The sequence below is a fragment of the Lampetra planeri genome, chromosome 48, assembly GCF_965212315.1.
Source record: "Lampetra planeri chromosome 48, kcLamPlan1.2.h2, whole genome shotgun sequence".
Taxonomy (NCBI): domain Eukaryota; kingdom Metazoa; phylum Chordata; class Hyperoartia; order Petromyzontiformes; family Petromyzontidae; genus Lampetra; species Lampetra planeri.
In genome coordinates, this window is record NC_136154.1 from 3,767,880 (window position 1) to 3,839,968 (window position 72,089).

The 72,089-nt window shown below is 48.5% G+C and overlaps 1 protein-coding gene across 1 annotated transcript; it reads left to right on the top strand.

Moving 5' to 3' along the window:
• Positions 1–12,873: 12,873 nt before the first annotated feature.
• LOC144733866 (acidic mammalian chitinase-like) lies at positions 12,874–59,561 on the top strand. The gene is made up of 12 exons (XM_078615874.1): positions 12,874–12,982; positions 27,640–27,688; positions 28,595–28,630; positions 31,058–31,268; positions 32,036–32,092; positions 37,589–37,754; positions 39,029–39,153; positions 40,885–40,996; positions 46,715–46,897; positions 48,324–48,455; positions 50,503–50,641; positions 58,029–59,561. Exons 2-12 carry the CDS (start codon positions 27,658–27,660, stop codon positions 58,439–58,441), a joined length of 1,605 nt encoding a protein of 534 aa, XP_078472000.1. The 5' UTR covers positions 12,874–12,982; positions 27,640–27,657; the 3' UTR covers positions 58,442–59,561.
• The last annotated feature ends 12,528 nt before the right edge of the window (positions 59,562–72,089 follow it).

The window sequence follows — 72,089 nt, forward strand, 5'->3', positions numbered from 1 at the left end:
GCGACAATAGAACAATATATACAAACCGGCGAGTGACAATAGCAATGTGTATGCAGAAAGGAAAATAAATGGACAAAATTTTTTTTTTTTCTTTCGACTCGTGCGGTGTCCCCTCCTTTCCGAGCGTCCCTACAACGGGACAATACCCCGGCAGAGGGGAACACCGGGCGAGCTCGGTGTAGAGAAAAAAACGTCTTCATGAAAATTGTTGAGCCCTAGCCCGAGTCCGCCTTGCCGGTCCGTCGTACGGCACCAGACGCGGTTGAACGTCCGGTGGTGCCGGCGGTTCAGGAAGACATCGGCCAGGCATCGAGGACCCGTGCGTGCCCCGGGGTTCAGGTTCCCGACGGTCAGCAGCCGTCAAGCCCGAGGCACCTGGGGGTGGGTCAGGTGGAGACACGTGAGGATCAGCCTGCGACACCTCCCTCCCCGAGTCGACGGTCACATCACACGCCCGGTCGTCACGGCACAGAACGGGGTCACACGGTGCCGCATAGGGCTTCAGTCGGGAGGGATGCACGTACCAACGGCGTTTCCCCCATTTAATCTGTATACTCTGGGGTCGTGCAACCCGCACAATTTCCACCGGTCCCCTCCAAGGTCTCAACAACTTGGGGGACGTAGCCAACGGTGCATGTGGACAATGCAGCCAGGCCTTATCGCCTGGTTTCCAATCATGCGTATGCACCCTCCGCTCATGCAATTTCTCGTTCGCAATTTGCCGCGACCGCGAATTCAACCTCGCCGCCTCCCGCGCTTCAGTCAATTTGGCGATATTAAATTTGATGTGGTCTGCCAATTTAGATTTTGCACGTGGCTGGGAAATCCCCAGTTGGACGTCCATGGCCGGATCGGCCTCCCGCCCATACATAAGAAAAAATGGGGAAAACCCCGTCGCCGCATGAGGGGCCATTCGATAGGCCGCGAGTACCCCCGGCACCTGTAAGTCCCAATCAACCTGATCGTCGCAGACCTGTTGGCACAACATAGACGTAATCGTCCTGTTCAGACGCTCAACCATCCCGTCAGTCTGCGGGTGGTAGGGGGAAGTACGCACTTTCTTTGTACCCAACAGGTCGCACACCTCGCGCAACAAAACGCTCGAAAAATTCTTTCCTTGATCCGTCAGCAAGCGTTCGGGGGCGCCCTTGTCCAAAACATAACCCTGGACAAAGGCGTCCGCCACCGCCGCAGCCGACTGGTTGGCGAGCGGCCATGCCATAGGCCATCGGGTGAAGTATTCCACGCCAACCAGCAGGAACCTATTTCCCCTTGGTGTAGCCGGAAAGGGCCCCAAGATGTCCAACGCTACCAATTCGTTTATACGCGAAACCTGAATGGATTGCAGCGGTGGATTAGCTGCCAATGGTGGCGGTTTCCTTTTGGCGCACCCTACGCATCCCTTAAGAATATTCGCCACGTCGTTACCCATCCCCGGCCAATAATAGTCTCGCTGGATTAGGGCGAGCGTTTTGTGAAAACCCAGATGCATGAGCCGTTCATGAGCTGCCAGAACAACCCTACCCCGCATAGCAACAGGCACAACGAGCACGTGACGCCGGGACATGTTGTCCCACTTCATCAAAAGGCCCTGTCTGCACACCCAGGAACCGACCCGCGCCTCCCCTACCTCGGGAGTGCCAACTTTCCGACGTAGCGTAAGTAGGGAGCTGTCGGACATCTGGAGACGGCCCCACTCAATGAGGGGCAACGACAACAGCGAATCCCTCCCCGTGGGGGCGTCCTCTCCCGGGGTGTCAGTGGTGGCGAGCGCAACTCCCGGGGTGCCGGCGACCGGGGGTTTGCACCGCGCCGATCCCAACAAACATGTGCAGTCCGTGCACGGAGGCAACCGCGACAAGGCGTCCGCATTTGAGTGTCGCAACCCCTTGCGGTAAATCGTCGTGAATTGGTAGTCTTGAAGGACCTCCAACCATCGGGACAATTGGCCCGACGGCTGTGCCACGCGCATAGCGTATTGTAGAGCCGCATGGTCCGTACGGACCGTAAAATGACGGCCGTAAAGATACGGCCTGAATTGCTGTGTAAAAAACACAATGGCTAACAATTCACGACGAGTTACGCAATAGCGTTGTTCGGCGGGGGAAAGAACTCTACTACCGTAGGCGACCACCCGTTCAACCCCCCCGACCACCTGTGAGAGCACCCCCCCGATACCCGTATTGCTGGCGTCCGTGTCAAGCAAAAACGGTTGTGTGAAATCGGGGTAACACAAGGGGGGAGCCTGCACCAAGGCGTCACGGAGGGAGCAGAACGCAGCCTCCTCTTCCGCCCCCCAGTGAAACCTCACACCCTTAGCCGTCAAAGCGTGCAGGGGCCTGGCTATGGTGGCAAATTGCTTGACAAAACGACGGTAATAGGAGGCGAAACCAATGAAACTACGAACCTCCGTGACCGAGGTTGGCGTTGGCCATGAGCTGACGCAATGCGTCTTAGCAGGGTCCGTCGAGATCCCTGAACGACTCACGATATGGCCCAAATACCTGACCGATTCCCGAAGCAGAAAACATTTAGCCGGTTTAAATTTAAGCTTAGCGGAACGCATCCTGAGGAACACCGCTCTCAGTCGCTGGAGGTGCTCCTCGAAAGTCCGACTAAAGACGATGATATCGTCGAGATAAATCAAACAGGTATCCCATTGGAGGCCCGACAAAACCAATTCCATGAGTCTCTGGAACGTGGCGGGAGCGGAATGTAAGCCCATGGGCAAACGGTTGAATTCAAATAGGCCCCCAGGTGTCCGGAAAGCAGTTTTAGGTTTAGACTCGTTATCGAGTGGCAATTGCCAAAATCCAGAAAGCAGATCGAGTGTGGAAAAAAACTGCGCTCCCGCCAAGGCATCCAGCGACTCATCCATCCTGGGGAGCGGATACGCATCCGCCATCGAGATTTTGTTTAAGCGGCGGAAATCGACACAAAACCGCAAGGACCCGTCCTGTTTCTTTACTAGGACAATAGGAGCACCCCACGGACTAGAAGAGGGCGAAATGATATCGGCCGCCAACATATCACTAACCGCCGATTGCACATGTTCCTTCTCGGCTGGGCTGAGCCGGAAGGGATTCTGACGAATAGGGGCCGCGTCCCCTGTAGCTATGTGGTGGCGCAACAGGTCAGTGCAGCCGATATCGTACTTATGTTTGCTGAACACGTCAGCAAACTCGATTAGCAAACCCCTCAATGCTCCCAATTGCACCTCGGACAAGTTAGCAGAACCCGCACACAACGAGTCCAACCACTCAGTCCCCTCATCACTTGGAGGATGCGACTCGACAGTGAAATCTGCTTGAGCCACGAGCCGTTCCTCAACGGGTAGCGGCACGGCGTGAGCCAGCACCGTTCCCTGCGCAATTACGGCCGGCCGCGACCCCGTATTCAGGACCATTACGAACGGCTCACTGTCCCCTCTCACCATGGTTTGAGCAACCGCTAAGTCGAGGCCCCTACTGGCCCTGTTAGACGGCCCCAACAGCACCCCCTGTGCCTCCGCACCCACCTCGAGTGGCTTCCTGAACCGAAGGGGTACTAACATTTGCGATCCCGGGGGCACCCGTACAGTGTGAGTTGCCAGCGCCTGCACCGTCGCACAAACCGTGCGCATTTTGGTCGGACTCGACAAGAACGCAACCCGCCGACCTGACGGAAGCTCTATGCAGGCCTGATCTATAAGAATTTTGATGGGCATTTTGGACAAAAAGTCCGTACCTAGCAAACAGGGAACGGCCAGCGATGATGATACAAAAATAGGGCCCGCCAATTTGATGTCACCAATGCAAATAGTCGCCCGAATCTGGCCGATGATCCCCAGGGATCCCCCATTCGCCGCATAAAATGGCACGTCTACTGGCAGAAGGGGTCTACTTTGGACGGGAAGAATGTTATAAATAAGGTCCGAGATGATGGTGGCCGACGCACCCGTGTCAACAAGCACCCGGACCTCAACCCCGTCAATAAACCCCGTTACCACGGACGACCCGGCCGACGCAGCCACGATCCTGTGGGCCAATTCGGACCACTCGACTGCTTGCGGGCCGCGTACGGACCCCCCTCGCCGAAATGAACCCCCGGCACCCAGCCGCGAACCCCCCACCGCGAAGCGGCGACCCGACTGTGCCGTTTTTGTGGACCGAACGTGTGAGGTGCCGCGACTTGCCGGGTTTTGTTGGGATGACTTGTGGCCCTGGTCGTCGTCCCGACGTGGTCCTGTGGCGCGCTGACGCGGGGCCCGGCACCCGGCTGCGACGTGACCCCGAAGGCCGCAGTTGTAGCAGACGACGGACGTCGTAGGTTTCGGTTGCTCCAGCTTGCGGGGTGAACGTGTGGGCGAACGACCTCCCGTTCTCCACTCCCCCGGACGCGATGCAGCGAAGGCCTGCTCCTGCTCCGCAGCTGGCTGAGGTTCGGCGATCGTGGCGGCCAGTGCCGCGTTCCCCGGCCATTTGCAGACGACCCCCGGCTTGCGTTTGAGGACCTCGTACGCGTGAATGCTCGTGGCGATCGCCAGGGAGCAGATATCCATCTCGTCCGCCACGTTGATGGGGACCCCCAACTCGTGGGCCAACACCAGCAGCTGCTCCGTCACCATGGCGTCCTTCCCCTCCTTATCCATGCGGGGAAAAGCTGCGTCCGCCAAGGCGAGTAGTGCCGTGCGATAGGCGAGCGTCGTTTCTCCAGCCACCTTCCGCCGATCGTAGAACTGGTGGCGACACGTGGAGGGCGGCCCGAACACCTTCGCCATCAGGTGTAGTGCGGCCTGGAGCGTAGAGCGGGACGACCTTGCAGCAGATGTGAAGGCTGCAAGCGCGTCGTCGTCAAGCATCGCTGGCAACGCACGCAGGGCAGTGGTGTCGGACCACCCCGACATCTCCTGATGAGCGAGGAACCTTCGTTGGAAGGCTCCCCAGTCGCCCCCATCCGCCTTGAACGCCGACAGCGCGGGCAATCTTTGCTGGAGGACCCGATCGTCGTCGACGTCGGAGAGATTTTCCCGCGCTCCGCTGTAGTTGTGTAAAATGTCGGCTCGGTTGTCAGGCGCAAAATGGAGAGCTCCGGCGCGCGCTGATGACGTGGGCTGCGCTGCGCGGAGGTGTCCGGCCACGTGGCGTCCGTCTTTCCCGCCAATCGGTGGCGGCCCCCCAAAAACGGCGGCAACTTCCAGACTTTTGGCGCGAAGCGCCTTTTGGCGGGAATCCTCCAACGTCGCTTCCTCCACCAACCCCGCAGCCGTTTTTCCGCTCGCCGGAACGGAGATGTCGGCCAAGACAGCGGCGGCGGCGAGTAGCAACTCCGCCAACCGGGAGTGCGCGTCCTGGAGGCTGGTGTCGGAGGCAAGCGGAGCGTCGGCCATCACCGCGAAGTGCTGCATCGGCGGCAACTCCTCGTCCTCTACTCCCGAGGTTGGTGTCCCCGGTACGCCGTCGTCGTCCCGACCTCGCTCGTGGGTACGGGTAGTCTTCCTTGTGTCCATACTTCTTGAAGACAGGTTTACTTCTGACGCCAGTTGTAATGTAGTAACTCGGCGGGAGACGACTTCACGGGTAACACACTCTTTATTTTATCAAACTCGTTCACAGGTGACTAACACCTACTTTGTATCTCGGGTGACAAACACCCACTTAGTATCTCGGGTGACAAACACCCACTTAGTATCTCGGGTGACAACCACCCACTTAGCTACTTGGCGACTAACGCCCACTGAGCTACTCGGATGACCAACATCCACTTAGTATCTCGGGTGACAAACACCCACTTAGCTACTCGGCGACTAACGCCACTGAGCTACTCGGATGACCAACATCCACTTAGCTACTCGGCGACTAACGCCACTGAGCTACTCGGGACACTCCCTGCCCGGGGTATCCGTCTCGACTGTGGGTCCCCAGCCCGACCCACGGGGGCGTCGGACCCCGGGTCCCACAGCCTCGCCTCCGAGCCACACAGGGCCCCGGTCCCCACAAGGACGGCGGGACTAGGGGTCTCGGGGCACTAGGTCTTCAGCTCCGTCTTCGGGTCTTCAACTGGGTAACTCTCCCCGAGTGCTCTCGCGCGTCCCCCTTTATACCCCACCTGCGGACGTCGCTGCGAGCACCCACTTATTCGACCAATCGCTGGGCGCTGGCTACGATCCTCTTTTCCCACATCTCATCGTGCCTCACCACCCACGCCGCGCCGCCCCGTCATCTGTCACTCCCGGCGCGCGCGTCCACACCACGCCCACAACGCGTGCCCAACCCCGCACCCCGCGCCGCCCCGTGATCCATCACTGTCACAGTCGGCGCACGTCAATACCACCACTACAGTATCCTAATCCTTGACCAGGTCAATGTAGCAGATTTGTAGGGCCAGTTGAAACTCTCTACACCTCTTCTGGCCTCATACCACAATGGGGCTCCGAAAGCCTCTCAGTGTGCCTTGCAAGGCGATGTTGAATAATCCTTGCCAGGAGCTTTTCGGCACGCTGAGGAGGAAGATGTTCCTGTTGTTGTTACAGTTTGTGCAGTCTCCCTTATTACAGAGGGGGGCCGCCAGGGTATCCTATCAATCCTGCGGAACTCGTCCAGACTGTTATTATGATGTCATATAGGGCAGTCTGCACACAAACGCCACCCTTCCTCAGCATGTCACTTGAAAGGTCATATCTTCCCGGCACTTCACCTGGTTCCTAGCTCCGGATCGCCCTTCGCACTTCCTGAACAGATGGCACTTGAGCAAACCACGCACTAATAGCGGCTACTTTCTTCAATATTTGAGGCTCAGCAGCCTGTGATACTGGTTGAGCTGAGGGGGTTTCCTTCCCCAAAGACGTCCAAGAAATGCTCAGCATTAATATTAGCCACTAACTTCTTTGAGCTATCATTTGCGACATCCAGAGGTCACTTCTGAAAAAGAGCTAAACAGCTCAGTGGCGCCTTTTACATGGTACACATTTTTTTTGGATAGTTTAGTTCAGCACTTGCCTTCCACGCAGCCATGTTGAATACCATCTGGGACATCTTTGTCTTTGGCTTTGATGTTCATTCGAGAGACTGTGAATGATTAGCTCCTGGCAATGATTAAGCGCCTATTATCTTGTCTGTGGGATCCATGCTCATACCAAAGACAAAGATCCCCACCTCGTATAGCCTTCGCAGGCTGTTGGGGACAAGTGATGTTAGTGACGAGCAGCGCCTATAGACCAGCACCACGCCCGGCTGCCTTTGTCTCCCCCAGTTGCTGGTGTTATATACACACTCGCACACGGATACCGCACATGACCCAGGCCCTCGGAACCACGCCCAGCCGCCTTTGTCTCTCTCTCCCCAGAACTGACGTTCACGCATTATACCACGTATTCAGATCGACCTCAGGTGGTTAGCCTGGGTTCATTAAGGGGGAAAGGGGGGGAGGGCAGCGGTCTATCCACTGCGCCACCGCTCCCCACATAGACAAAAACAAAGTTCCCCATGTAACCTCTAAGAGACTGTTGGGGCAAGTGCTGTTATGATGGTCGGCATGGTGGCACACGAGGGGGTGATGTGGCGAGCAACACAGCCAGTCTCTACCCCTGGGCTGATGTTGTATACACACCGCTCTAGATACAAATTTAAGGCTGAGTCGACCAAGAGGGGAGCCAGGACCGGCTTAAAATATTCACTGTCACTGATGTTTGGTTGTGAGCCAAGATCGAACTCGGGTCTCTGCTGCCGAGTTGGTTAGCGCAGTGCGACGCGCTAACTGCAGCGCCAACGTTCCCCGTGCATAGGCAATTCGCGCACAGGGGGAACCGTGTATGTAGCCGAGCGGTCATAATCGACTGGGCTGCCCTGCTTAATACTGCGGCTGCTGTTCATTAACCTGTAAATATACTACTGCTGTGAGTTTGTGAGTGGGTGTGTGAGTGAGTATGTGAGTGAGTAAGTGGGTGTGTGAATAGTTGAGTGTGTGTGAGTGGGTGTGCGAGTGGTTGGGTGAGTAGGTAAATGGGTGAGTGGGTGTGAGTGGGTAAGTGGGTGTGCGAGAGGCACCCTCTCGCACACCCACTTACCCACTCAACTGGTCCCGCTCTTTAAGAAGGGGGACCGCACAGACTGTAACAACTACAGGGGCATCTCCCTCAGTGTGTCGGGACAGGTCCTGGAAAGGATTATTCAACATCGCCTTGCCAGGAACCTTGAGGAGAGGCTTGCGGAGCCCCAATGTGGTTTCAGGAAAGGGCGGTCCTGTACAAATGCCATATTATCTGTTCTTCTACGATAGCCGAGGTGTAGGGAATTCCAACAGGACCTACATATCTGTATGTTGACCTGGTTAAGGCCTATGATACCATCAATAGGGCTGGGCTGTAGGTTGTTCATCGTGCTTTCGGAGTCACTCACTCTCTGCTCAAAATAATTAAGAACCTTCATGATGGTGGGCAAGCTACGTGGCCAGGAGTTGGAGCCATTCCCTGTTCACTTTTTTTCCAAACACATAGTTCGTGAAACCTTCAATGGCTGTAACGGAGGAATCTACATATGGTAGAGATACAATAGGAGGCTAATTGATGCCAAGGTGGGGTCGAAGGATGGCTCCCTATTGGTTTATCATGTTACGTATGCTGATGATCTGGTGATTGATGCTCACTCAGAGGAGGAGTTGGAGCCGCTGCTGCTGAACTTGGAGCGTTCCACTTAGAGGTGGGGCCTTACCATCAGCCCCACCAGAACTGAGCACCTGCCTGGGTATGTTGTGTCACCAAACACTCCACCCTCTCAACTCCCGATTGGTGACGGGAATAATTGTGGGGAAAGTAGAGAGTTTCGCATACCTTGGAAGCGTGCTTATGACCAGCTCCGGTTTGACATCAGAGGTATCACTCCGAATCAGTCGAGCGGCGTTATCTTTTGATCGGTTGCGTAACGCTGTGTAGCAGTTACCTGGTCTGTTGCTCCACACGAAGCTTCAGGTCTTTTCAGCCACGGTCATGCCCTCCCTTCTCTATGCTTTTGAAACGTAGAACTCTCTAATGGAGCCTCTTCTCTGGTTAGAAATATTCAGGCTGGCCTGCCTACGATCCATCCCAGGCTTAACCAGGATGGACTGTGCGATGAGCTCACAAATCCTCGAGAGATTTGGACAGAGCCTCATTAGTGAGCTCATCCGGCAGGCAAGGCTGCATTGGCTGCGTCATGTAGCCAAGATGCCCAGCCACCGCATGCCCAAAGAGCTTCTGGTCAGCCAGATTGAAGGAGCTAAATGGGCACGGCATAGGCTGGAGAGGAGATGGAGTGATGTGTTACAAGAGGATGTGGAGCTGAGTCGACTTGCAGATGACTGGAATCAGCGGTGTCAAGATCAGCCTCTGTGGAGTAGGCTCGTGAAGGACGCCGCTACTTGGCAGTTGGAGACAGTCGCCCTCCAGCAACAACGGAGGGCAGTGGAGCGACGCTCAAGCAACGAGCGGAGCGCCAGGTGGCTAAAACACAGCAAGTTAGTACTGTAGAGGGCACAGGTGGTGCATCGGCCAGTCATCTCAGTCAACCCATGGCACTCCAAGTGGCCTTAAAGTGCACATCGCCTGGCACAAGTGCCGTGGAGGCGTCACCACCACTTAGTGGCGAATGGTGGTTGTTGTTGGATGAGTGATTTAGTGGTAGAGTGAGTGAGTGAGTGGATGATTGGGTGAGTGCTTTGAGAGAGTGAGTGGGTGGGTGAGTGAATGGGTGAGTGAGTGCTTTGAGCGAGTGAGTGGGTGCATCAGTGAGTGGATGAGTGAGTGGGTGATTGAGTGGATGAGTGCGTGATTAACTGAGTGTGTGGACGAGTAAGTGAGTGGTTGAATAAGTGTGAATGAGTGGGTGAGTAAGTGAGTGGATGAGTGAGTGAGTGGATGAGTGAGTGGGTGGATCGGTGGGTGAGTTGATGAGTGGGTGAGTGAGTGAATGACCGAGTGAGTGGGCGAGTGCATACCTGTCAATCCATTATCAGTGCCTATCTTATTACAGACCAAGTCAGACCTTGTTGGTCACACGTGTGAAAATAAAAATAGTTTAAGCTTAAATATCGTTGTATGTGTTTCACTAGTGGCGATGTTTACTCCACACCACTACACCGGGTAACTCATTTGAGGCTGAGTCGACCTAGGAGAGGCTACGTGTACCGGTTCAGATAAAAGTTACTGGTGGTGCCTGTCAGCGGGAATCGAACTCGGGGGTCGCCGGGTTCGTTCTGACCCCCCTCTCACTCCACGGCAAAGACAAAGATCCCCCGTGTAGCCTGTTAGCAGACTGTCGGGGCAAGTGCTGCTAGTGAGCAGCACGTTTGAAGGGCCCAGCACTGTGGCACACGAGAGGGGGGTTTGGGACTGGCCAGCACCACGCCCGGCCGCCTTTGTCTCCCTCCGGTGGCGACGTTTACTACGCATCGCACCGGGTAACTCATTTGAGGCTGAGTCGACCTAGGGGAGAGAGGGGCCCCCAGGAATGGGTTCAGATGATCGTCACCTGGTGTCGGTGGTGGAATCGAACTGGTGCCTCTGTTAGGTTGGCAGCACAGCGCAGAGCTAAACCACCACCACCTTCATAACTTCAACCGAGAAGATGGATACAAATTGAGCAATCATTGGAAGGATGTTATTAACCAGGTAAAACCTTAACTGCTTTATGGTGTTGCCTTAATATCCACATCTCCAGTTTCTTCAGCCTCTCCCAGCCCCGCTCACTTTCCCCCCCCCCCCCCCCCCCCCCCGGGATTTTGTCGTGCTCGTGCCTTGCTCGCCCTGTAATCCCTCTAACTTGCAGCACTCAACTCCCCCTACCCCACACTCCCCTCTCTATCTCTCCTCCCTGGCTCCTCCCCCCTCTCTTACCTATATAGCCTCTTGTTACAGCAGCCCTTTTGCCCACTTCAGCAATTGTTTCTTGCTGTGGTTGTCCCACCTGATGACGGACGCTTGTGTTGCGCCCGAAACGTCGTGATTTAATTTGTTTTATACCTACGTGACTTTACCGAAAGAACCAAAGAGTCCACCACCGCCGCCGCCACCACACCGCGGACGTTAGTAACGCGGCGAATTGTGTGATCTGAGCCATTTTACTTGGGGGAGACAAAGGCGGCCGCGAAACATCATCCCCCGTCGCGACCAAGACACAAATAGGAGCTCGCTAACTGTGGAGGCGGTGGGGGGAGGGTGGGGATGGTGATATGGGGAGCGGTGGCGCAGTGGTTAGCGCGCTAGGCTTCACTACTGCGGACCCGGCTGGAGACCCGAGTTCGATCCCCCGCTCACGGCCACCACCACCCCTCAGTGATAGCGATTATCTGAACAAACCGTAACCTGAGCCTCCCCTAGGTCGACTCAGCCTCAAATGAGTATCTGGTGCAGCGGTGTTCAGTAGTAAACATCTGAAGTCCTGCACCTAGCCTGGCACAGCAGTCATCCCATAGACACCTGCAGGGTTTGTCCCGTGACCTCCTCCTCCTGCACCTAGCCTGGCACAGCAGTCAACCCATAGACACCTGCAGGGTCTGTCCCGTGACCTCCTCCTCCTGCACCTAGCCTGGCACAGCAGTCAACTCATGTGGCACCTGCAGGGTCTGTCCCGTGACCTCCTCCTCCTGCACCTAGCCTGGCAAAGCAGTCAACCCATAGACACCTGCAGGGTCTGTCCCGTGACCTCCTCCTCCTGCACCTAGCCTGGCACAGCAATCAACTCATGTGGCATCTGCAGGGTCTGTCCCGTGACCTCCTCCTCCTGCACCTAGCCTGGCACAGCAGTCAACCCATAGACACCTGCAGGGTCTGTCCCGTGACCTCCTCCTCCTGCACCTAGCCTGGCACAACAGTCAACTCATGATGGCACCTGTAGGGTCTGTCCCGTGACCTCCTCCTCCTCCTGCACTTCGCCTGGCACAGCAGTCAACCCATAGACACCTGCAGGGTCTGTCCCGTGACCTCCTCCTCCTCCTGCACCTAGCCTGGCACAGCAGTCAACTAATGTGGCACCTGCAGGGTCTGTCCCGTGACATCCTCCTCCTGCACCTAGCCTGGCACAGCAGTCAACCCATGTGGCACCTGCAGAGTCTGTCCCGTGACCTGCCAGCAGCGAGCCTTCGACACATAACGTGGCCTCAAAGTGCACCTAGCCTGGCACAAGCGCCGTCACCGCCACTTTTCGGCTGTATTGGCATTGGTCTGTGTATCTCTGTGTGCATCTCTGCACTTGCCCCAACAGTATGTTCAGGCTATACGTGGGATCTTTGTATGTGTATCTCTGTGTGTCTGTGTGTGTGTCTCCGTGTGTTTGTGTGTGTGTGTCTCTGTGTGTGTGTCTCTGTGTAACTGTGTGTGTGTCTCTCTGTGTGTGTGTGTCTCTGTGTAACTGTGTGTGTGTCTCTGTGTGTGTCTCTGTGTGTCTGCACTAGTGACGATTATCTGAACTGGTCCTGGGCCTCCCCTAGGTCGACTCAGCCTCAAATGAGTACCTGGTTCGGTATGTACACATCGCCACTGGGGAGACAAAGGCGGCCGGGCGTGGTGCTGGTCACCCACCCCCTCGTGTGCCACAGTGCCGGTAGCCTTCATCGGTGCTGCTGGCTGCTCGCTACTAACAGCACTTGTCCCGACAGTCTGTATGAGGCTGCACGGGGAATCTTTGTCTCTGTGTGTGTATAGGTGTTGCTTGTTACTAGCAACACTTGCCCACAACACTCTGTTAGAGGCTACCTGGGTCATCTTTGTCTTGTTGGGGTGCTGATGGATGGCTGCGGAGTCTTCGAGGGAGGGAGGGAAGGAAGGCCTCTGATTGGGTCCCCCGAGTTCTCAAACCTCTCCCCTCCTCTCTTCACACCGCCCCCCACACCCCCGGGGTGAATTTAAAAGGCGGCGTTGCATCGGCTACTCCGGCAGAGACCAGAGGACCTACCCTCCTCAATCTCTCCCCATCTCTCTCCCCATCCCATCCCACCACGCGCAGCGCTCCCCAGATCTTCCGAGCGTCCACAGGTGAGCGGAGCAACTGTGGACTCGTGTCTCTGTGTAGCTGCCTTGTCTCTGTGTCTCTGTGTCTCTGCCTTCTCTCTGTGTCTCTGTGTCTCTGTGTCTCTGCCTTCTCTCTGTGTCTCTGTGTCTCTATGTGTCTCTATGGGTATCTGTATATGGCTGTGGGTCTCTATGGGTCGTTTTGTGTCTCTGTGGGTATTTATAACGCGTTATGGGTTTCTGTGAGTCTATGAGTCTCTATGTATGTATGAGTCTCTATGGATCTGTTTCTATATGTGTGTCTCTATGGGTCGCTATGAATCTCTATGTATTACTATGTATCTGATATGTCTCTATGGGTCTCTATGTCTCTATGGGTCTCTATGTGTCTGTGGGTCTCTATGTTTCTATGTGTTTCTATGGGTCTCTCTGCATCTGGTATGTGTCTCTGTGGGTCTCTATGTATATATGTGTCTCTGTGGGGCTCTGTGAGTCTCTATGAGTATCTGAGTCTCTGTATATATGGGTATCTATGTCCCTGTGGGTCCCTCGAGGTATCTGTCGGTATCTGTGATTCTCTACGAGTCTCTATGAGTTTCTATGTATCTATGTGTCTCTGTGGGTTCTCTATGAGTCTCTATGAGTCCATATATCTACGTGTCTCTGTGTGCCTCTATGGGTCTCTGAGTCTATATGTATCTATGTGTATCTAATGGGTTCTCTATGAGTCTCTATATGTCTGTATGAGTCTCTCTGCATCTGTTGTGAGTCTCTGTGGGTTTCTATACGTAATTTTCTCAAATATTTACGCGATCTAACCCAAAAAAAATGTCTTACGGACCATACGGTTTATCCTGTATTCTTGTAATAAATATATATATATATTTGATTGTGTTTCTCCCTTGTTATGGAACGTTGCAGGATGAACGTTGAGATTTATTAAGGGCACGGGGTTACCAATAAGGTCTGAATAGATCTGTAATAAGGTAGGGCACTGATTAGGGGTTGACATGTATTTTGAAGTCTCCCATATACTCCAATGTTAAAGTCTCCCATAGATTCCAAAAATAAAATCTCCCATAGACCACAATGTTAAAAGCTCCCATAGACTCAAATGTTAAAATCTCCCATATACTCCAATGTTAAAGTCTCCCATAGACTCCAATGTTAAAGTCTCCCATAGACCCCAAAGTTAAAATCTCCCGTAGACTACAATGTTAAAGTTTCCCATAAACTCCAATATTAAAGTTTCCCATAGACTCCAATGTTAAAGTCTCCCATAGACTCCAATGTTAAAGTCTCCCATAGACTCCAATGTTGAAGTCTCCCATAAACTCCAATCTTAAAATCTCCCATAGACTCCAATGTTAAAGCCTCTCATAGACTCCAATGTTGATGAAGTATACCTGTCAACCCATACGGTTTAACCGTATTTTTGTACAGGAGACATTGAATTTTCAGTTTCACACTGTTGACAGCCGTTTCAATACGGGCAAAAAAATAAGAAAAAAAATGTTTATTTGTTTGTGTTTCTCCCTTGTGATGGGACTTTGTAGGATGAACGTTGAGATTTATAAAGGGCATGGGGTCACTAATAAGGTCTGAATTGGTCTGCAAAAAGGTAGGGCACTGATTAGGGGTTGACAGGTTTGTCGTTGATGGTTTTAGAAAGGACATCCGAAGCCCTTAGCCACGGTACTTCTGTCAAACATCTACCCATAGCCCCCCGGTCTCTGGAAACATTTGACCCTGCGACCTGGAGAGCAGGGGCGAATTCTATATTTCAGCGATCTAACCTAAAAGAATAACCTGTGTTATGGATGGAATGATATTGGTCACGAAAGCCTACATGTTAAACTAAACAGTATGGGTTGACAGGTATGCAACTAAATCTTGACTTTCGTGACTGCAGGAATTCATATTTGTTGGGTCTTTTGGTAAAGTCACGTAGATAGTAATCTAGATTTGAAGTTTTCGTGACTTCAGGGATCCATACTCTTTGGTTCTTTCGGTAAAGTCACGTAGGTATCAAATAAAATAAATTAAATCACGACGTTTCGGGCGCAACACAAGCGTCCGTTATCAGGTGGGACAACCACAGCAAGAAACAATTGCTGAAGTGGGCAAAAGGGCTGCTGTGACAAGAGGCTATATAGGTAAGAGAGGGGGGAGTATGAGAGCCATGTAAGTTTGCATCTTCACCGCAAGTACTGTGTGGTTAATGCAGAGACTTAATGCCTTGCAAAAGCTACAATCCATTTGGTGTTTGAACATCTTAACACAACTCTTGTTGTATTACTGCCAGAAAGGGGAAAACACTCATTCTTATTATTCATACGTTTACACTGGCAAAAAGGAATCCCATGATGTAGCTGCTGCTCACCCGGAGATGGATGTGGCTCTGCTACGTGTGGCATTTCCCTTGTACCGTTCGCCTTTGGGCATTGTTCTCTGGTCTGACGCGAGTGGTGAGACGAGTACTCTGTTATAGGGCAATCCGTTTGAAAAGCAATACATGTAATATTACTATCAGAGCCATGTGTGTTTGCATGTTCATCACAAATACTGTGTGGTTAATGCAGAGACTGCATTCCATGCTAAAGGTTTTATCTATTTGGTGTTTGACCATCTTTACACAACTCCTGTTTTATTGCCAGAAAGGGTATGAACCTATTCTTATTTTTCACACGGGTTATCTGTGTGCTGGAAATACTTGTGCATTTTGCTGTGGGTTTAAATCTCCAACACACAACCGGTTAGTGCTGAACTAAGTAACTTCCTTGGCCACAAACCCTTAACTAATTAGCTGTGGTGTCGAGCGTTGGTGGGTTTATCGACACAACATCTATATTTACAGAGATTTAACCCAAAATACATATCATTTATGGATGATTATTAGTGTAATAGTAATGTTGCTGCTACTGCTGTTATCAATGTCCAAATTTAAACCCAACGTTTGTTGAGCTATAATTTGTGGTTGGCCAGTTCACTTCAGAAACATACGTTGATCATTACATTAGTAGGCTTTGTCTGATATGATGTGGGATGGTTTAGTTGTATGTCTGAATGTATGTGTGTTTGTGTGTATTGTGTGATGAGTCTAAGGGTATCTGTGTGATGAGTCTGTGGGTCTCTGTGCGATGAGTTTATGGGTCTCTGTGTGGTGAGTCTGTGGATCTCTGTGTGATGAGTCTACTGGTCTCTGTGTGATGAGTCTGTGGGTCTCTGTGTGATGAGTTTACTGATCTCTGTGTGATGTGTCTCTGGGCCTCTGTATGATGAGTCTATGGGTATCTGTGTGAGTCTCTGGTTTAGGTTTATTTATATTGTAATTGGTTTGTTTACCTTACCTATACTAATAGGGGTTTTCCCCTTTTTTATGGCAACAAAACTGACACCTTTTGCAAGGAATCATGCTTACATTAACCACAATACTTGCAGTCAAATGCAAACAAAAAGCAATACTCTGATAATTTATGCATTGTCTTTGAAACTGATTGGTCCACACCAGAGACAGCTTTCTTTGGAGCCTAGTCTCATATGGTGTTCGACCAGATGACGCCAAAAGTCATCTGGTCGAAAAAAGGGGAAAAACCCTATTAGTATATTTTGGTACTGGCAAAGGAGGTCCCATGATACCTTACCTATACTTTGCACTCCCATCCTGTGTTCGTATTGGTTACTGTTGTAACGTTCTAACCGCGTGCCGCTTACTGGATCATCTGTGACTAAAGAGCTTCACAGCTCATCAGATACCTCCTGCCGTCTAAATGACTGATTCTGATATAAAACGTCGTAAACGTCAGACCGCCCGTAACCTACAGACGTTTGATTTTCCTCCCCGATATATTTAACAAACTAAATCGGTGCGTGTCGTCGAACAATAGACTCAGCCCCGTCAAATCACTTATCTAATACGTTGTCCGTAATTTTTCGATTTAAAGCTTTCGTGACTGCAGGGATTCATCTTCTTGGTTCTTTCGGTAAAGTCATCACGTAGAAGGAAAATAATAAAATAATAAAAATAAAACGTAATAAAATAATTCTCACGACGTTTCGGCCACAACGCAAGCAGCCGTCTTCAGGTGGAGAACAGGTCTGCCTTCTCGACATACCTGTTCTCCGCCTGAAGACGGCTGCTTGCGTTGTGGCCGAAATGTTTTATTTTTATTATTTTATTATTTTCCTTCTACGTGACTTTACCGAAAGAACCAAGAAGACGTTGTCCGTAATTGAAGATGTAATTACGTAAGCTCCTAAAAGCCACACTTATTGACATCAAAGGCACTGCCGCTACGTGCTCATAATCACACGCGCGGTGGCGGTGTGTGTGTACAATTACATTTGCACGAATGAGGTTGACCACGCAAAAGACAAAGATGCTGCTAGTGAGCAGCACCTACGAAGGCCGGCACTGTGGCACACAAGGGGGTGGGTGGCCAGCACCACGCCTGGCTGCCTTTGTCTCCCCAGTGGCGATGTTTTCGACACACCGCCCGACAGGCTGAGTTGACTTAGGGGAGGCCCAGGAGCGTTCCAGATAATCGTCACTGGTGGTTGGCCGTGAGCGGGAATCGAACTCGGGTGGCCGGGTTCGTAGCACAGCACTAACCGCTACGCTACCGCTCCCCAGACATACACGTACACACAGATACACACCCATCCACCTAGCCACTCAGTCACCCATACACTCAGCCACCCATCCACCCATCTACCCACCCATAGACTACACAACCACCCATCTAACCAACCACCCACCCACCCATTCACCCATCCACTTATCCATCCATTCACCCAACCACCCATCCACCCTACCACCCATCCACCCAGCAACTCATCCATCCATTCACCCAACCACCCATCCACCCTACCACCCATTCACCCATCCACTCATCCAACCAGCCACTCGACCACCCAATCACCCATCCGCTATCCACCCACGCGGGGCCACTCTATGTCACGGAGCTGTCGCTCATCAGCATTTGAGTTCCGCGAGGTGCTTGGCAAGTGACATTTCTGAGCGTTCGACGTTCGTGAGAGATTAAGTGGATAGATTAAAATAATGATGATTACAATAATCATCGTCATCTGTGGAGCCGAGATCCAGTTTGACCACAAGTGTGTCTGTTCGTAACCCGTGGGGGGTGGTGGTGCAGCGGTTAGCGCTCTGCTGAACTGCGCTTCGACGAACCCGGCGACCACCCGTGTTCGATTCTCGCTCAAGGCCACCACCAACAGCAGCAGTGATAGCGATGATCTGAACCGGTCCTGGGCCTCCCCTAGGTCAACTCAGCCTCCCCTGGGTCGACTCAATACCCGGTGCGCTGTGTGAAACATCACCCCTGGGGAGACAAAGACGGCCGGGCGTGGTGCTGGCCACCCACCCCCTCGTGTGCCACAGTGCTGGCCTTCATAGGTGCTCGCTAACAGCACTTTCCCCAACAGTCTGTTAGAAGCTACGCGGGGGATCTTTGTCTTTCTGTGAGTTTAACCTCATTCGTGTCAATGTAATTGTAGACACAGGCAGACACCACCGCGCGTGTAATCGTGAGCACGTTATTAGTGGCAGTGCCTTTGATTTCAATAAGTGTGTGGCTTTAAGGAGCTTAGGTAATTACGTCTTAAATTGCGGATGATAAGTGAATTAACAGCTACTCTGTCGATTGTTCGACGATACGCTCCGATTTAGTTTGTTAAATATATCGGGGTGGAAAATCAACTTCTGTAGGTTATGGGCGGTTTCCCGTTTACGACGTTTTACACGATGGGAGTGCAAAGTATAGGAAAGGTCAACAAATCACTGAAAATAAAAATACACCCAAAACATAGACTAATATGTTTTGGGTGTATTTGAGACCCATAGACTCATCACACAGAGACCCAGACACTCATCACACAGAGACCCAAAGACTTATCATACAAAGACCCATATACTCATCATAGACAAACCCATAGACTCGCCACACAGATACCCATAGACTCATTACACAGGTATTCATAGACTCATCACACGAAGACCTACAAACTCATCACACAGAGACCCACAGACTCGTCACATAGGAATCCATAGACTCATCACACAGAGACCAATAGACTCACACACATACCCATAGACTCACACAGAGACCCATAGGCTCATCACACAGAGACCCAAAGACTCGCCACACAGATACCCATAGACTCATTACACAGATACTCATAGAATCATCACACAAAGACCTACAAACTCATCACATAGATACACACAAAATCATCACACAGAGACCCACAGACTCATCACACAGAGACCCATAGACTCATCATACAGACACCTATAATCTCATCACACAGGGACCCAAAGACTCATCACAGAGACCCATCGACTCATCACACAGAGACCCCCATACTCATGACATAAATGCCCACAGAATCATCACACAGCGACCAACAGACTCATCACACAGATACCCATCGACTCTTCACACAGAGACCCATAGACTCATCACACAGAGACCCACAGACTCATCATACAGAGACCCACAGACTAATCACATAGATACCCACAGAATCATCACACAGAGACCTATAGACTCATCACACAGAGACCCATAGACTCATCATACAGAGACCTATAATCTCATCACACAGGGACCCAAAGACTCTTCACACAGAGACCCATCGACTCATCACACAGAGACCCTCATACTCGTTACATAAATACCCACAGAATCATCACACAGCAACCAACAGACTCATCACACGAAGACTCGTCTTACCAGGTAAGGCCCCACTGAGCTGTGTAACTTCTTCTTCAGAAGCGACTTGGCCATCACAAAGGATAGTAGCTCAGCAAAGTGGCTTATCATCATTCTCATCATGTAGACATTTATAGCGACAGCCAACTACTCCAATGCTGTGGTTATTAAAGCTTTACTGCAGCCTTGCACCCCTTTGTCTCTCAATCGTTAAAAAAGTGCATAATGTTAATACTGGTATAAACCTCCTGGTTACACCAACCCACAGGGGATTATTGTGTCCGTCGTGCAGGGAGGGGCTGGGTGGTGAGGGGAGGGTGGAGAGGGGCTGGGTAGGGCTGGGTGGGGAGGGGAGGGTGGGGCTGGGTGGGGAGGGTGGGGCTGGGTGGGGGGTGGGAGGGGTGGGGCTGGGTGGGGAGGGGCTGGTCACCCCGTGGTGCCCTTATATACAACTCAACGTTTAACCTACTCACGCCGGCTTGTGCCCACCCTCACAGTCGGGCATATTTGCGGAATACACCACGCCGCCGTTGACCCTGGCCATTGACCGAGCAACCCAACGTTCCTACCAGCTCCCTCCGCAGGAATGTGTTACATATGTAATAAAAGACTTGACCACGATGTCTGGCTCAGTGTCCTTTATTTGGTTCGTACTGTATTCCCACACGGCTGTCTCTACTCTGTAGCTTCTCCATGGTGCTGACTCCGATGTCGCCCCAGTCCACAACAGCAGCCCCGCTGCTGTTACTCTCACACAGCCCCTTTGGCTGTACTCGCTGCAACTCCTCTCTCCTTCGTCCACTCCGCAGCTCTGACAGCCTCGTGCTGTCTCTCCCTCTTCTCGCTCCTGCCACACCTGGCAGCCACACCGCTGCCTCTAACACGCAGCCCTTCTGGCTGTCTTCTCTGCAGCTCCACACCACTCTGTAGCTTCCTCCTGTCTTCGGGGTTGGCTCCCGCTGGCCGACGGTGCCCCCTCTTCTCACTCGCCCGCGTGGCCTTACTCTTTTCCGTTCACACCCCGACTGCCTTCCCCTTCCGGTTTACCCGCTTAAGGACCCGAACCTTCCACCCACGTCACGTGACTCCACCCCCCGTGACGTCACATCCGGAAGGTCGCTTACGCCCGCATTACACCACCCTCCCCCGTAGAAAAATCCCAGCCGACCTCGGCTGACCAATAGCAAATCGTAATGCGGCGAACCGACCTTCCCCCCTAAAGGACACTAAGCATACAATGTAACAGCAAGAACAACAACGCAAGTAACATCAACGAACGTACGAAAAGCATGCAATAAATACAACTGTAAGAAAAAAACAACAACACAGCAACAATCAACGAAACATAAGCGATTTGGAACGTGTGCGGGTCGCCGGCCTGTCCCGGACGGTCGGCGGCCCACTCGCAGAACGGGAACGCGATGGAACTCGAGGAATGACAGGGGGTATTCCCCCTGTTACAGCTGGAAGTCCACCAACGTCCCGTGTCCCTAAAGAATTAGTCTTGGGCTTGTCCCGCGAACGTGCCTGCAGCGGGGTCGGAAGGGCTGCAGGGCTCGAAGGTCCCGCAGACCTGGCAGGCGTCCTCCGAGCAGGGCCCCTCGTCCCCCGCAGTGTCACGGCCGGCCTGTCTGGAACAGGTACGACAGGCGCTCTAGCAAGATCAATGGACGCAGGCAGGGGAGAGTCAGCAGCAACAGACCCCGGCAAGGCAACATTGGGGGATGACGCATCATGTAGGGGAGCAACATATGGTTTCAAGCGCGACGTATGCACAACCCAGCGACGAGATCCAATTTGGACGCGTGCTGACTGTGGGTTGGGAACCGCAATGAGGCGTACGGGACCATGCCAAGGTTTGTGCAATTTAGGAGAGGTTCCCGGACGTACCTGTGGACAATGAAGCCAGGCTAGGTCCCCAACCTTCCAGGGGCACTCCCCCTCGGACCGTCGCGCATACCGCTCGTTCCGGGCCTGGGCTTTGGCCGTAGCCACGCGGGCATTCTCCCGTGCCTCCGTGACTCGGCGAACCGTGTCCTGAATGTATTCAGGAAGTGGTTTACGAGGTCCCTTCACCCCAGTTCCCAATTGCACATCCACCGGCGGCACGTTTTCCCGACCATACATAAGGTAAAACGGCGAATACCCTGTAGCCGCATGAGGCGTCATCCTGTACGCCGAAAGCACTCCGGGGATGTGCAGATCCCAATCTGATTGTTGTTCGCTCACGGTATGGCAAAGCATGGCAGACAATGTCCTGTTCAGCCGTTCAACCATACCATCCGTCTGCGGATGGTATGGGGATGTCCGTACTTTCTTAGTCCCAAGGCCCGCGCACACTTCCGCCAATAATTTAGAAGAGAAATTCCTGCCCTGGTCCGTGAGGAGTCTCTCAGGCGCCCCCTTGTCCATAATATACCCAAACAAAAAGGCGTCGGTAATGGCCGCGGCCGACTGATCGGGCAACGGCCAGGCCATCGGCCAACGGGAGAGGTACTCAACCCCTACCAGCAAATATTTATTACCCCTTGCCGATGGTGGAAAAGGTCCCAATATGTCAAGTGCCACCAATTCATTGACTCGAGACACCTGAATCGACTGGAGAGGCAGCACGTAAGGATGTTTCGGCGGCTTACGTCGTGCACACGCAGGGCACGCGCGCACCTGCCCTACGACATCTGTCGCCATGCCGTGCCAAAAATAATGACGTTGCAACGTCAACAAGGTCTTCTGCACCCCTAAATGTAAGAGAGTGTCACAATGGAGAGTTCTAATCAACTCGAATCGCAAGGACGTTGGCACCACCAGGCGCCAACGTTCCTGGAACCCCTCCCGCCAAATAAGCAGACCATCTCGGAGAGCGGTTTGCGGCCCCACAGCCGTACTCGGACTCCCATTGTCCCTAGTAGACCGCTTCCGCAAGGACACCAACGACTCATCTATCATCTGTTCCCGGATCCAGACAGACCGCGGCAGATTCAAAACCCCGTCAGCCGGTCCCGGTTCCATCGGAGTGTCCGACTTCTCGACGGCCAACGTAAGCGGCTGAGGGGGGTTTAGAATCGGCGAACACCTATGCGTCCCCGACGCACATTTACAAGGGGCGCGCCGCGGTAATCTGGAAAGTGCGTCAGCGTTCGCATGGCGCACTCCCTTCCGATGTTGAATTTGGAAGGAAAATTCCTGTAGCGTGTCCAACCAAAGTGCCAACTGTCCGGATGGCTGGTCAATTTTAAGGGCATATTGCAAGGCCGCATGATCCGTACGCACAATAAAAGAACGACCGTAGAGGTACGGTCGAAATTGACGTAGGAAAAAAACAACCGCCAATAGTTCTCTGTGAGTGACACAGTAGCGGGTTTCCGCAGGAGACAAGACTCGGCTACCATACGCCACGACTCGCTCTACACCCCCTTTAGACTGTGATAATACCGCCCCAATACCTGTGTCACTCGCGTCCGTATCAAGAATGAATGGGTGATCGAAATCGGGATAATCCAATGTTGGGGCCGTAGCCAATATATCACGCAGACTCCGAAAGGCCGCCTCCTCCAGCTGTCCCCAAACAAACTTCCGTCCTTTACCCGTAAGGAGATGCAAGGGCCTCACAATCGTCGCAAAACCCGGCACAAATCTTCGGTAATACGAGGCAAATCCCAAAAACCGCCGGACATCCCCCACGGTGGCCGGAGTCGGCCAATCCCGGACGCACGCCGTCTTTTCCGGATCCGTGGACACCCCCTCAGCACTCACAATGTGCCCCAAATAACGGACGGACCGTTGCAGTAGGTGACATTTTTTTGGTTTGAATTTCAATTTGGCAGAACGCATCCTCGTGAACACTGTCTCCAGCCGCGTTAAATGTTCCTCAAATGTGCGGCTGAAGACAATAATATCGTCCAAATATATAAGACACGTCTCCCACTGCAACCCCGTCAAAACGAGCTCCATCAATCTTTGAAATGTAGCAGGGGCCGCATTCAATCCCATCGGGAGACAGTTGAATTGAAATAACCCCTGCGGCGTACGGAATGCGGTTTTCTCCCGTGAGGACTCGTCAAGGGGAAGCTGCCAAAATCCCGAAGAGAGGTCCAGTGTGGAAAAGAACTTAGCCCCCGACAATGCGTCGAGGGAGTCATCCATACGCGGCAGGGGGTACGCATCTGCCACCGATATCTTATTCAATTTCCGGAAATCAACACAAAATCGCAATTTGCCATCCTTTTTCTTAACCAAGACGACAGGAGCGCCCCATGGGCTGTTAGATGGCGATATAATGTCCGCAGCCAACATGTCTTCCACTGCCCCCCGCACGTGTTCTCGCTCCGCAGGACTCATCCGATGCGAATTTAATCGAATAGGGGCAGCATCGCCCGTCTCAATGTGATGGTAAAGCAACGATGTGCGGCCCAAATCCAAATCATCGGAGCTGAACACATCGGAATACGTCAACAACAATTTACGCAGCGCACCACGTTGCTCCATGGACAGGGAAGAATTTCCATCACATAAGTCAGCAACCCAACGATTATCCGAACCCCTTGGCTCAGAAACCCCAGCAACCACTCCCCGGCTATGCGGACAATCATGCGTCGCAAACGCCGTAGTGGCATGTGCCACAACCGTACCGGCCGGAACACGGACGTTTCCCCCCCCCCCCGCATTAAGCACCTGTAAAAACGGTAATTGATCCGGCCGGACGATGGTCTGTGCCCCCACTAACGCCAACCCGGTTGTTATCGTGGTGGACGGTGACAACAAGACCCCTACTGCTCCTAGCCGATCAGGCAGGGGCTTCCGATACCGCAAGGGTATAAGCATCTGTGAACCAGGTGGGATGTCCACAGATGCGACGGACAGCGCCTGCACTTGTACGGCCGAAGCAGGTCGCCCCCAGGGCGACGGCAGAAACGAGATTTGACGGCCCCCCGGCAGTTCAATACAATTCTCATTGATTTTGATAAAAATGGGCATCTTAGCCAAAAAATCGGTGCCTAACAAGCAAGGAACCGCCAAAGATCTCGATATTAACACAACGCCCGAAGCCGACACATCCCCAATAGATATCTTAGCATCCACCTGGCCCACGATACCCATGCTACCCCCGTTCGCAGCGACGCACGACCCATAAACCGGACGCACAGCCCCCGGCGGGATGCCCAACAGATGGAAAATGACATCCGAAATAATAGTCGCAGACGCGCCGGAGTCGACCAAAATGCGTACGTCCACCCCTTGTAAAGACCCCGGTACAGTGGACGAACCCGTAGCGGCCGCGACGACTCTCCGTGCCAATTTGCGCCAGTGCGTCACCGAGCGACAAGGCCCCGTCGAAGGGCTTTCTTTAACAACAACATTAGGATCGCGCAACGAAGGTGATGGGTGAGGTGCAAAGCCTTGCCGGGTGTCTGGTGCGTGCCGACATGCCTGTTTCGGAGGATCTTTAGTCGGCTTGTCCGGTACCGAGGCCTCCTGCTGCGGCGGAGCCGGTAAGCGGGCCCAGCAGTCTCTGGCGTAGTGGCCCCTACGCCCGCAGCGGAAGCATTCGGCATCGTTGCGCCGAAGCGCAGGCCTTGCATCCCGACGGCCCCGTTCCGGTAGCGCAGCGCGCGGCCCCGGCCCGCCGCGTCCCGTCCATGGAGCGGAGGCGGCCGTCAGCTGTTGAGGGCCCCGGTCATCCGGAACGTAGACAGCCTGTGCAGGGTCCCACCCCAGCGCATCCCCTTCTTTGACGGGCCCCCCCGTCCACGCCGTCACTTGTTTCCAGCGACGGAGATTAAATTGCGCATCGAGACACTTAGCAGCCGCCCGGGAAGTTAGTTTCTCATGCCCACACACAGGCATGGGGATCCCTAGATCCCGAGACAGCTCCAACATTTTCCCTAATATGAGAGGCTCGAGCAGGTCCTGTGGCGTCTCAGGATAAGCTGCCATGGCCAGCTCCAGCACCGCACCCCTGAACGCCACGGGCGACTCCTCTGGTGCTCGTTGTCGTTGAGCGAATCGCCGATGCGCATCATCAGGTGGCTCATAAGCGTCGGCCATTTCTTCAAAAACTCCACGTAAAGTTGTCTTCTTATCGGTCGTTATGGAACGGAAAAATCGAACAGATTCGTCGTCCAGTAGAGTCGGCAACACCTCCAAGGCCTCAGCATCGGTCCATCTTGCTGTGTGTACCGCCGCCAAGAATCGGCAGGCGAAAGCGCTCCAATCCCCCCCGATGGAAAATTCTTTAACTGTGGTAAGGTGGCGACTCCGACTCCTCTTCTCGCCATCTTCCAATGGTGGTTGTTGTGGTGGCAAATTCAAAATGGCGTCGGCTCGCGGCGTGGCCAAGATGGCGGTTTGGCGCCGCGGAGCGCGCAAGATGGCGGCTTCTTGCCGCGTGGCCAATGGCGGCGGCAGGGCAGGCAACGTGGCGGCCCGTGGAGCACCGACTGCTTCCTCCGTCGTCCCTAGCGCGACGAGATGACATAAATGCGTCAGGACGTCCTTTAGTGCGTCCAGTTTTACCGCCATCTGTTGCCATCTTCGATCAGCGTCCGATGATGTCGACGGACCCGCTACCGCGCCGACATCCTCCACTCCCGTCCCCGTGCTCGCCTCAGCAGGGCTCTCCTCCACCACCCCAGCAGAATCCGTGGTTGGAGGGAGATCGTCGTCGTCGGACGAAGAAGCTGATGCAGGCGCCGGAGTAACTTTCTTCCTCACTTGCTTCGACATGCCGTTGCACTTTTGGCACCAGTGTAATAAAAGACTTGACCACGATGTCTGGCTCAGTGTCCTTTATTTGGTTCGTACTGTATTCCCACACCGCTGTCTCTACTCTGTAGCTTCTCCACGGTGCTGACTCCGATGTCGCCCCAGTCCACAACAGCAGCCCCGCTGCTGTTACTCTCACACAGCCCCTTTGGCTGTACTCGCTGCAACTCCTCTCTCCTTCGTCCACTCCGCAGCTCTGACAGCCTCGTGCTGTCTCTCCCTCTTCTCGCTCCTGCCACACCTGGCAGCCACACCGCTGCCTCTAACACGCAGCCCTTCTGGCTGTCTTCTCTGCAGCTCCACACCACTCTGTAGCTTCCTCCTGTCTTCGGGGTTGGCTCCCGCTGGCCGACGGTGCCCCCTCTTCTCACTCGCCCGCGTGGCCTTACTCTTTTCCGTTCACACCCCGACTGCCTTCCCCTTCCGGTTTACCTGCTTAAGGACCCGAACCTTCCACCCACGTCACGTGACTCCACCCCCCGTGACGTCACATCCGGAAGGTCGCTTACGCCCGCATTACACATACATAGGGTTTGATTAAACAAAGTAGTAACTTACGTGCCCGAGCTTAATTTGTGTTTTCAAGGATTTACCTTCAATAGTTATTTTGGCCATGTCTCTCTGAGTGTATGAAATTGATGTGGTTGAGGAATTAGTTCAGAGCTGATCGGCCATGTGGCCAGATGACAAATGTGTCATCCACGTACCTCTTCTACAAGGACGGGCGAAGCGTGGATACCTGGATGGCAACCATCTCAAATTTTTCCATGAAAATATAGGCAACAACCGGAGATAAGGAAGAACCCATTGGGGTGCCTTCAATTTGTTTGTAGAATGTTCAATTCCAGGTGAAGCATGTATTGATGAGGCAGTGTCTCACCAGGGCCAGTACATCAGCATTCAATCATTGTTGGACCAAATCTTCAATGATTGCAAACTAACGAGCCAAATCACCTGCGGACAGTGAGATGTCCTTAATTGACAATACCAGGTGAGCTAAGTACAGAAGAGGTGGTCTTACCAGTGAATGACTGCAAGGTCTCAAACAGATATTGGGCCAGTTTGTAGGTGGGTGAGCCAATGGTGGGACGAAGGGGTGTACACCATCGTCTCCACGCAGAGCCCAGAGGCACATAGGGTGTGGGTAGGGGACGCCTAACCATTGATTTCGATTCTCCTTTGCAGGAAGCAACTTGCGGAGACATGGGGACGATTCCGCATCTGTTCCTCCTGTGTGAGTGACATCACCCCATCAGCTACTCCGCTACAGCTACATCTAGATGTCTGGTGTCTCATAGCCAGCTACAGCTGCTCTGCTACAGCTACAGCTACTCTGCTACAGCTACACACATATGCCTGGTGTCACATAGTCAGAGAGTCAGAGATGTATATAGAGACTCATCGAGATACAACGAGATACATGGAGATACATTGAGATACATAGAGAGGCATCGAGACTCCGAGATATACATATGGACTCAGAGATACATAGCGACGTAGATATATCCATAGAGACTCATAGAGTTACGTAGAGAATCATAGATGTACGTAGAGACTTATAGAGATATGGAGAGATACATTGAGACTCATAGAGATTCATAGAGTTGTATATATAAAGACTTAGAGATCTATATAGAGACATATAGAGTCTCATATATATAGATGCATACTCAAAGATACTCATAGAGGCACGTGGAGATTCATAGGGATGCATAGATACACATAGACTCATAGAGAAGATACAAATAGATACATGAAAATTCAGAGATATACAGAGACTCATAGAAATGTATAGCAACTAATAGAGATACGTAGAGATTGATAGAGACGCATTCATATACTGTACATAGAGATACCCATACATATGAAGATACTCATCGAGATTCAGAGATATACATAGAGACTCATATAGATGCATAGAGACTAATAGAGTCATAGAAATACAGAGATATATGGAGACTCCGAGACTCAAAGATGTACATAGAAAGTAGTAAAAATACATAGAGATGCATAAATATTCAGAGATATACATTGAGATGTCCATCCTTCTTCTTAGGCACTGCTGCTACTCGCTAACAACACATGCCTCAACAGTCTGTTAAGGCTACACGGGGGATCTTTGTCTTTGTGTGGCGTGCAGGCCTGGTGGCTGGAAGCTTCATCGTGTTCACCGAAGGTATGGACAGTCGCTGCTCTATGATCTTTCCGGGTCCGACCCTGATGAGAAGTTAACTACCTCGCCTGGTGGACAGGAGGTCGTTGGTTCCATCCCGACCTTGATGAGATATTAACTACCTCTCCTGGTGGACAGGAGATTGCGGATTCAATCCCGATCCTGATGAGATGTTAACTACATCGCCTGATATGCAGGAGGTTGTAGGTTCGATCCCGACCCTGATGAGATGTTAACTACCTCGCCTGGTATGGAGGAGGTCGTGGGTTCAATCCTGATCCTGATAAGTTGTTAACTACCTCGCCTGGTATGGAGGAGGTCGTGGGTTTAATCCTGATCCTGATGAGATGTTAACTACCTCGCCTGGTATGCAGGAGGTCGTGGGTTCGATCCCGACCCTGATACCTGCTGTATACGTCTCTATCTCTCTCTCCCCGTGGTCGTGCAGAATTTTCTCTGGGTCCTCCAGTTATTTCCCTCCACATTTAATACACATGTGCTTTTACCATTTGGCTTCAATACATTTCCACGTGATGATTATAAGCCACTTGTTTGAGATATCGTGTGTTGTCAGTTGATAGTTATTATTGAGCTGATCTGGCCCATAACTAACCAATCACTCCAGACCAGGTGCCAGCGCCATGACCCACTCGGGCATTAAAGTCACCCAACAGGATGACTATCACGAGGGGCCACTTTAGCTAGCACCTGTGACAGGAGGTCATAGAAGGCGTCTGGCTAATCGGCCTTGCCTGCATCCCTCAACTGATGTTCGTCTTTCAGTGCGGGCATAAGTAACAACCACCACTCCTCGCCTCTTATTGATGGAGAGGTGAGCTCACAGTAGCCTGGGACTTACAGCTTCACACACCTCACCGTCACGCTCCCACATCCCCTTCATTATTTTGTTCAGAAGAACAGTCACCCCCTGTTTCAAGAGCCAGAGCCAGTCCACCGGCTACCACTAGTCCTATCATTGCTCCTATCAGTACCCCTATCACTATCCCTACCACTACCCCAACCCCGATCACTACTCCTACCCCTCCTTAACCACTCCCACTTGTCCCCTTGTCACCATAACAACACCACCACCACCGCTTTCAACAACAACAACCCCACCACTCTTTGTTATCTCAAACACGATCATTTTTTCACAAGCGACCTGCCTAAATAACAGCTGAACGAAGTGGCTGACCATGTAGATATTTATAGCAGCAGACAAATATTCTATATGGAGAAAAATCCACGCGACCACGGGGGAAGAGAGAGAGACATAGAAACTGCAAATACACAGCAGCCGTTAGAGTCGGGATCGAACCCACGACCTCCTCTATACCATGCGAGGTAGTAAACATATCCGAGCCACAGTGGCGCTCTTAACGGTAGGAGGCTGCTAGACTTCTGTGCAGCCCATGGGCTTGTAATTACCAACACGCTGTTCCGACATCGGCGCATCCACACATCATGGATGGGTCCAAGTAAGAATATCCGCTGAACTATATAGTGACGGAACAGCGCATGCGGGCCCATTTCCTTGACATCAGAACCTATCATGGAGCTGATCTGCCCTCTGACCATCGACTTGTCATCTGTAAGATGTGCTTGACATTCTACCACTCCGGTCGTGAGAGTACACCCAGGACCCCATTAAGCGAGAATTTAATCATCGCTTGCACCTGGAGTTGGCATCGCCCCCCCCACCCCCACTTTCCGTTATTCCGAGGGGAAATGGGTGAGGTTTAGGACTGTGGCTCATGCAGCTGCAATGGTTGCATTGTTTATGAGTGCAGATCTCCACAGAGACGCTGGGTATGCAATCCAGACCTCCCCAGAGATGCTCGGTATGCAGTCCAGACCTCCACAGAGATCCTGGGTATGTCGTGCAGACCTCCCCAGAGACCCTGGCTTATGGAGGAGTTATTCCAGCTGGTTTAGAGAAAGCGAAAGGCCGACTTCCATCGTTCACAACATTCCAAGTTAGAAAATGAGGTTAATGCAGCTTTCGCTCGGAGGTTTGGAGAGCCATGCGGCGATGACGATGACTTAGCATGACAATGACTGTGACAATGACTGTAACAATGACGATGGCGGTGACCATGATGATGACTGTGGCGATGACGACGATCACAGTGATGGTAGCGGTGATGATGACTGTGACCATGACGATGACTGTGACGATCACAGTGACGATGACGGTTACCATGACAATGACTGTGACGATGACTGTAACAATGACGACGGCGGTGACCATGACGATGACTGTGGTGATGACGATGATCAGAGTGATGGTAGCAGTAATGATGACTGTGACCATGACAATGACTGTATCCATGACGATGGCGGTGACCATGATGATGACGATGACCATTATCGAGGGCTAACGGACTCCCCCCCCTCCCCCTACTGCCCCCCTCCCCCCTACCCTCCAAGGCACCGCGACCGAGTACAAGCGCGTCTGCTACTTCACCAACTGGTCCCAGTACCGCCAAGGCATTGGCCGCTTCACCATAGACAATGTCGACGCCACCCTGTGCACGCACATCATCTACGCCTTCGCCGGATTCGACGAGAAATTTCAAGTGATCACCACTCAGCAGAACGACCTGCAGACGTTCGACACCATGCAAAAGCTCAAGCTGAAGTGAGTAGAGGGTGGGCGGGAGGGGAGGGGTGGGGAGGGAGGAGAGGGAGGAAAGGGAGCGAGGGAGGGAGGGAGGAGAGGAAGGAGAGGGAAGAAGGGAGGGAGTGGAGGGAGTGGTGGGAGGTTTGGGAGTGAGGGGAAAGGAGGGAGGGGGAGAGGGAGGGAGGAAATAAAGGAGGGAGGGAAGAAGGGAGGGAGTGGAGGAGAGGGAGTAAGGGGGGGGGAGGATGGGGAAGGATGGAGAGAGTGGAGGGAGGGTTAGGAGGGAGGGGCAAGGAGGGAGGGAGGAGAGGGAGGGAGGGAGGAAGGGAGCGGAGGAAAGGGAGAAAATGAGGCAGGAAGATCGGGAGTGAAGAGAGGGGCAGGGAAGAAGGGAGGAGAGGGAGGAGAGGGAGGACAGGAGGAGAGGGAGGAGATGTAGGAAGGGAGCGAGGAGAGGAAGGAAGGGAGGAGAAGGAGCTTGGAGATGGAGGAGAGGGAGGGAGGGTGGGGAGGGAGGGAGGGAGGGAGGGAGGAGAGGGAGGGAGGGTAGGGAGGTAGGAGATGGAGTAGAGGGAGGGATTGGAGAGAGAGAGGGCAGGAGGGGGGAGGGAGGAACATCAATCATTGCAAATCATCATTCATCAGCATCATCAGTGGCATCAGCAGTAGCATGATTACCACAATCTTCTGCAGCAAAAATGATTATCATAATTTCCCCAATCATAATTCTGCTACTGACACTGACACTTCTGTTGTTTGCTGTTTGCCGATCTTCTTTGTTGCAGGAACCATGATCTCAAGTTCCTCCTCGCCATCGGAGGGTGGAACTTCGGCGTGGAGAAGTGGGTGAACGCACGAACTCCACCCACTCCCAACCCAATCCTCGAACCCTCTTCTTCATCCCTTCACTCCCCTTTCACTCTCTCCAACCCACCCCCTTCACCTCCTACCTACTTATCCATGGATCTCTATCAGGGACGGCTGTAAAACGATAAAATGACAGAATGAATGATAAGTTTTGTTCACGCATAGGGAAGCTAATCATCATCACGTGGTGGCTTTTTAAATCCACGAATTGTCTATTCGTGGTGCGATCCACGAATCGTTGGTTTCGATCCGGAAATCACGCGACAGGGATCGCTTTAACGATGTAAACATTTGCATTCAAAATATCGCAGCTTAATCCATGCTCGATCCACGCTCGATCACATACACACATGTATTAAAAATATCGCAGCTTGATCCACGCTCGATCTATGCTCAATCACATACACACAGGTATTCCACATATATCAGCTTGATCCACGCTAGAGCCATGCTTGATCACAGAGACATACTCAAAATCCCATAGCTTTAACACCACTCAATCGGTGCTCGATCGGTGCTCTTTATCGTTAGAAATCATTCGATTGCCATTTTAAATTGAGCATTGGATCATCAAACAATACGTCGATTCCCGTTACAGTTTTACATTATATGGGCAAATCCATGGCCAAATTACACCATATATGGGCCTGAAACATGACACAATTGATAATTTTTCATTCTTTCAGTGATGAGTTTTTCCTGGGTTTTTTTTTATTCATTACAAGACGCAACTTTTAGTAAGGGCTTGCGCCAGTTTATTAACAAAAGCGATAACGGTTTACACCAGAGATAGGTGGCCCTACACTCGGTCCTTCACTCGGACCTCGGGCTCTAGCTGGTCCTAGTCTCGGCTATCTCTTGGGCTCTCTCACTCGAGTCGGGACTGGGGTTCAGCCAACACAGCCCGACCGAGGAGAGCAGCACCCCACGTAACCTTAGCTGGCTCTTACAGCCTTCTTAGAGCCCTACCCCTGGCTATATCTTTGGCTCTCCTACTCGTAGAACCGGACGGGGGATCAGCCAACACCGTCCTGTCACGAGCAGGAGAGACCTCCTTTTAGATGCTCTGCATCCCGGTCTCCCACAACGACCCCACTTTCATCACGGGGTCCCGCCTAAAGTATCCCCCATGACATGACGTCATCGCGCCTCACAGCGCTCATTACGTCACGTCGTCATACTACTCCTTTACACAATTATACCTGTGGTATACCGTGGACGAAGCCCCATATATAACTATAGAGACCCGCAGAGACAGATATAAAAACCATAGAGACGCACAGAGACTCATATAGAACCATAGAGACCCAGAGACTCGTCGAGACCCACAGAGACTCGCAGAGACCCAGATACTCATATAGAATCATAGAGAACCATAGAGTTCCAGAGACTCATATAGACCCATAGAGACACAGAGACTCAGAGACTCATATAGAACCATAGAGACCCAAAGAGACTCAGAGACTCATATAGAACCACTAGCGGTAAGTACCCGGTGTTGCCCGGGCGAAAAAGGCAGACACACACATTGACTTACACACAGACATCGACCCACACACATAGAAACACATCGACTTAGACGCACACACACACACACATATGGTTAAACCCAGGATGGATCGTTAGCAGGCCAGCCTAAATGTTTCTTACCAGCAAAGATGTTCAATTAGAGGGGTGCACGTTTCTCAAGCCTAGAGAAGAGAGGGAATGACCGTGGCCGAGAAGACCTGGAGCTTCATGCGGAACGAAAGACCAGGTAGCTTCCAGACAGCGTAACACAGCCAATGAAAAGATAATGGCGCTCGACTGATTTAGAATGAGACCTCTGCTGTTAAACCAGAGCCGGTCATGAGCACACTGGCCAGGTATGGGAATCTCTCCAATCTCTGCGCAACTGCCTGTTCACCAATTGTGAATAGTGGGGGTGGATTGTCCGATGGTACAAAATACCCAGGCAGATGCTTAGTTTTGGTGGGGCTGATGGTAAGGCCCCACCTCTTAGTGCAATCTCCAGGTTCAGCAGCAGTGCCTCTAACTCCTCCTCTGAGTGAGCAGCAATCACCAGAGCATCGGCATACGTAACATGGTTGAGCAATAGGGAGCCATCCCTTGACCGCACCCGGGCATCGATCAGCCTCCTATTGTATCTGTACCATATGGTAATTCCTCCGGTACAGCCATTGAAGGCCTCACGAACTACGTGGTCAAAAGATATGTTAAATAATGTGGGAGCCAGAGGACATCCCTGTCACACCCCAAGGTGTAGAGGGAATGGCTCTGACTGACGGCCATGTAGTTTGACGCAGGGCCGCTCACCATCACGAAGGTCCTTAATGATCGTGAGCAGAGGGTGAAGGACTCTGCAAGCATGACGAACAACCCAGAGGCCAGGCCTACTGATAGTATCATAGACCTTGACCAGGTCAATAAAGCACACACATTCATTCACACGCACACATGTACCTACAGACACGCAAAGAAATGGACTTACACTGACTCACATGGAGCCACGCACACAAAGCGACTAACACACACGCCCATGGACTGACACACACAGACATATCGACTCACACACACAAACACATGGACTCACACACAGACATATGTGGACTCACACACACATTGCCCTACACACACATACACATATGGACTGTGACACACAGACATCTACTTTAGATACACACACATGGATTAACACACACATATCGACTCACACACACGCATTGACTTACACACACATCGAGTGACACACACACACATGTATGGACTGACACCAACATGTGGACTAACACATATACATATGGACTGACACACAAATACACATCGACGTACACACACACATCGACTGACACACATAGACACACAAGCGCACATTGACTTACCCACTCAGATGGAGCCATGCACACACATGGACTAACACACACACATTGACTAACACACACACAGAGCGACTGATACACACACACAAATGGACTGACACGCACACTTGGACTGACACACACACACAAACACTTCGACATACACACACACATCGGGCGTTGTCCGTTCGAAAAAGCCAGACACATACATGAACTTAAACACAAGCATGGACCTACACGCACACACATATGGACTCAAACACACACATCGACTCACACACACACATCGACGTGCACAGCAATCCCCGATGATGGTACAGCTATCAGTATCGCAGTACTACGTATGAGTAAATAGCGTGACGTGAGCAATCGAAACAATAGAAATGCATTGAAGAAATAAGCATAAATAAGTGTAAATTAAAGAGCAGCAGTACGCACAGGTACGTTGAGAAGCAGGCTACAGTCTAGATTATAGGCTGCCAGTACGCCGACTCAATGACATAAGCATTGCACAGTCGACATTAAAAGCTGGCAATACGGGCAGTAGCTGAAAAAGCAGAATACAGTCGACATGAAAGACTGGCAGTACACTGAGTGAGGTAAAGAAGCAGGCAACATATTATAGACTGGAATACACTCGTAATGGTCAAAAGGAAAATTAGCAGAGTAGATAATAGAGTGCCAGTGCACTGACGTTAATTAATCAGCAGGCAGCAGTCCACATCACAGACTGGCAGTAGACTGTCGCAGCGTCATAAAAGCACAGCTAAATAATGAAATATTTAGCAACCTAATAATGAAAAATTTGTTTTGTGCACACAATAATTATTATTGTAACATCTGCCAACGTATTGTTTTACTAATAGTAAACAATAATAATACAATAATGCTATCTAAGCGCTGTAATAATATGAATATCTACTGACTTTATAGCAGTAACTGCACGCATCGTGTTGCGGGGGGGGGCGAAGAGGACATCACACTGTGAAGAAATAGCCGCAGCGTTGTGTATATTTATTGCATGCTAAACGCATAAATGAAAATGTCGCCCGTGAGCTCGACCGAACGCGCATCACTTGGCAGGCCCCCCCCCCACGCAATTGGCGTGAGTTAGTACAGCCGATGTCGCGCAATAAATAGATAAATATAGCGACATCGCACTAAATCGCTAATTCAACTAATTTAAAGGTGATTGACGTAAAAAAGGAATTGCCTATTCCCACCGCGGGGCTTAGGGCGTGCTGGCTGTCAAATCCCTCGCAAGTGCGCGTGGAGACTTTTATATATAAGAAAGAAAGAAAAAGAATATAGAGACACAGAGACTCAGAGACTTATATAGAACCATAGAGACCCACAGAGACCTAGAGACTCATTTAGAACCATAGAGACCTACAGAAACCCAGACTCATATAGAACTAGAGACCCACAAAGACCCAGAGACTCATACTCAAAGAGACCCATACTAAAACTAAACTACTTTATTTACCAGATAAGGCCCAACTGAGCTACTGTGTAGATCTTTTGTCAGAAGTCCTGACCTGGCTATCACAAATGATAGAAGCTCAATAAAGCATTGACTGATATCATTAGCATTTTCATCACGTGGAAATTTATAACAGCAGCCAAATACTCTAAAGGCATATGTCTACAGACTCATGACGAGCCATCGACCCACGGAGACTTATAGAGAGACATAGATCCGTAGAGACCCACAGAAATTCAGAGACGCGTAGAGAATCATAAAGACCCATATTCATCAGGACCCAAACTTAAACGTTACCAGGCCGTCAGAAGCCGCGACCTGGCCATCACAAATAATAGCAGCTCAAACAAGTGGTGGCTTATCATCATCGTCGTCGTCACCACGTGGACATATATAGCAGCAGCTGAATAGTCTAAACGCATAGAGACGTTGATTCTAAATGTAGAGGAGAAAAAAAACACAGAGTACCCGGAGACAAAATCCACACGGTGACCATGGGAGAGAGAGAGAAACGCAGACTCCAAATATACAACAGGCATTGTCAAGGTCGGGATCGAACCCATGACCTCCTATATATCAGGTGAGGTAGTTAACATAATAATAATAATATGTGCATTGTCTTTCAAACCGATTGGCCTACACCAGAGACAGCAGCCTTCTTCATGGCCTAGTCTCACTACCAGTATCAGAACAGAGAACAACACCAAAAGAGATGCATAGAGGACCAGGGGGTGCAGTGTTAGTGATAGCCTGTTCGTGTGCGACGTACCTAGCTAGCGAGCTGATAAACAACCGGGTGAGCGAGCAGGTGAACGAACGACCGATTGGTGAGCGAGTTAGTTGAGCGGGTGAACGACTGGCTGAGTGAGTGAGCGAGTGACATAGCGAGCAGTTGAGTGAATGACCAGGTGAGCAAGTGGCGAGCGAGCGAGCAGGTGGGCGAGTGAGTGAGCGAGCGACTGGGTGAGAAAGTGAGTGAGCGAGCGACCTGGCGAACGAGCAGAGTGGGCGAGCTGAGCAGGCGAGCGAGCGAGAGAGCGACCGGATGAGCTGAGCGAGCGACCGGGCAAGCTGAGCGAGCGAGCGGACGAGCGGGCGAGCTGAGCGGGCGATCATGTGACTGAGCGTAGGTTCTCCCGCATGGTGTCCTGCGCCGATAACCGGAAGAAATTCATTAAGTCTGCCATCGCGTTCCTTCACAAGTACGAGTTTGACGGCATCGACTACGACTGGGAGTACCCGGCGCACCGTGGCAGCCCAGCCACCGACAAGCACCTCTTTACCCTTCTCATCCAGGTGACACGGGGAGCGGTGGGGGGGGCTCCTCCTATAAACTCTTTCGTTTCTTTCATCCCTGTCCCATCTATTTAAAACCGAAGCAGGAGGACGATTTCTCCACAACTCTGTGGCTGTCTGCCTCATGATGCTGCTGCTGGTTGTTGTAATTACTGGCGAAAGGTCACTACTAATATGCGCCTATATTAGTAGGCACAGAGATTCCACGGGAAATTGTCATAGTTTTTCATTGTCCACGATTTTTATCCGCGACCGTCCTGCCTGTGATAATCGAGAGTTCTACTGCGTTTAAGCTCCTTCTTTTGTTTTCATTTTACCACTTAGTCGCAGATGGTCCCACTGTTGTAATGTCACAGCAGTGCAAAGTCTAGTAAAAACGAACACCACAAATGAGTGCTGCTCAAACATGTTAGTGGCTTATGCTCCCATCACGTGGACATTCATAGCAGCAGCCAAACAGTCTAAACGCGTGGTGACGTTGATTTCTAAATGTGGAGCGAAAAACTGGAGGACCCCGGAGAAAAATCCAAGCAGTGACCATGGGGAGAGAGGAATCAGGGTCGGGATCGAACCCACGACCTCCTGCATACCAGGCAAGGTAGTTAACATCTCCTCGCCAGTGCGCTCCTGGTTGAGGTGGTGGTGGGGCTCCTGGTGGAGGTGGTGTTGGGGCTCCTGATGGAGGTGGTGGTGGTGCTCCTGATGGAGGTGGTGGTCAGGCTCCTGATGGAGGTGGTGGTGGGGCTCCTGGTGGAGGTGGTGGTGGGGCTCCTGATAGAGGTGGTGGTGGGGCTCCTGGTGGAGGTGGTGGTGGGGCTCCTGATGGAGTTGGTGGTGGGGCTCCTGATGGAGGTGATGATGATGGAGATGATCAGGGTGATGGAGATGATGGTGCTGATGGAGGTGATGATGACAATGATGATGGGGGTGATGATTATGATACTGCTGGAGATGATGATGCTGATAGAGGCGATGATGACGATGATAATGCTGATGGAGGTGATGGTGCTGATGCTGATAGAGGTGATGATGATGATGATGTTGATGGAGATGATGATGACGATGATGATGGTGGTGGTGATTCTCATGCTGATGGAGGTGATGATGACGATGATGATGTTGATGGAGGTGATGATGACGATGATAATAATGGAGGTGATGATGACGATGATGATAATGGAGGTGATGATGATGATGATGATGCGGATGGAGGTGATGACGATGACGACGATGATGCTAACCACGCCGCGTGTGTGTCTGTGTGGCGTCTATAGGAGACGAAGGTCGCTTTCGTGCAGAACGCCCAGATCACGCGGAATCCACGCCTCTTGATTTCCGCGGCCGTGGCCGCTGGCAAATCTACGGTGGCCGCCGCCTACGAAATCAACTTGATCCATCCGTGAGTCGCTAGCCCAGAGACAAAGGTCCCCCCGTGTAGCCTGGCACAGACTGCAGGGGCAAGTGCTTTCATTGCCAGTAGCACCTATATACACAGAGACAAATATCCCCCATGTAGCCTCTAACAGACTGTAGGGGCAAGTGTTGGTAGCGACCACCTATACACACACAAAGATAAAGGTCCCCCGTGTAGCTTGGGACAGACTGTAGGGGCAAATGCTATTAGTAGCGAGCTACCTATACACACACAGAGACAAAGATCACCCGTGTAGCCTCTAACAGAGTATTCGGACAACTGGTGGTAGCAAGCATCACCAATACACACACACAGACAAAAATCCCGCGTGTGACATCGACAAGACTCTAAGGGCAATTGCTATTAGTAGTCACGAGTAGCAGCAGCGTTTATGAAGGCTGGCACTGTGGCACACAAAGAGGGGGTAGGTGGCCAGCGCCATGCCCGACCACCTTTGTCTCCCCCCACTAGTGATGCTTACTACACACGACCACACCAGGGGACTTATTTGAGGCTGAGTCGACCTAGGGGAGGCCCAGTAGTCACGAGTCTCATGATCCTGATGTAGCTGCTCACCCCGAGCTCTCAATGTCCTGATAGTGCGTTGTGTTTGTGCTGTTCGCCTTTTGGCGTCCTCTGGTCTAACACTGTTTGAGACGAGGCTCTAAAGAAAGCCGTCTCTGGTGTGGACCAATCAGTTTCAAAGACAATGCACATACTGTCAGAACATGTGTTTTCTTTGCATGTTCATCACAAGTATATGTGGTTAATGCAGACATGATGCGTTGCAAAGGTTTCAGTTTAGTGCTTTAACATCTTAACACCTGTTTTATTGCCAGAAAGGGGAAACATCGATTATCGTAATTTAATACTGGCAAAGGAGGTCTCATCATCTATTTTTATTATTCATACGTTGTAGTAAATAGTTTGTTATTTCCCCCCTGCACTTCCGATAAGCATGGTTGGCTGAATTCGGTGCAAAAGAAGTTCAATGTACACGCATATATAAACTCACACGGAGACCCAAAGACTCATCACAGAGAGGCTGATAGACTAATCACACAGAAACTCATAAGACTCATCACAAAAGGACCCATAGACTCACAGAGAAACCCACAGACTCATCACACAGAGACCCACAGACGAACACAGAGACCCATACATTTAGTAATAGGTTTTTACCCTTTTATCTGGCAACAGTACTGCCACCTTTATACAAGGGATCATGTTTGCAATAACCACAACACTTGCAGTCAAAATGCAAACAAATAGAGACAACTCAGATAATGATATGCACTGTCCTTGAAATTGATTGGTCCACACCCGAGATGGCTTTTCTTAGAGCCTAGTCTCACATGGTGTTGGACCAGATGATGCCAAAAAGTGCAAAACTCAAAAACAGCGCACTCTCAGAGTATTGAGAGCTCGGGGTAAGCATTTACATTATGAGACCTCCTTTGCCAGTAGCAAGATATAGTAATAGGTTTTTTACCTTTTTATCTGGCAACAAAACTGACACCTTTATACAAGGGATCATGTTTGCAATAACCACAACACTTGGAGTCAAAGTGCTACTGGCAAAGGAGGTCTCATAATGTAAATGCTTACCCCGAGAGAGAGACAGAGAGAAACAGAGAGAGAGATCGAGACAGAGACACAAACAGAGAGCTACAGAGAGAGACGGAATGATGCGGCTGCTTTTTCCACGGCGTGCAGGGGCCTGGACTTCATCAACCTCATGTCGTACGACCTGCAGAAGCAGAACGGGAAGACGAGTCACCACAGCCCCCTGTTCGCCTCCAAGTCCATCAACCAGACGGACACAGTGGTGAGCCCAGAGGCGACGGCGGTGTGGGGGGGTCATTCCCCCTTGCTGAAACGTTTACGGCGATCCTGTGAATCGTTCCACGGCTCTCCTCACCGTTGGAATGAATCGGGAGCCCCGGCTCGGCGTAAAAAACGATTTCCCTTTTCCACCGGGTTGCGGCCCCGCTGAGCGAGTAGAAATCCGAAAAGCTAGAAAGCTCTTTATATTTTAATCTATTGTAATTTTTACCAGAGATGCTCCTCGTAGGTGCCACACGTTTTTTTTAGTTTTTTTTTGTCGTTGTTAGTTTTTTTCCGGTTTTAGTGGTTTTGGAGTTTTTTTCGGTTTTTAGTGGGGGTTTTGTCGGATGTAAGAGTTTTTATTTTTTAGTTTTTTTGTGTTTTTTTCGGTTTTTAGTGTTTTTTGTGTTTTTTTTTGTTTTTTCGTGCTTTTTGTTTTACAACAATGCACTGACACGACAGAAGTGCAAAGCCTCGGAAAGTACTTGATTGAGCTGCTGCTCACTCCCGAGCTCGAAGTGGCTCTGCTCACACATGTGGCCATTGTCCTTGTACTGTTCGCCTCTTGGGGGTTGTCCTCTGGTCTGACACTTGGTGGTGAGACTGGGCCATGAAGACAGGTGGCTGTTGCCTCTGGTGTAGGCCAAGCAGTTTCAAAAACAATGCGGATATATATACTATGACAGCCATGTTTGTTTGCATGTTCACCGCAAGTACTGTGTGTGCTTCATGCAGAGAGACTTACTTCCTTGATAAAGGTGTAATCTATGTGGTTTCTGAACATCTTAGCACACCTCCTGTTTCATTGCTAGAAAGGGGTATAACCCCATTCTTATTTTTCATGAAACTATTGTTTATTGTCACAGGAAGGCCCCCAACTAAGCTTCCGTTTCGCTCTCTTGTCAGAAGCCCTGACCTGGACATCGCAAATGGTAGCGGCTCAACCGAGTGGTGGCTCATCATCATCATCGTCTTCACGTGGACATTAATGTCGCATAGAGACCCATAGAAATACATTGAGGCACATAGAGATACATGGAGACCGGTAGATATACACAGATATGCACGGAGACCCACAGAGATGTATAGAGAAACATAGAGACACAGAGACCCATAACGATACATAGATATACATAGATAAACATGAAGACCCACAGAGATACATAGAGAAACAGAGGCGCATAGAAACGCAGATACATATAGAGATCCATAGCGATACATAGAGACACATAGAGACCCACAGAGATAGACAGAGGTACATAGAGATGCATAGAGACCCACAGACCAAACTCAAACCTAAACTATTTTTTTTTATTTTACTAGGTGTAAGACCCAACTGAGCTGTATCTATTTTTCAGACACAGAGATACGTAAATACACATAGAGACACAGAGATACGTAAAGACACATAGAGACACAGAGATACGTAGAGACCCATAGAGACACAGAGATACGTAGAAACACATAGAAACACATGGATACACAGAAATACATAGATACACATGGAAACACATAGAGACACAGAGATACATAGAGACAGAGATACACAGAGACACGTAGAAACACAGAGACACATAGATATACATAGATGTATATGGAGACCCAGAGATACATAGAGAAATATAAAGACGCAGAAACGCAGAGACACATAGAGACCCACATAGATAGACAGAGATACGTAGAAACACATAGAGACAAATAGAGGCACAGAGATACATAGAGACACATAGAAACACACAGAGACACATAGAGATACATAGACATTTCGAAACCCATAAATGATTATCAGCTCAATCAAGTGGTGGTCCATCATCATCACGTGGACATTTATAGAAGCAACCAAAATAGTCGACACGTGTGGAGACGTTGACTCTAAATGGGGAGAAAAATCCACGCAACCACGGGGAGAGAGAGACACCGCAGACTCAAAATATACAGCAGCAGCAGGCATCAGGGTCGGGATCGAATCCACAACCTCCTGCACACCAGGCGAGCTAGTTAACATCTCACTAAGGGGAGAGAGAGACACCGCAGACTCCAAATACACAGCAGCAACAGCAGGCGTCAGGGTCGCGATCGAACCCCGTCCTCCTGCACATCAGGCGAGGTAGTTAACATCTCGTCAGGGTTGGGATCGAATCCATGACCTCCTGCACACCAGGCGAGGGAGTTAACATCTCGTCAGGGTCGGGATCGAATCCATGACCTCCTGTAGACCAGGCGAGGTAGTTAACATCTCCTAACCATGAGAGAGACACGCAGACTCCAATTTGACTGCAGCAGGCGCCCGGGTCGGGGTCGAGTCTCCTGTACCCCCTCGCATACTCGCCGCAGGGTACGTGTGAGGGTTAATGCGTACTTGGTTTGTAAAAGGTTTGCGTGCATATGTGTGCGTGTCTATGTTGGTTACGAACCTGGCAACACAAGTTCGATTCCCACTCACGGTCAACACCAGTTACAATTATCTAAACCGGTCCTGGGAATCCCCTAGGTCGACTCAGTCTCAAATGAGTACCTGGTGCTGTGCGTAAACATCGCCACTGGGGAGACAAAGGCGGCCGAGCGGGGTTCTGGCCACCCACCCCCTCGTGTGCTGTGCCGGCCTTCATAGGTGCTACTCGCTAACAGCACTTGCCCCTACAGCCTGTTAAGACTATACTGGGGATCTTTGTCTATTTTGGTGTTCGAACATCTTAAACACAACTCCTGGGTTTTAATTGCCCCAGAGGCGACACACAGACAGAGGGCCTTACCTCATGATGGCGATCCGCCATGCTGAGCTACGGGAAATCTACAAAAATGAGAATAGGTTTTACCATTTCTGGCAATAAAACACGTGAACAAAAGCGCGTGGCCAATTCGTTACCAGTGCAGCACTAGTAGTGTATATTGTAGTGTATCGTGTAGTGTATAGTAGTGGACTGTATAGTAGTTTATAGTAGTGTAGTGGATAGTGAAGTGTATAGTGAAATTTTTTTCCGCCTGAGGACGACCGCTTATGTTGCGATCGAAACGTCGTGATATATGCATTTTTGTTTTATTTTACCTTTCTACCTACGTGACTTTACCGAAAGAACCAAAGAGTATGGATTCCTGCAGTCACGAAAGCTTCAAATCAAGAATAAAACAAGTCCGTTTTGATGTAGTATCTCTGTTTACCAAGGTCCCAGTACCTGACACCCTAACAATAATTGAGGACTTGGTCCAACATGGATTGAATTCGGATGTACCTGCGCTGGTTAGGCATTGCCTCACCAACACTTATTTTACCTGGAATGGCACCTTCTACAAACAGAATGAGGGTACCCCTATGGGCTCCCCCTTGTCACCAGTAATTGCCAACATGTTCATGGAAAAGTTGGAATCAGACGCCATCCAGACATCCACCCTGCGTCCTTCCCTGTGGAAGAGGTATGTGGATGACACTTTCGTCATTTGGCCACATGGCCTCCCAGCATTGAACCACTTCTTGGACCACATCAATTCCAGACACCCATCCATCAGATTCACCATGGAAGTGGAGAAAGATGGTAAACTACCATTCTTAGATATTGTTTGAGAGGAGACCTGACGGATCCTTGGGACATTCTGTCTACAGGAAAGCCACCCACACAGATTCCTACTTGAAACCCGATTCCCACTACCACCCATCTCAAAAGAATTCTCTCATCAAAACGCTATACCACAGAGCTCATTTCTGACCAACACCACCTGGCCAGTGAATTAAGACATGTACATCGGGCCCTCAGGATGAACGGATACTCTGACCGCACCATCCGCCAAGCTGTTTCTCCCACCATACAGAAACAGCCACATGAAACTCCGATCAAAACTGTCACGTTACCATACATAGCAGGCGTGACCAAAAAGATCTCCAAAATTCTAAACAAACATAAGATTCAAGTCCGATTCAGTACAGTACATAAAATCCGTGATCTAATTCTATCTGTGAAAGATGTCATTCCTGACTTACAATACCCTGGAGTCTACAAACTGAGTTGCAGTTGTGGTGATTGCTACATTGGAGAAACGAAACGTCATATCTCTGATCGTGTCAGCGAGCACAAGTCAGATCTCAAACACGGCAAAACTGATTCTTCCGCCACTTCATTGCAACAACGCTGTGGGCTCTCATGAAATTGTCTTTTCCGAGACTAAGGGGATCTGCAAGCCTCCTGGCTACCATCAAAGGTTTGTACACGAGGCCATCCAAATATACAAACACAAACATAATTTAACCGTGATGATGGGTACAAACTTAGTAATCATTGGAAAGATGTTATTAACCATGCAAAAAAGATTTAACTACACATATTTGGAGCATTCCTGGCAGCGATTTCAGCCGCATCACCTCTACATAACAATAGGCTCAGTTAACCATTCTACAGAACAAAGACTAATTTCCTGGCAGCGATTTCAGCCGCACCACCTCTACATAACAATAGGCTCAGTCAACCATTCTACACAACAAAGACTCATTTCCTGGCATCGATTTCAGCCGCATCACCTCTACATAACAAAAAGGCTCAGTCCCTTTTACACGCACCTTTACATCATCCGCACATAGTTTACACAACAAAGGCTCATTCCTAACAGCGTGCTTCAGCCGCACTGAACCTGTATAGCAGTGTAGTGTATGGTGTAGTGTATAGTAGTGTACTGTATAGTAGTGTACTGTATAGTAGTGTATATCAGTGTAGTCGATAGTGAAGTGTATAGTGTAGTGTATAGTAGTGTACTGTATAGTAGTGTATAGTAGTGTAGTGGATAGTGAAGTGTATAGTGTAGTGGATGGTGAAGTGTATAGTGTAGTGTATAGTGTAGTGTATAGTGAAGTGTATAGTAGTGTAGTGTATGGTGTAGTGTATAGTAGTGTACTGTATAGTAGTGTATAGCAGTGTAGTGGATAGTGAAGTGTATAGTGTAGTGTATAGTGCAGTGTATAGTAGTGTAGCGTATGGTGTAGTGTATAGTAGTGTACTGTATGGCAGTGTATAGCAGTGTAGTGGATAGTGAAGTGTGTAGTGTAGATTATAGTGTAGTGTATAGTGTAGTGTATAATAGTGTATAGTGTGGTATACTAGCACAGCACTAACCAGCTGTGTGTTGGAGAGTAAACCCATTACAGCGTTTACGATTATAGTGTAAGTGTATAGTGTAGTGTATAGTGCAGTGTATACTAGTGTAGTGTAAAGTGTAGTGTACTAGTACAGCACATCGGTTGTGTGTTGGAGAGTAAATCCACTCCAACATTGAGCGGGAATTGAACTCGGGTCCGAGCCGGGATCTTAGCACCCACCACACACCTACGTACAACAAGCATCACTGCACCTGAATGAGTTAAATGATGACGTCACCCTGCTGCTCTATTTAAGACCGGGAGCAAGTGAGGGATTCACCATTCTGGCGAATTGCCCGATGATGCTGGATGTAATTACCAGCGAAACGTCGTATTCAAAAAAATGTAAATGCTGTGGATTCACTCTTCAACACACCGGTGGGCTAAAGTAATGAACTATTTGTCTTTAGTCAACGTGACACATGCTTTACTGTTTGGCCGTGTCGGGTGGTGGAGGGTTACGACACATTTATAAATAACGCGATCTAACCCAAAAACCTTTATTATGAACGCACGCAAAGCGTCAGTCGTGACCCCGAAATCCCACCAAGTCCCCCCTCCAATCCCCTCCTTAACCGCCCTTGGCCCTCTCCTCCCCAGGAATCGTCGGTGAAGACATGGCTGAGGGGTGGAGTCCCTCCGCAGAAGTTGGTGGTTGGGCTGCCCTTGTACGGCCGCTCCTTCACCCTCAGCACCGCTTCCACTGGCATCGGAGCGCCCATCAGCGGAGTCGGCTTTCCCGGACGCTACACCAAGCAGCCAGGCATAATGGCCTCCTACGAGGTGAGAGGCTAACACACTCACACACAAAGACAAAGATCCCCGTGTCGCTTGTAACAGACTGTAGGGGCAAGTGCTATTAGCGAGCAGCACCTATGAAGGCCGGAACGGTACACGAAGGGGTGGGTGGCCGGCACCACACCCGGTCTGCCTTTGTTTCCCCAGTGGCGATGTTTACACAGGTACTCATTTGAGGCTGAGTCGACCTAAGGGAGGCCCAGGACCGATTCGGATAATCGTCACTGATGTTGGCATTGACAGAGAATCGAACCCAGGTCGCCAGGTTCATAGCGCAGTGTAGCGCTAACCACTACACTACCGCTCACTTACTCACTCAAATACTCAATCACACATCTACTCACATACACTCACCCACTCACTCACACACTCACTCAATCACACACCCACTCACCCAATCACAAACCCGCTCACAGGCCCACTCACATACCCACTCCCCCATTCACTCACACTCACTCGCCCACTCAATCAGACACCCACTCACATACAAACTCACATAACCACTCACTCACACACCCGCTCACGTACAAACTCACATACCCACTCCCTCACTCACCCACTCATCCACTCACACATACTCACTCACACGTATACTCTCCAACTCACTTACACACCCATTTACACACCCTCAATAATACACTCACTCATACATTCACCCACTCATTTACACTCACTCACCCACCCACACATACACTCACCCACCCACTCACTCACATACACTCACCCACCCACTCACCCACATACTCACTCACATACCTACTCACCCACACATACACATTATACATTACACTACCATACTACACTACTATACACTACACTACTATACATTACACTACTATACACCACTATACACTACTATACACTACACTACTATACACCACTATACACTACACTACTATACACTACACTACTATACACTACATTACTATACACTACACTACTATACACTACACCACTATACACTACGCTACTATACACTATACCACTATACACTATACCACTATACACTAAACCACTATACACTACTATACACTACACTAGTATACACTACACTACGATATACTACCATACACTACACTAATTTACACCACTATACACCCGTCGTTAAGCGTTTAGTCGTTAACAGGGTTGCTCGCTAAGAGGGATTCTGCAATAACCTCAATGCACGTTTACAGGTAGGGGGTAACATCGTTGTTCAGGCTATAATGCGGCGGTGGCGGGGTGAAATGGGTTGAACATCTTCCATTGTGTGCCGTGCCAGGTGTGCCCTCAGCTCCACCTTGGCGGTGGCGGGGTTGGAAATGGGTTGAACATCTTCCATTGTGTGCCGTGCCAGATGTGCCCTCAGCTCCGCCTTGGCGGTGGCGGGGTTGGAAATGGGTTGAACATCTTCCATTGTGTGCCGTGCCAGATGTGCCCTCAGCTCCGCCTTGGCTTCAACCGCGTGTGGCTCAACGATCAGAAGGTTCCCTACGCCTACGGCTTCACCTACCGCAGAGGCCAGTGGGTCGGCTACGACGACATCCCCAGCTACAGGCAGAAGGTGCGCATAGTGGTGGTGGTTGTGGCAGTGGTGGTGGGTAGTAGCGGAGGTGGTGGTGGTGGTGGTTGTGTCGGTGGTGGCGTTGGTGGCAGTGGTCGCGGTGACGGTGGTGGTGGCGGTGGCCTTGGTCTCAGCTAGCTCAGGAAAGTTGCAAGCAGAAATGTCAACATCGCTTGTATCTGGGGTTGGCATCGTCCCAACTTCTTGTGTTGCTGAGGGGAAATGGCTGAGGTTCAGGACTGTAGCTTATACAGCTGCAATGGTTGCATTGGGTATGCGGTTCAGACCTCTCTAAAGATCCTGGCTGGAGGAGGAGGTGTTCTGGCTGGTTGAGAGAAAACGACAGGCCCACTCCTGTCGTCTACAACATCTAACATTGGATAATGAGGAGGCTTACGGCAGTCTTCGCTTGGAGATTCGAAGAGCCGTGTGGCACAGCAAGGATGAGTGGTGGGTGCGGGTTGTTGAGGAGATGGAATCTACCTCAGGAGCCCGTGTGTAAACATCGCCACTGGGGAAACAAAGGCAGACCGGGCGTGGTGCCGGCCACCCACCCCTTCGTGTACTGTGCCGCCTTCATAGGTGCTGCTCGCTAATAGCACTTGCCCCTACAGTCTGTTACAAGCGACACGGGGATCTTTGTCTTTGTGTGTGAGTGTGTTAGCCTCGCACCTCGTAGTAGGCCATCATGCCTGGCTGCTTGGTCGGGCCATATCGCCTGCATGCCCAACCACAGTATTCCCAAGAAGCTTCTGATTGACCGCATAAAGGGGGCTAATTGGGCACGGCACGAGCTATAGAAGGGATGGACTGATCGGTACGGGAGGATGTGGAGCTGTGTGGACTTACCGATGACTGGTACCAGCAGTGTCAAGATTGCCCTGTATGGAGGATGATCGTGAAGGATGCTACTGTGCAGTTGGAGGAAGTCGCCCTCCAATAGCAACGGAGGGCAGAGGAGCGACGCTCACAACAATGAGCGGATCGCTGTTGGCTAAAATGCAGCAAATTGGCATAGTCGGTGGTGGTGCATCTACTGGTCATCTCAGTCAGCCAACCTATGGCACCTGCTGGGTCTGTCCCAAGACCTTTCGTCAGCAGCGAGCCTTCGATACTTCACGTGGCCTCAAAATGCACCTGGCCTGGCACTGGCGCCGTGGTGACGTCACCGTCACTTAGTGACGAATGGCAGTTGTATTGGTATTTGTGGTGGCGGTGGTCGTGGCGGTGGTGGTGGCTATGCTGCTGCTCCACGTGGTCGCAGTGGTGATGGCTATGCTGTTACATGTGTAACGTTCTTGGAAGGAGACGGAGTCTTCTTAGAGGCAACACGTTTTATTCACCAACAGTTATACTAATCCGTTAACACAAAGGGGTAATGGCCCCTTTCACCCACAACCTGGGGAGGTACAGCCTCCGGGCTATCTTACCCACTCTTCCCCTACTTGAGCCCTCCGGCTATCTAACCCTAGGGGAGGCTGACCCACCGCTGGCACCGGTGGGTCCCCGACCACTGGCCCGTCCGGACCTGGCCCTTACAAGGGCATCAGGCCGAGGGAACCACAGGGTCCTAGCCCCACGACCACTGGCACCGCACTGAGCCCCGGCCCTTAGAAGGACATCGGCGGCTTGGGGTCCAGGGTCTGATCTCCAGGCGGCTTCTGGCTTTGGCTTGAGACGGACTAACTCGCGCTCTCAGGGAGCCGCCTTATATACTCTTTCTCCCTGAGGGGCGGGGTTCTGGGGGATCGTAGCTCCTGCCTGCCAGCCCCCTCCCCGCCTGGTTGTGGCGCGTGTGTGTCAAACCTGACCACCACACATGTCGTGGTGGTGACTATGCTGTTGCTACACGTGGTGGTGGTGGCATTGCTGCTGCTACACGTGGTAGCAATGGTTGTGGCTATGCTGCTGCTACACGTGGTAGTGGTTATGCTGCTACTGCACGCGGTAGTGGTTGTGGTGGTGGTGTCTATGCTGCTGCTACACGTGGTAGCGGTGGTGGTGAGAGAGGGGAGAGTGGCTCTGACTCCCTCCCCGTCCCTCCCAGGTGTGCTGGCTCAAGTCGAAGGGTCTGGGAGGTGCCATGATGTGGTCTCTGGACATGGATGACTTCACGGGCAATGAGTGCAAAGGTGAAGCCTACCCACTCCTCAAGCTCGTCAAGAAAATCCTCACCACTGACACCGGTGAGCAATAAAAAATAATTCAAATGTTCAATGCGCCATTCCATTCTAGGATCCCAATGCACCAATGCACGAAAAGCACGTAAAACAAAAACAGAACCAGGGTCCAACCGGATATACTAGAGAGTGAAGGCCACTTTAAAGAGATTGGTTTTCAAAGCAGTTGTAAATCGATCTACCGACTCTGAATGCCTGATTTTGAGTGGCAAGGCGTTCCATAGCCTGTGGCTGCCGCGCTAACAAAAACACTGATCGGTAAAATAACTCGACCCGAGACCCTGGCAGTGCTGAGCATTTGAGAGATCTGAAGATCTTAAAGGACCTTGAGGGTATATATAAATGTAATTAGTTCCTGAAAGTAATGTGGGACGAGTCCTTTTGAAGCCTTATAGGTTGAAAGCAGTATCTAAAGTCGTCGTAGTCATCATCTCTTCGTTTTGCAACAAGCAAAGAATATCTGCAACGAGTCAGTCTCATTGATTTTCAGTTCGTCGCTTGTGTTAATGCTCCCCCGCCGCTACTACGGTGGCAACTGACTTGAAACACGACTATACACAACACAGTACACGATTACACGATACACTATATTACTATGCACTACTATACACCACACTATACACTACACTACTTTATATTACACTATACAATACACTACTATACACTACACTATACACTACACTATATACTATACACTACACTCTACTTTACACTAGACTATACACTGCATACATAACACTATTACACACGACACTACTTTACACTACACTATACACTACTATACACTACACTGTACACTACATTACTATACACTACTATAAGCTACACTACTTTACACTACACTATACACTACACTGCTTTACATTACACTATACAATGCACTACTATACACTATACACTACACTATACACTACCCTATACAATACACTATATACTATACACTACACTCTACTTTAAACTAGACTATACACTGCATGCACTACACTACTACACACGACACTAATTTACACAACACTATACACTACTATACACTACACTGCTATACACTACTTTACACTACACTACAATACTATACAGACTACACTGAACTATTTTAGACTACACTATACACTACAAACTACACTATACACTACACTACTATACACTACTGTACACTACACTTTACACTGCAATATACACTATGTTACACTACACTATACACTACACTCCTATACACTACACTACTTTACACTACACTATACACTACTATATTTTACACTGTACACTACATTACTATACACTACTATACACTACACTACTATACCATACACTAATTTACACTACACTATACACTACTATACACTACACTGCTATGCACTATTTTACACTGCACTATACACTACTATACACTACACAATATAATACACGACGATACACTACACTACTATACACTACACTATTTTACACTATACATTATTTTACACTATACACTGCACTAATATACATATCACTATACACTATACTACTATACACTTCACTACTATACACTACACTACTATATACTATACACTACTAAAAACTACACTACTATACACCACATTACTATATACTACACTATATGCCAGAGGTGTGGACTCGAGTCATGTGAATTGGACTCGAGTCAGACTCGAGTCATGAATTTGATGACTTGCGACTCGACTTGGACTTGCATAACAATGACTTTGTCCCACCTATGAGATGTGGACTCGAGTCATGTGACTTGGACTCGAGTCAGACTCGAGTCATGAATTTGATGACTTGCGACTCGACTTGGACTTGCATAACAATGACTTTGTCCCACCTCTGCTATATGCTACATTACGATACACTACACTATAACACGTAGGCTTTCGCGACCAATATTGTTCATAATCAACGATTTTTTGGGTTTAGATCGCGTTATTTATTAATGTGTCGTAACCCTCCACCACCCGACACGGCCAATCAGTAAAAAAGTGTCACGTTGACAAAAGACAAATAGTTCACTGCTTTAGCCCACCGGTGTGTTGAAGCGTGAAACCACAACATTTACAATTTGAGTACGACGTTTCGCTGGTAATTGCATCCAGCATCATCGGGCAATTCGCCAGAATGGTGAGGCTCTGCTGTGTCTCCCGTTCTTATATAGGGCAGCAGCAGTGACGTCATCATTAACTCATTAACTCATCAGGTGCAAAGATTTGAGGGGGGGTTATTGTAATTATATACTTGATTAGTAATAAGGCTATTGTTACGATGCGAGTTGTAGATTAGTAATCATTTGGAATGTGTTCTATTGTGATTATGCTGCATTAATAATCAGTTAGTGCTTGTTTCCCTTATAAGGAATTGGAATGCATCTTATTTAATAATACGCTTCCAGGCCGCACTAAGCCTGTAGCTGTCTGAGCGATTAAAGTTATTTCTGTTTCTCTCAATCTCAATGGATTCTCTAATTAGTCTTTGCCAGTAGTAACTAGTTTTACACAACACTTCAACGTTGTCAAAATCAATTGAGTGTCCCTGTTGGCAGGCATGTTCTGCCACTGCCGACAGTTGTGTTTGCGATAGTTTAATATTTCTCTGGTGTTCTTTTAGTCTTACACTAACGTTACGCCCTGTCTGTCCAATATAGCATCTGCCACATACACAATTAATCCGATATACACCTTCTGTTGATAATTTAGGTAATTCGTCTTTAGTGCACGTTACTAGTTGTTGAATTTTGTGTACTGTACCAAATCTTACTGTAATGTTTTGCTTTTGCAAAACACGGGCTAATTTGTCAGTTACTCCTGAGATAAATGGTATTTGTATTGTTTTAATAATCTGATCGCTTTCAGCAGTGTTGCTTTGCGATCGTGATTTGGCATTTAGTGCTCTGTTAATTTGAGCATTATTGTAGCCATTCTGTCTTAGTGCTTCTTTAACATGTTTAATCTCTCTCACTAGACTTTCATCATCTGACACTGTTTTAGCCCGATGTATGAGCGTCTTGATAAGAGAGGATTTCTGAGCTGGGTAATGGTGTGAATCTGCCTTCAGATAGGCATCAGTGTGCGTTTGCTTTCTGTAAACGCTGTGTGTTATTTTACCATTTAGGCCATGCCCAAGTAAAATATCCAGGAACAGGAGTGTGTTATTCACCTCCATTTCCATGGTGAACTGAATGGCCGGGTTTTGTGCATTGAGATGATTTAGAAAATCGTTAAGTGTATCTTTACCATGTGGCCAGACAACCAAAGTGTCATCCACATATCTAAACCAAAAGGATGGTTTTAATGTGCTCGAGGCAAGTGCTCTGGTTTCAAAGTTTTCCATGTACAAATTTGCCTCTCCATAAGAAGTAAGTGTTATTTAAACAATGGTCAGCGAGTTTCGGAATATCTTTTGGTAAATCTGTATTCTTTACCAGTGTATCAAGTAATTTAAGCGACTCGCTCACTGGAACCTTAGTGAATAGCGAAATCACATCAAAACTCACCAAAATATCATTAGGGTTAAGTTTAATATATTTGATCATATTCACAAGATGTTCTGAATTTCTTATGAATGATGATGTCCTTCCGATGTAGGGCTGTATTTGTTTAGTTACATATTTTGCTAATTTGTATGTGGCAGAGCCAATTGTACTGACTATGGGTCGTAAAGGGATGCCGATTTTATGGATCTTTGGTAGCCCATACAGTCTAGGTGGTTTTGAAGCCCTTGGCTTAATTAGGAATTGCTCATTTTTTGGGATTATTGAATTTGCAATGATTGCAGTAGTCTTACGTTCCAGAGTATTAGTTGGATCTCGTTTAATTTTAATGTAGGTACTTTCCTCTAATAAATCTTTAATTTTATTATCATAATCGGCTCGTGACATCACTACAGTAGTGCGGCCCTTATCAGCTGCTAGGATTTGAATATCTTTATTTAGACGAAGCTCTCTTAAGGCTTTTGCCTCGTTCGAGCTAATATTTACTTTCGGTACTTTACTATTCTCAATTATTTTGGCAACCTCGTGTCTAGTCATCTCTGCCTCATTATGTGGAAGGAGTCTTACTGCTGATTCTACCTCAGCAATTATCTCATCCACTGGAATTGTGCGTGGGGTAACGGCAAAATTAAGGCCTTTAGAAAGGACATAAATCATGTCAGTGGTTAAATCAGTGTTAGTCAAGTTCATTACGGTTTTGTTTTTAAATTGTTCGTTTTTAATAGGGATTTGTTTATTGTAAAGTCTAGAAAATTTGTTAATTTGGTTAGCATTTGTTAGATTAAACACACTATCAGCCGATTGTTGTGTTATAGTATCGATTATATTCCAATCATGCATGGACACACTATTGCTTATATTTAAATGTAAATGCTTTAGCGATTCAGAAATGCTGGATAATTCACTCCTGTTGTGTGAATTATCCAGCATTTGAACTTGACTAACACTGATTTAACCACTGACATGATTTCTGTCCTTTCTAAAGGCCTTAACTTTGCCGTTACCCCACGCACAATTCCAGTGGATGAGATAATTGCTGAGGTAGAATCAGCAGTAAGACTCCTTCCACATAATGAGGCAGAGATGACTAGACACGAGGTTGCCAAAATAATTGAGAATAGTAAAGTACCGAAAGTAAATATTAGCTCGAAGGAGGCAAAAGCCTTAAGAGAGCTTCGTCTAAATAAAGATATTCAAATCCTAGCAGCTGATAAGGGCCACACTACTGTAGTGATGTCACGAGCCGATTATGATAATAAAATTAAAGATTTATTAGAGGAAAGGACCTACATTAAAATTAAACGAGATCCAACTAATACTCTGGAACGTAAGACTACTGCAATCATTGCAAATTCATTAATCCCAAAAAATGAGCAATTCCTAATTAAGCCAAGGGCTTCAAAACCACCTAGACTGTATGGGCTACCAAAGATCCATAAAATCGGCATCCCTTTACGACCCATAGTCAGTACAATTGGCTCTGCCACATACAAATTAGCAAAATATGTAACTAAACAACTACAGCCCTACATCGGTAGGACATCATCATTCATAAGAAATTCAGAACATCTTGTGAATATGATCAAAGATATTAAACTTAACCCTAATGATATTTTGGTGAGTTTTGATGTGATTTCGCTATTCACTAAGGTTCCAGTGAGCGAGTCGCTTAAATTACTTGATACACTGGTAAAGAATACAGATTTACCAAAAGATATTCCGAAACTCGCTGACCATTGTTTAAATAACACTTACTTCTTATGGAGAGGCGAATTCTTTAAACAAAGGGAGGGAGCAGCAATGGGCTCTCCTTTATCTCCTGCTATAGCAAATTTGTACATGGAAAACTTTGAAACCAGAGCACTTGCCTCGAGCACATTAAAACCATCCTTTTGGTTTAGATATGTGGATGACACTTTGGTTGTCTGGCCACATGGTAAAGATACACTTAACGATTTTCTAAATCATCTCAATGCACAAAACCCGGCCATTCAGTTCACCATGGAAATGGAGGTGAATAGCACACTCCCGTTCCTGGATATTTTACTTGGGCATGGCCTAAATGGTAAAATAACACACAGCGTTTACAGAAAGCAAACGCACACTGATGCCTATCTGAATGCAGATTCACATCATCACACAGCTCAGAAATCCTCTCTTATCAAGACGCTCATACATCGGGCTAAAACAGTGTCAGATGATGAAAGTCTAGTGAGAGAGATTAAACATGTTAAAGAAGCACTAAGACAGAATGGCTACAATAATGCTCAAATTAACAGAGCACTAAATGCCAAATCACGATCGCAAAGCAACACTGCTGAAAGCGATCAGATTATTAAAACAATAAAAATACCATTTATCTCAGGAGTAACTGACAAATTAGCCCGTGTTTTGCAAAAGCAAAACATTACAGTAAGATTTGGTACAGTACACAAAATTCAACAACTAGTAACGTGCACTAAAGACGAATTACCTAAATTATCAACAGAAGGTGTATATCGGATTAATTGTGTATGTGGCAGATGCTATATTGGACAGACAGGGCGTAACGTTAGTGTAAGACTAAAAGAACACCAGAGAAATATTAAACTATCGCAAACACAACTGTCGGCAGTGGCAGAACATGCCTGCCAACAGGGACACTCAATTGATTTTGACAACGTTGAAGTGTTGTGTAAAACTAGTTACTACTGGCAAAGACTAATTAGAGAATCCATTGAGATTGAGAGAAACAGAAATAACTTTAATCGCTCAGACAGCTACAGGCTTAGTGCGGCCTGGAAGCGTATTATTAAATAAGATGCATTCCAATTCCTTATAAGGGAAACAAGCGCTTACTGATTATTAATGCAGCATAATCACAATAGAACACATTCCAAATGATTACTAATCTACAACTCGCATCGTAACAATAGCGTTATTACTAATCAAGTATATAATTACAATAACCCCCTCTCAAATCTTTGCACCTGATGAGTTAATGAGTTAATGATGACGTCACTCTGCTGCTGCCCTATATAAGAACGGGAGACAGCAGAGCCTCACCATTCTGGCGAATTGCCCGATGATGCTGGATGCAATTACCAGCGAAACGTCGTACTCAAATTGTAAATGTTGTGGTTTCACGCTTCAACACACCGGTGGGCTAAAGCAGTGAACTATTTGTCTTTTGTCAACGTGACACTTTTTTACTGATTGGCCGTGTCGGGTGGTGGAGGGTTACGACACATTTATAAATAACGCGATCTAAACCCAAAAAAATCGTTGATTATGAACACTACACTATGTACTACAGTATACACTAAACTATTATACACTCCGCTACTATACACACCTCTACCCTACTATACACTACACTATTCTACTATAAAATACAGTATTATACACTAAACTACTATAAACTACTATACACTATTCTTTGGTTCTTTCGTTAAAGTCACGTAGAAAGAAAAATAAATTAAATAATATCATACGTTTCGATGGCAACACAAGCAATCATCATCAGGTACAAATATACACTACTCTACACTACTATATACTACTATATACTACACTATTATACATTACACTATACACTACACTATACACCAGACTACTATACTCTACACTACTATAAACCACATTACTATATACTACAATATCCACTTCAATACTATATACTACACTACTATAAGCTACACTAAACACTATGCCGCTATAGACTACACAATGCACTATACACTGCCCACTGTGTTGGTTAAATACCTTGCCTCGTCTGCCTTTCACCTCCGATTCCGTTCGGAGTCGATTCCCAATTACGTCCCCAGGTGTCCCCGGCAAGCTTAGCAGAGCAGAGCTCCCCCCACAAACGCGACGACGTTTCGCCCACTGAACCCTCGCCACCCCCTTACCCCCCTCCGCCCCCCGACCTGCCAGGCACCATTGGCCAGTGCACCCTGCCGAGGCTGTACGACACCTTGGCCTCGAAGGAGAGCGGTGCTACCTCCACCCCCACCGCCAGCGGCAGCAGCAGCAAGCAGGAGAGCCCCACCTCCGGGGAAACGTCGCGGGAGGAGGATTCGGTACCCACTGACGCGGTACCCACTGACGCGGTACCCACTGACGTGGACGTCGACGCCATCATGGCCGCGTCCGTCGGGACCGGACGGCCGTCGGGGACTCTGGCGGCAGCTGGCGATTCGTTCTGCGCAGGGCAGAGCGACGGCCTCTACCCCCACGCAAGCGACTCCCACCGCTTCTACCACTGCGCCAATGGAGCGACGTCTGACAAGGCGTGCCCCGACGGCCTGGTGTACAGCGCCGACATTCATGTGTGCACGTGGCCCTGAGGCCGAGTTGTCATCGTCGTCGCTGTCGCGGTCGTCCCCACCCCCAAATTACACCCAGCCCAGTTAAAAAGCGGAGTGTGACGGATTCACCGATCTTGCCGGACGTAAAGCCTGCAAGCAAATGAAAGCGGAGGATGCATGTCGCACGACTTACTCGATCCCGAGTTAGTCGTAATCCCGAGTAATCGCTCGCCATTCAATCAATTGCCAGTGTAGAATCAGAACATTGCATTTAGACTGCAGGAGGCGGAATTCGATGAGCTATAAAGCTGTTTTGTCACACATGTCCAGTACAACACACAAACACGGTAGTCGTGCAAAGTTCAAGAAAGTTAAACTAATCACCAAAATACATACAAATACAACTAAACCATCCTACCAGGCAACGGCCAATGATGTAATAACTTATTTTTTCAGATGTGAACTGGCCACATATAATAGCTACTGAACAAAGTGAGCTTACCATTTGGACATTTATGTCGGGAAAAATATAATCTAAATAATCTCAATGCGTGTTTCTAAATGTGGAGGGGAAAACACGAGGACCCGGAGAAGAGATCTACGTGACCATGGGGAGAGAGAGAGAGACACGCACATTCCCAAATATACAGCTGGCATCAGTGGTCGGGATCGAACCCCCGACCTCCTGCATACCAGACGAAGTAGTTAACATTTTCTAGCCACCGTGGTGCCCCTTTAAATAAATAAATCGACATATTCATGATGGCTGCCCGATCAACTTTGGGCTGAATCGATACAAATGAAACCTCGATTCACGGATCCAACAATGGCCACGTAACATGGGCAAATACACACTCCCCCCCAACGCCACGCCTGACTCTCTTTCGTATATCTCCGATCGGTGATACCGTCGAGGTGTTAAATCACCCCCCACGACGCTCTCCATTAAACGTCGTGATCAGTGGGCTGGTGTCGTTTGGCCGTGATTGATGACAATGATGACGATGACGATGATGGCGATCATGATGACGATCGATAATTTTACCTTAATCGTATTCTTCACAGTGATTGGTGTTGTTGTGTAATCGCGGTTTCCCAGACCCACAGCCTGGGGAATCGTTCGGAATCAGCACTCTGCAATAAAGTGGTTCGGATTGGTCATGACGATCAGTGTTTGTTTTATTGGCACGTTCAGACCCCTATCAGCAGGAAGCACTGCCCATTGTATTTCCCGGCAGTGGACAATATTCCGTTTCTGGGATGTTGTGCATTAAGTAGGCTCTCTCCTTTACCTCCTACCGTTTCTCTCTCAAAGGCTTCTCCATTACCTAATGTCACTAAAGAAGCCCGGAATCTTTTATTATTACTTTTTCGACGTCCGGGCATGAGCAAAACGCCTGTCGATAGTTTGCCTTGTGCCCAGGGATAGATGACAGACAATCGGGAGGATTCCCCAATTAATTTTGCCCTTCTGTTTGTTGTTTAAGGTGTCCATGCGTGGATTTAAACTCTGCATGAGTCTTAGCAGTGTTGACTTTAGGCCCAGACCTCAGAGCTTGCCGTACTGGGAAACGTTTCTGCGGTGTAATCTCTTAGTGGGAAGGTTTCAGCTCTGGAGTTTCCTGATTTTAAAAATAAGAAACAGATACTGTTTGCAAGGAATCAAGTTACTGCATCAATCACACACATTGTGGTGAACATGCAAAAAATATGCTCTGATAATTACGTAACACATTTTTTTCCTGGGTACTAAGTGGTAGTTTTAATTGCTTATGCCTAAAAAGTATAGAACATGGCTATTATTCCCCACAAACTTTGTTTTTGTGACCAGGACTTTATGTTAATGAAAGACACAAATGCACATAGCAATAGGTTTTTACCCTTTCAACTGGTACAAAAACTGACACCTTTATACAAGGCATCATGTTTGCAATAACCACAACACAACCAGTCAAAATGCAAACAAAAATAAACAACTCTGATGATGATAATGATATGCACTGTCCTTGAAGTAGATTGGTCCACACCCGAGACAGCTTTTCTTACAGCCTAGTCTCCATTGGTGTTGGATCAGATGACGCCAATAGGCGTACAACTCAAAGTCAGCGCACTATCAGAGTATTGAGAGCTCGGGGTAAGCATTTACACTGAGACCTCCTTTACAAGTGGCAAAATATAGTAATAGGTTTTTACCCTTTCAACTGGTACAAATCATCAGAATTGTTTATTTTTGTTTGCATTTTGACTGCTTGTGTTGTGGTTATTGCAAACATGATGCCTTGTATAAAGGTGTCAGTTTTTGTACCAGTTGAAAGGGTAAAAACCTATTACTATATTTTGCCACTGGTAAAGGAGGTCTCATAGTTAAATTTCGATTTAAAGCTTTCGTGACTGCAGGGATTCATCTTCTTGGTTCTTTCGGTAAAGTCACGTAAAAGGGAAGTAATAAAATAATAAAAATAAAACATAATAAAACAATTCTCACGACGTTTCGGCCACAACGCAAGCAGCCGTCCTCAGGCGAAGAATGAGACATTATCAAGCTAGGAGCTTATATAGGTGTAGCGAGGAGGAGCGCCTTAACAAAAGAATGTGCATATGAAGAGGAATTTAGCATACCAATGGGCAATGCGTAGGAGGTGGGCGGAGGGGTTTCAAAGTCCCATTATGCCCATGCATTATGCAGGATCAACAGCACCACGGGGGGGCGCAAGGAACAGCGTTAATAAAGGAAAGGAATGTTAATGATATGTAGCTGCATTTACCAAACAACCACGTGGAAAACCAAAGTAAAAACTACATAAAAAACTAAAATATAAACTGATAATTACTATACTCTACAATAAGCTGAGTTACTAACAACAAATAATAAATTACAATTCTACGTCGTAAGAAGTATATAATATACTTCCATCTAAACTTTATTCTCTTAGCATATACAGTACTATATACTGCCATAGATAATAATTTAATGTTGGGTTTATCTATGGCAGTATATAGTACTGTATATGCTAAGAGAATAAAGTTTAGATGGAAGTATATTATATACTTCTTACGACGTAGAATTGCAATTTATTATTTGTTGTTAGTAACTCAGCTTATTGTAGAGTATAGTAATTATCAGTTTATATTTTAGTTTTTTATGTAGTTTTTACTTTGGTTTTCCACGTGGTTGTTTGGTAAATGCAGCTACATATCATTAACATTCCTTACCTTTATTAACGCTGTTCCTTGCGCCCCCCCGTGGTGCTGTTGATCCTGCATAATGCATGGGCATAATGGGACTTTGAAACCCCTCCGCCCACCTCCTACGCATTGCCCATTGGTATGCTAAATTCCTCTTCATATGCACATTCTTTTGTTAAGGCGCTCCTCCTCGCTTCACCTATATAAGCTCCTAGCTTGATAATGTCTCATTCTTCGCCTGAGGACGGCTGCTTGCGTTGTGGCCGAATCATCGTGAGAATTGTTTTATTATGTTTTATTTGTATTATTTTATTACTTCCCTTTTACGTGACTTTACCGAAAGAACCAAGAAGATGAGGTCTCATAGTACAAATGCACATGTTTTCTCATTGAAAATATGTACATTAAAAAATATCACTGTCTTGGTCACAAAAGCAAAGTTTTATGGGGAATAACAGCCATTGTCTGTACTTTTGAGTCAAAAGCATTTCGGAAATAACACTTACTACTCAGGAACAAAAAAAAGTGTTTTGGTTACATAGTATATAATATATGCATTGTCTTTGAAACTAATTGGCCTATACCGGGGACAGCCTTCTTTGTGGCCTAGTCTCATCAGTGTCAGACCAGAGAACAACACTAAAAAGTTAACAGTACAAAGAAAACGCACTTATCAGAGCATTTATAGGTCGGGGTGAGCAGCAGCAATATCAATGGACACCTTTTTGCCAGTATCAAAGTGTGAAAACTAAGAATAGGTTTTACCATTTGGCAATAAAACAGGTGTTAGGATGTGTAGCCCAATCAGTTTCAAAGACAATGCATATATCATCATAACATGTTTTGTTTGCATGTTCACCACAAGTGTGTGTGGTTAATGTAATACTATTTGGTATTTGAATATCTTAAAACACCTCCTGTTTTATTACTGCCAGAAAGGGTAAACACCTCTTCTTATTATTCATACCTTGATACGAGTAACAAGTAAACCCGTAAAAACAAAGTTTTTCACTATAAATCCTTTATATGCGTGGCAGCGAACTTAATATAAAGGATTAAAAATATATATTCGCCTGTGGAGGATGCGGGGATCGATCCCGCGACCTTTGGCATGGGAAGCGAGGGCGCTACCAACTGCGCTACTCCGCCACGGCCTGTGGAGGGGTTACGCTCTGGGCTCTTATACTGTGACGTTCAGCCAAAGCCAAGAATGAGTTCTATTTTAATATATGTAAAATATTTTTTTTTTGCCTAAAAAGTGTAAAATTTTGGGAATTTTTTTTCACGAACATTAATTGTCTGTCACAACGAGTCTGTGTGGAAAATGTCAGCTCGATTGGATCACGAGAAAGTGGGTTAAAAAACGACCGAAAGATTTGCACGGGCGTAAGCAAGCACGCAAGCAAGCAAGCACGCAAGCAAGCAAGCATGCGAACTTAATATAAAGGATTTAAAAATATATTCGCCTGTGGAGGACGCGGGGATCGATCCCGCGACCTTTGGCATGGGAAGCGAGGGCGCTACCAACTGCGCTACTCCGCCACGGCCTGTGGAGGGGTTACGCTCTGGGCTCTTATACTGTGACGTTCAGCCAAAGCCAAGAATGAGTTCTATTTTAATATATGTAAAATATTTTTTTTTTGCCTAAAAAGTGTAAAATTTTGGGAATTTTTTTTCACGAACAATAATTGTCTGGCACAACGAGTCTGTGTGTAAAATGTCAGCTCGATTGGATCACGGGAAGTGGGTTAAAAAACGACCGAAAGATTTGCACGGTCCTAAGCAAGCAAGCAAGCACGCAAGCAAGCAAGCAAGCACGCGAACTTAATATAAAGGATTTTAAAAAGTCGCATGAGCTTCCTGGTTTGCTGATCTTTTCCCGACGCATTTCCCGCCCAGCATGTGGTAACCCTCAGCTCATCTTTATTTAAGCTGTAGCTCTTCCAACCAGTCTATTATGGGGGGGGGGGGGGGAGGGGTCCATCCAGGTTTTTCTGTCGGGTGCTTTTGTTGTGGCGTCCCCTGATCTGCGTTCCTAGGTGGTGAGCGGTCACTCGCTGCGTTTGCGCCACCGTGGTGGAATTCTGGACTGCTGGAAATGCTTTCATCCGACAGTGTGAACACTTTAAGTCTCTTCTCAAAACACCATCTTCTTAAGTCAGTTTGTTCTGTTGAGCTTCTCCGTCTCTCTCTCTCTCTCTTGGACTTTCCTTGAGACATTCGTGAAGGCGCCTTACAAATCAATGTAAATTATTGTCTGTAAGTATCTGCAGAAATGGGGATGTGTAAGGATTTTCAATGTTACTCTGTAACCGATCAAACGGCAGCACCTCTCCCATCCTTGGTCAAGGAGGTCTCCGACTTTCTCTGTGGCTGCTTCTTGCCGGCTGGGGCTATGTATTGGTTCCCTCCCCCAAGTTTAAGCATTGAGTGTGCCCCCAAAGGGTCGCTTTTCTACGTATGGATGGGACGGTGACGGGGAAGCTAATGCGCTTTTTAATCACCCGGATAGAAAATAAACCTCGGAACACCATACGTAAATCTGGATCGGGTGAATGGTACATCGGGGGGGGGGTTCCTGTGAGGTTCTGGGTCAGAGTCCCTCAGGGCCTCTTTTCCGAAACCCACTCGTGAAAGCCGTCCAGCTCCAGCCAAGCTCTCGGCGTGCGGCCGCTCCTCGGCACCGTTTGTCGGAAGATAAAGAACCACCGACTCATACGACGGACATTTTTTTGGGGGGCGGCTATTTAATGCAACTCAAACACCACACCAAAATGATCGGCCTGCTCGCGTCAACCCCGAAAGTCAGCCTAAGCAAGTAAGAAAGGATTAACTCTCGTAACTCTTCCTGGCCTCATGCCAGAGCAGCTTAAAGCCTCGAACCCCTGAGCTAAACTCAGAAGCAGCGTGCAGCCTCAGACCCGTGGCCTTTGTACTCGGCGGTACTGCAGATGTCAAATGCCCACATGTCACAGAAATGTGGAGCTCTGTGAGGTTCATCGACAGTGAACGCTGCCCTCCTTGAAAATGCATGGCGAATGCAAGGCACGAACCACCAACACCACGTCAGATACTGCGATGGCCGGGAGTGGCCTAAGTACCCCTCTTGCCTGCAATACTGAACCTATCAGGGCAGGGTAAAAACTATTCTTATATTTTCATACTTTGATACTGCCAAAAAAGGTCCCATGTTGTAGCTGCTCAGCCCCAGCTATAAATGTCCTAACAGTGCATTGACTTTGTGCTGTTCACCGACGAAACCGGTCGTTAAGTGATTTGGTCATTAAGTTATTGGACGTGAAGTGATTTGCTCGTTAAGTGATTTGGTCGTTAAGCGTTCAATGCTTAATTCGTTCTTATAGCATCGAAAGTTTCCCCCTTTCCCCTCAAAAAACGTACTTTATACTATTTAAACAATGGACATGAATACATAAAGAAACTAACAACATTATAAACACATGTTAAAAGAAACATGGTTAATCAATTAATTTATTTATATCTACTATACCTACAACAGCCCATCATTAACAGGGGAATGGTTGATAAGTGAACACATTGGGTTCTATGGAAGCATTACATTACTATATATTGCACTACTATACACAACACTACACCAATATACACTACACCAGACATGGGCAAACCACGGCCCGCGGGCCGTATACGGCCCGTTGGGCTTTTTAATCCGGCCCGCCGAACTTGTCCAACCCGATTTGGTCGTGACTCGAACCTAATTTTCCCCATTGGATTGTATGTAAATACAATTAATCCGTTCCAGACTCCGACGAACTGTATATAAATATTGTTTTTTAAAGATGATTAAGCACAAAAATAGTTAATTACGCCATAGAATCCAGTGTAATAGTAAACTAAATGTAACAACATTGAATAACATTGAGAAAACCTTGAATAACAGAGAAAACTAACATTGCCGCATCAAGGTTTAGAATCGAACAACAAGATGATTGTTTCGTCTGCTACATCAGTCGGTCGATTCTGAGAGAGAGAATATTCGTATGAGCAATTCATGTTTCTATTGAAAGTAAGTTAACAGTAATATTTGGGTACAGTATTGTTTTTGGAAGCATTCACCGTAATGTCGTATCAACGTTTACTTCACCGCATCATCGTATGAATGATGCGAGAAGAGATTAACGGGTTCTTATGTTAGCGATTTACATACTCGGCGCTTTCGCTCTCTAAATTACGGCTTGAATGAGGGGGAGGGGTATGACTACACTCACAAAATTAATATCTTACTAGGAATTTTATATAACAAAAGTTATATACATAACTGTTACGCTTTGTGTAATTCAACAAAACAAACAACACTTAACTCCGAGTTCTAGACCCCACCGTTTTTTAAGAGTTTTAAGCACAGAACACATAATTAAAGTTTAGAAAATGAATAATTATACAAACTTTTCAATAATTTCCTTCTTCACTTCAATTTAAATTTTCTTTAAAACCTTCTTCTCACCAACATTACCACTCATTACCACTTTTTCCGAAGGCAAGTTTGTAAAAGAATGCATTGTACAGACAGCAGACATCTTGTGTCCGGAGATCAAAAGCAAATTTGAAAAAGTCAGCTTATCACGCAGGACTGTGACTCGCCGTGTGGAACTGATTGATAAAAAAAATATAGCCAGTCAATTAAACAAAAAGTCGGATTCCTTTGAATTATATTCACTAGCACTGGATGAAAGTACGGACGTAAATACACTGCTCAGCTCCTCATTTTTATCCAAGGCATTGACATTTTTGCGATAACAGAGGAGGTTTTGACCATAGAGTCCCTGAAAGGAAAAACGTGGGCAGAGGACTTGTATAACCAGGTATATGCTGTCATCGAAAGAATGACAGCATAAACTTGTCAAAGTCACAACGGATGGATCGACAAATTAACTGGAAAAAATGTTGGGCTGCTGAAAAGAATCCAGGATAAAGTGAAAGAGGAAAACCCTGTCCAGGATCTTATTTTCCTTCACTGCATCATCCAACAGGAATCCCTGTGTAAGTTTGTATTGCAGCTTAATCCAGTCGTAAAACTTGTGCACTTTATACGAGTGTAGTATCTTGAATGAGACGATACTTCTTTTAGAGGCCACACGCTTTATTTCCAATAACCACTAGTCCTCCTCACTCACTGGGGGAACAGCCCAACCACACAACCTAGGGAGGTATGGCCTCCACTCTATTCCCTACTACTCTCCTTCCCTAGTCTATAGCTACTCCGCCCAGGGGCGCTTAACGGCCCCCTCAGCCACTCAGTCCCGGCGGGGCGGCATCCTCGAGGCTTGGGGTCCCGGATCTCCGGCGGCACCTCCTTCAGCTCCAGATGAGATAGACTGACTCCCGCTCTTCCGGGAGCTGTCTTATATATCCGCTCCCTGAGGGGTGGGGGTGTCTCGGGCCCTGGCTCTCGCCAGCCCCCTCCCCTCAGAGCGGTTCCAACCGCCTCTCGTCCCTGCCGGTACGAACCGGTCCAAACCGGTACGTACCCCTCCCCTAGGTTGTGTGACCTGTGTCATTCTTGACCACCACACGAGCAAGGGGACTTGAGCACCGTCAGTTTATTACCTTCCTGGATGAAACTGATGCGGATCATCAGGACTTGCTGTACCACTCTCGTGTCCGCTGGTTAAGTTTGGGGAAAGTGTTACAACGAGTGTGGGAGCTGAAAGAAGATATCATCGCATTTTTGGAGTTGATGGGGAAATCTGACGAATTCCCTGAGCTAAGCGACAAGAACTGGCTTAGTGACTTTGCGTTTGCTGTGGACATATTTTCACACATGAATGAGCTGAATGTGAAACTGCAGGGGAAATATCAGTTTGTTCACGACATGTATATACATGTGAAAGCCTTCAAATCCAGCTCACCTTGTTCTCTGGACAAATTGCGAACAAATCTTTTTCTCATTTCCCCACACTTGCCATGCAGGAAGAGACCTCAAAACGCTAAAAATTACAGCAAATCACTTGAGGATCTGCACGGAGAATTCTGCCATAGGTTCTCTGATTTCTTAAACATTGAACAGTCACTTCAGCTGGTGTCCTGTCCCCTGTCACAAGACCCTGAAACAGCACCACAGGAGCTGCAGTTGGAACTGATAGATCTTCAGTCTGACTCTGTCCTAAAGGAGAAGGTCAACTCTGTTAAACTGAATGACTTTTATGCTTCACTTAACAGAGCCACGTTTCCAAACCTGCGGAGGACTGCACAGAAGATACTGACTTTGTTTGGCTTGACTTATGTGTGTGAGCAGACATTCAGTGTCATGAACGCCAACAAAGCCCGTCACAGATCAAAGTTAACAGATCAGCACCTCAGATCTATCCTGAGAATTGCCACAATCAAAATAACTCCAGACTTGGATGCACTGGCAAAAATGGGAGATCAACAACACTTTTCCCACTGAAACTGAAAGTGATGATGTGTTGCTGCAGCGAGGTTGGAGCCAAATCTCCGCAACATAGCCTTTCGTGGCTGCTCTAACCTGTTAACGTAGATAATAAAGAAGTTCAAGTGAGGTAATTGGTTTGGCGCAGGGCTCAGATGTTTTCATGATGTTTGATTAGTCACGTTACAACATGTTTTTGTATTGTTCATGTTCGTGCAATTTGTTAAATTGCCTTGCAAATAAATGCTTTGCTACCTGTTAAAGGCCAAATCCTTTCATGTATTGATTTTTACATGTCATTTATATTAGTTCACACAAACACTCCATCCACCTGTTCCTGGACCGGCCCCTGTCAAATTTTAGAACCCAATGTGGCCCGCGAGTCAAAAAGTTTGCCCACCCCTGCACTACACTGTACACTACACTACTGTACACTACACTACTATACGCCACACGACTAACACATTCCTGTGGAGGGAGCTGGTAGGAACGTTGGGTTGCTCGGTCAATGGCCAGGGTCAACGGCGGCGTGGTGTATTCCGCAAATATGTCCGACTGTGAGGGCGGGCACAAGCCGGCGTGAGTAGGTTAAACGTTGAGTTTTATAAGGGCACCACGGGGTGACCAGCCCCTCCCCACCCAGCCCCTCCCCACCCTCCCCTCCCCACCCAGCCCCTCCCCACCCTCCCCTCTCCACCCAGCCCCACCCCTCCCATTTTTGGATGCACGACGGACGGACACAATAATCCCCTGTGGGCTGGTGTAACCAGGAAGTTCCTACCAGTATAACCTACACTACACTACTATACGACTTAACACAACCCGTGCAAGTCCAAGGGATTCAGGGGAAACCCCGACAGTAAAAGAGAGCTAGAAAATATATTTAGTATCGGTCAATAAATAACCGATTTCGAACTTCATCAGTGTTGTCACTGTGTGTGTGTAGGTGTGGCGTTTTTTAACCACCACAGCGGCCAAATGGGGGCTCTGGATGGGTGCGAGGGGCTAGTACCCCCTCCACCTTCAATTAAATATCACTACTATAATTCTAGATTTGAAGCTTTCGTGACTGCAAGGATTCATATTCTTAGGTTATTTCGTAAAGTCACGTAGGTAAAAAAATAAAATTAATAAAAATAAAATTAAATAAAAATCACGACGTTACAGAGGCAACACAAGCGTCCGTCTTCAGGTGGAACCGTCACAGCACGATAGCTATATCACTTGTATCACTTGATACAGCTATCGTGCTGTGACGGTTCCACCTGAAGACGGAAGCTTGTGTTGCCTCCGAAACGTCGTGATTTTTTATTTATTTTACTTTTATTAATTTTAATGTTGTACCTACGTGACTTTACCGAAAAACCTAAGAATATCACTACTATACACTACACTACGATACACTATACTACTATACACAACACTACTATCCACTAAACTACTATACAATACTATACTACTATACACTATACTACTGTAAAGAATCTGCCAGACGAAGTCCCAGAGACCACACTATTCTTTATTATCACACGAGCTCACGCCGCACGCGTTCACTCGACTCTGATCCCTCGGGGAAGCTCAGATCGCCCCGCCTCATCCGGTGACGTCACATGTCTCTCTCTCTGGACATTTGCTCTCTCTCCCACCCCGCCTTCTCTCTCTCTCCTTTCCCTCGTGACGTCATTCTAAACTGTAACCTGGGATCACGTGAGCATCAGCACTACATCACTCCCCCCCACAACGTTCTGAAGAAGAAGTCGTCCTCGACTTAACACAACCCGTGCAAGTCCAAGGGATTCAGGGGAAACCCCGACAGTAGAAGAGCGCAAGAAAACATATTTAGTATCGGTCAATAAACAAGCAATTTCAAACTTAATCAGAATGTTGTCACTTTGTGTGTGTGAAGGTGTGGCGTTTTTTAACCACCACAGCGGCCAAATGGGGGCTCTGGATGGTTTAAAACTTTAATTAAGCTTCTAGATTTGAAGCTTTCGTGACTGCAAGGATCCATACTCTTTGGTTTTTTTCGGTAAAAGAGAAAACAAATACATTAAATCACGACGTTTCGAAGGCAACACAAGCCTCCGTCTTCAGGTGGCACCGTCACAGCAAAAATCACTGCATCAATAACAACACTTGATGCAGGCAAGGCCGATGAGTCAGATGCCTTCTATGATCTCCTATCACAGGTGCTAGCAAAAGTGGCCCCTCGGGATTGAGTCATCTTGTTGGGTAACTTCAATGCCCGAGTTGGTCATGATGCTGTCACCTGGTCTAAAGTGATCGGAAGGCATGGGCCAGATCAGCTCAATAACAACGGTAGGAATCCATGCTCTTTGTTCCGGCATCGGCGAATCCGCACATCATGAATGCATGTCAGGTCCAAGCAAGAACATCTGCTAGACTACATAGTGACAGAACAGTTATTGCGGGACCATGTCTTGACACCAGGACCTACCGTGGAGATGATCTGCCCTCTGACCATCGACTTGTCATCTGTAAGATGCGCCTGACATTCTTCCACTCCGGAGGTGGGTGTACACCCACGACCTTATTGAAACCTATAGTGGCATGGTCTCAGGAAGCTGATGAAAATTGCAAGCGAGAATTTCATCATCGCTTGCGGCTGGGGTTGGCATCGTCCCCCACTCCTGATGTCGAGGGGAAATGGGTGAGATTTAGGACTGTGGCTCATGCAGCTGCAATGGCTGCTTTGGGTATCCGGTCCAGACCTCCCCAGAGACCCTGGCTGGCTGAGAGAAAGCGACACACAGACTCTCAACGTCTACAGCATTCCACGTCGGAGAATGAGGTGGCTTACTGCAGCCTTCGCTCAGAGGTTCAAAGAGCCATTAGGTGCTGCAAGGATGGGTGGTGGTCATGAGTTGCGATCACAAATCGCTCAACTCCATCAAAAAAGTAGCCTGCAGTGCCTCACCGATTACCATCATTAGCGGAAAGAATGGGTGATCCCATCTCCAACCCCAGGAATAGGTTTGCAGATTCGCTGAGCATTTCTGTGAGGTCCTGGGGGAGGGATAATTCCTCAGCCTAGAAAACATCGTGGGACAAAGTAGAGATGACCCTGCTGAGGCTGCCGTGCCTCAAATATTGGAAGAAGTCACCCCCTGTGAGGTGCCATTTGTTGAGGAAGTACTGAAGGTGATCCAGAGTGGGAGACCAAGAAAGGCACCGGGCAAAGATGATCTCCTAAGCAAAATGCTGAGGGAAGGTGGCGTTTGTGCACAGACTGCCCTACATGACATCATAACAACAGTCTGGACCACTGGAGGGATTCTGCAGGATTGGAAGGATGCCCTGGTGGTCCGCCTCTTTAAGGGGGACCACACAGACTGTAACAACTACAGGGGCATCTCACTCCTAAGTGTGCTGGGAAAGGTCCTGGCAAGGATTATTCAACATTGCCTTGCCAGGAACGCTAAGGAGAGGCTTGTGGAGCCCAAATGCGGTTTCAGAAAAGGGCGTTCCTGCACAGATGCCATATTTTCTGTCCGTGGTGATGTCACCGCCACTTAGTGGCGAATGGCGTTGCTGTTTTGGAGTGCATGTGTTTACAGAAGATAATTTAAGACGATAATAACGGAGTAACCGTAAGACAAGATGGTACACATCAAGGTTCAACCAGACCTTCCCCCTCCCCCAGCCTACCTGTAGGCCTCTCGGAGTGACGCCTAAAACCTCGGTGCTGATTGCTTGGTTTCCCGGTCCCGTGGACCGAATACGTGGTGTGGCTCTTCAGGGGATATCTGCGGGCTATCTACAGTGTGTGGAGAGTGGAGTTAGTTTTGGTGCTGTGTGTGAAACGGTGAGACGCATAACAACTCACCACTGTGTTACGTGGGGATTTCGTAGGTTTACAGGCCTGAGTGGGTTTAGAGAGAGCCCTGCGTTTGCGTTGGGATTGTGCACTCTAGGAGGTGTGGGGCCCTGTTAGGGGGCCCACACACATCTCTCCCCCCGCTACTGTCTGTAACCTGGCATAAGCACAGAAGTGAGTTTCTCTGCACTGCTCTGCATTGTGGGGCTGCACCATAGTTCACCATGGCGGAGATCATTGCGGAGTGATGCCCAAGT

What these genes read in the sequence shown, in the direction of transcription:
- LOC144733866 (XM_078615874.1), top strand. Translation starts at nt 27,658, where the DNA reads ATGGGGACGATTCCGCATCTGTTCCTCCTGT. An exon ending in TCCGCATCTGTTCCTCCTGT is followed by an intron (nt 27,689 to 28,594) that starts GTGAGTGACATC and finishes TGTGGCGTGCAG; the next exon opens with GCCTGGTGGCTGGAAGCTTC. An exon ending in GCATAATGGCCTCCTACGAG is followed by an intron (nt 46,898 to 48,323) that starts GTGAGAGGCTAA and finishes GTGCCGTGCCAG; the next exon opens with ATGTGCCCTCAGCTCCGCCT.